The 72089-nt window shown below is 42.2% G+C and overlaps 1 protein-coding gene across 1 annotated transcript; it reads right to left on the reverse strand.

Annotated features, from left to right (window-relative positions):
* Window positions 1-27126: 27126 nt before the first annotated feature.
* On the reverse strand, window positions 27127-43006 carry PENK (proenkephalin). The gene is made up of 3 exons (XM_063925004.1): window positions 42574-43006; window positions 42089-42229; window positions 27127-28035 (listed from the first exon to the last, which is right to left on the reverse strand). The coding sequence occupies exons 1-3, from the start codon at window positions 42577-42579 to the stop codon at window positions 27391-27393; spliced, it is 792 nt and encodes a 263-aa protein (XP_063781074.1). The 5' UTR covers window positions 42580-43006; the 3' UTR covers window positions 27127-27390.
* Window positions 43007-72089: the final 29083 nt, after the last annotated feature.

Raw genomic sequence — 72089 nt, forward strand, 5'->3', positions numbered from 1 at the left:
AACGAATTATTCATTAATAAGAATGCCAGATTTGTCACATAAAATATAAGAAAATACAAATACAATTAAATAAAATCATCTCTTTTTGCTGATCAAACTTCAATATTCAAATTTGATATATTTTATGGCATAGCCCCCCCCCCCCCAAAAAAAAAAAAGCAAAACATCCTAAAAGAAAGTGGACAATTCAATTTAAACATAACAACTAATGACCCTCTGTTTCCTTCCTATATCCTGTCACACCTGAGGCCGGATTCTGACCAATAGAGATCTCAGGCGTAGGGGCTGACTGGTATGTGAACCTGGGAGCTTTGATTAAGTTCTTGTACATTAACCAGGATGTGGTGTACTCGAGCCTAGGCCTGAAGGTGTGACCAGTACAGAGGAGATTGTAATATAAAACAAGTCTTTTTATTCAGCACGCAAGATGGTACAGACAGTGGCAGATGGTAATAGACTCAGATAATCAGTATCACAGATCATGCAGTAACATACACATAGGAACTGAGGCAATGCTGTAGCAAATGTAACATCGATACCAAGATGTAATATTGGATGTAGTGTGAACCACTAATGCAGTCTCAATATAGGTGAGCACACAACAGTAGACTTTAGATGCAGTGTAAATCACTGATGAAGTCCCAATATAAATAAGCATACAGCAGCAGATTTAGATGCCATGTAAACCACTAATGAAGTCCTAATACAAATGAGCACGAGGTTACTGACCACTGGAGATAAGGAGGATACTGATGATACTGGATATTGGTGCGGAGCATCACCGTAGCTTGAGATCGATGGCAGAACACCAATGGAGCTAGAGATCGATGGCAGAACACCTATAAAGCTAGAGATTGATGGCGGACTACCGATGGAGCTAGAGATCGATGGCGGAATACTGATGGAGCTGAGTATCGATGACAGAACACTGATGGAGCAGAGTATCGATGGTGGAACACCGATGGAGTTGAGTATCGATGGCAGAACACCGACGGAGCTGAGTATCGGATGCAGAACACCAATGGGCTAAGCAGAGCGGCAATCTGGATGGAACTCAGGTCTCAGGACAGAGTGGAATCTCTTGGAGCAAGGTGACCTGGAAGCAGCTAAAAGTAAACAACTATACAGGGTATGACAATCATAGCACTGGCGATTAGGCAGTCCTTACCCAGCATTCTTATAGGAGCCAGTGTGCAAGGATTGGCTGGGATGATCAACTGGACAGCAGTATGCTCAGGATAGGCTCACTGGAATCAGATGACCAGATTAAACATGGCAGCACCCATGTTTGGTTTAGGAGGGAAACTATGTTTCTGTCACATGTGGCTACAGATCTGCCATCCTATGCAGTGGATGCATACCACGCTGATAGCAACCAGACCTGGAGCGTAGTGACAGCTTGGACAGGCACTTGAGAGGTAAGCATGTGTGATTAAAAACCTGGACTGTGACATATCCTAGTCCATCACCATATCTCAAATGCTTACAAACCACAAAAGATTGCTAATGAAACACAAATGAAATGACTCTAAATGTCTGACATCCCCAACCAGTATTGCTTAAAACCAAATTTTTAAACTTTTACAAACTAGAATCACTAGCCACAATAATAAAAAATACTCTTAGTTTTGAACAATTGGTTCCCATGCCTTTAAAATATTGTGGTTGATTCAGTTGTAGGCGATATCCACATGTAAGTGCATACCCTGAGATTGCATATATTTATACACAGCCTTATGGTCTGTAAACAAAAATACATGATTTCTGAGCATAATTGAGGTGATCTGGTATGCTATTGCTGTCATATCCACACTGTTGCAATAGGATATTGTGGGCATTGCCCACATTTTGATTGCCCCCTTTAAATACAGGTTGAGTATCCCTTATCCAAAACGCTTGGGACCAGAGGTATTTTGGATATCAGATTTTTCCGTATTTTGGAATAATTGCATACCATAATGAGATATCATGGCGATGGGACCCAAGTCTAAGCACATACATATGTGCTACATATACATATACACCTTATACACACAGCTTGAAGGTAATTTTAGCCAATATTTTTAATAACTTTGTGCACAAAAAAAGTGTGTGTACATTCACACAATTCATTTATGTTTCATATACACCTTATACACACAGCCTGAAGTTCATTTAATACAATATTTTTAATACCTTTGTGTATTAAACTAAGTTTGAGTACATTGAGCCACAGAAAACAAAGATTTCACTATCTCACTCAAAAAAGTCTGTATTTCGGAATATTCCGTATTTTGGAATATTTGGATATGGGATACTCAACCTGTACTATGTAATTTCTAATTTCATTATTTATCAACTTATCCAGCTCAATATTGACTTTGAATCTTTCAATTTTTTCTTCCCTTTCCATACCATCCTTTACTAACACACCCATCCACTCTCACAAATTTACATAGTATTTTCAGTTTAACATAATTCAATTCTTTATGTATTTTTCTCAACTCCATATATAAATTAATTCTCAAACCTTGTTATTTATACATTACACAAATAAATGCCTATCTTACCTATTTCACTTTTATTTTCTGTATCTCTCTTTATAAATTTCAATAAAAACATCTCAGTTATTTATAATAATAGATGGCCATGGTATCATAAAATATAGTATTGTGTTCAATCAACCAGAGAGAGCAATCTTACAATAGCCAATCTTAAGCAGCTAGTTAGTGCTTCTGTTCTGATTATCACCATCATCAACATCATTGTGTATTATTGCACTAGCAGTCCCGCAAGAGTTACAGTTCCTACTGGTGCATTGGCATCTACGTCTGCCTCATTTAAAATTACATGAACCCGCACACTGTGTGAACTCTTTTGACTGTCAGAATGGGGAAACCCTTCCTCACAGTAAAATAATTTCAACAAAACTAAAACTTTTTCCCCTGTTCCCAAAATGTACTTATGTGGAGTCTGACAGCTGTGAGGAGCATCAAATGAATTCCCCTGACAAGAAGCCAGTAGAGCAGCTCCTGACATGAAAGAACCTACCAAACATTGTGAAAACACCTGTACTGAGGTAATTAATCTTTTAGGATAGAATATAATTTTTTGATATTTTATCCCAAATAGAATGTTCAGTTTTGATGGGATTACTTTTGAATTTTACAATGAAAAGTTCAAATCTTCCTTTACGTATATATATGCCTATGCCTGCACATGTGCAGTAGACTTTCACAAAGCCAGAATGTACTGCACTGGCAGAAAATAAGAACATGCATACAGACCCTCTATTTTCTTATACCGCTCCTGTATAAGTCATTTTAGACCCGTGTACTGTACCCTTCAAAAATATGAAAAGCGAGATGTTTTCTGTGCGTGTTCCAAAATGTTTACCAACCTAATCAGCCCCTGATTATTAACATATCATATTGATGAATACAATGTAGTCCATTAAAGAAACTTATGTTTGACGTTTATTGATGTATTGAAAGTAATTTTTGAACATAAAACTAATTTATGACATTTAAAAACAACGTTTTAGAACTTTTTCTTATTTTTTTTTTTACTTATATCAATATAATTAAAGTACATAACATTTCATCTTTCTAATGGAATATTATATACAGCTGACTAAACTGAATTTGCAGACCATGCAAACGGAATTCATATGTGCATGAAAATAAACTTAGGTATAAAATTGAATCATACTTTATTTATAATTTTAGTTAGAATGTTGAAGTCAGCATTATATACTTACATGATATAAATACAATGCACTATGTACACAAAGTCATTTTCTTAAACTGGAGTTAATAATTAATCATTACTCACAATAGTTTTACCATAGTGCTCATTGCATGCTGTAATAATTTTGAGACAATCAGTCCACATGTAGGGATAGATTTATTAACGCTTCTAACCAGACAAGTGCAGTGGTTGCCCATATCAACCAATGAGATTTTGTCCATCATTATCTAGAAAGCATACCTTCCAACCAGTGTTGTGCGGTGAGGTAAATGGCTCAGGAGGCACTGGCTAGTACCAGAGCTAGATTTACACACTATACAGTATATGAGCCCAAGAGTTCATGTGGGCATTATGCAAATATGCAGCCGTATACAGGTTGAGTATCCCATATCCAAATATTCCGAAATACAGAATATTCCGAAATACGGACTTTTTTGAGTGAGAGTGAGATAGTGAAACCTTTGTTTTTTGATGGCTCAATGTACACAAACTTTGTTTAATACACAAAGTTATTAAAAATATTGTATTAAATGACCTTCAGGCGGTGTGTATAAGGTGTATGTGAAACATAAATGAATTGTGTGACTGTACACACACTTTGTTTAATGCACAAAGTTATAAAAAATATTGGCTAAAACTACCTTCAGGCTGTGTGTACAAGGTGTATATGTAACATAAATGCATTCTGTGCTTAGATTTAGGTCCCATCACCATGATATCTCATTATGGTATGCATTTATTCCAAAATACGGAAAAATCCAATATCCAAAATACCTCATGTCCCAAGCATTTTGGATAAGGGATACTCAACCTGTATACAGCTGGAAATTTGGTGAGCTTTGATCGGAGATGTGTGAAAAAGGTAGGCAGGTGAGGCAGTACCTCACCTGTCATAGACTTTTTACTCCATAGTTTCACACTTCTCCACTATTTCTCTGGCCTTCAGTTGTGTCATTGGGATACCTTTTCTTTCTTCTCCCAAATCGTACAGTTCTGTTTTCTCTTGTGGGATGAACTCTACTTTTCTTACTTGTACCAGGGCACCTGCGATTTCATTGCCTTCTAGTCCAATGTGGACCTTTACATGTCCCTCAGACACAGGCCATCGATATCACTGGTTCTATACTTCAGTCCACAGCTTGAAACCTCCCCAGACGAGTCTGTCATGTATTTTACAGTTGTTCTGCTGCCAGGTGGGCATCAATGATGTCGGGCCTTGGAAAACTGCCCAGCTGTCTGTGTAAATGATAACAGGACAGAGCTATTAAAGAAAGGCTATAAGAAGAAGAACTCTCTTACAGGGGAACTCATTTCTTCTCATAGTCTTTCTTGGATAGCTCTGTCTTACTACTACCCACTCTCAGGGAGCACCTCCACAGAGTTATCTCCATGGAAACATGATGAGAAATGTATGCTATGTGGATAGACCATAATAAAAAAGATTTTACTAGTTGGGATTCTCCATTGCTCAGACCTTCCCATCCCCCATTTCCCTCACATCACAATAAATGATAATAGGACCTGTTACTTCTTCCAGCACCTTACCCACAGCTCTTGATTTAGCTTACTGGCTTGAACCTTGTCCTCCCTACTCATGCAGCATTTCTTGTGTAGCTATCTGGTAGGCTGCCAGTTGAGTCTTCTCCTGTGGAGTGTACCCAGTCTGGGCCGGAGAAAATTGCTTTGCCCAGAATCTGATGGGTATCTTCTTTTCTCCACTATGTGCACTGTTCTACCATAGTTTCCAGGACATGTCATGTGGTGTGGCTGTCTCATCCAGGATGAATGGCTGATCCATCTGGATGGGGCCATGGGCATTATGTGCCTTGATAACTCGTTTTGCATCTTGGAATGTGTCTTCCTGTTCAGCTGTACACACAAATTCAGATTTCTTTCTGGTCACATTGTTGTAGGGGCTGTATGCGTATCTGAACACCCCTGCTTGGATGAGCTCTTTCATGGTCTGCATTACCACCATAGATGCAGTACTGCTTCATGTTTGCAGCTTCTGCTGACTAGGGTATGTAAACTGGTTCCCATTTGACATTCCCTCTACAAGTTTCACTGCAGATATTGGGAAGGTTTTTACAGAGCAAACATATACGTGCCGAACAGAGTGTCTATGGACTGCCTATTCAGTATGTCAATTCTAATGATATTGCTTTATTACTCAAAGACCAACACTTCAGCATGGAACTATGAGCAGCGCCAAATCTGTATTCTGCAATCAATTTGGGCTGCCACGACTGTGTATTATCTACTGCTACCCAGCTGGTTGTGTCATGATGTGATGGTAGTTGGAAGCACAATGATATCTCTGCAGTGTTCTGTAACAGGGTTGTTAATGGTGTGTTTGTGCTTTTGCTTCTACACATCCAGTGCAATTTACATATGGGCATTAGTCCATGGCTTTCATGGCACATATATTATACTTGATCACCTCCCTTGGAGGGTGTGCTGCCAGGGACCCGTCTCCCTGTAAGAGGATGTACTGAGCAAGGTTTTTACACTTAACATCAGAACCACTAAGCACTTTCCTAAAAAATGCCATATGTACTTTTTAACTCCTTGTCACTTCTGACACCATTAATGTTCCCACTGGAACTAGATTCTTCAGATACATGGAGTTACAGAGAGCTGACAAAATAGTATAGGCTTTCAAATATGCTTAATAATAATAATAATAATATTAATAATAATAATAATAATAATAATAATTGGTAACATTGAATGATAGTTAGAAAAAGATATGTTCAAGTGGTTGTGGTATCCAGGGCATCATTCTCACTTTCAGGCTGGATTCAATCAGGAAATCCTGGCCATACACAGGTCCAGGGCAGCTTGCTGTGCTTCAAATCACACCAACCTCATTAGTCAACTTGTTTGTAGCAGTCTTTCAGTTTTAAACCACAGAGAACAAAGCTAGGAAACACTTCCAAATTAGGTAAAGACATGATCACTGGTATTTCTTTGGCTAAGCAAAAACTACTAACATTTTGGGCAGTTTCAGTTGCTATCTTTAGTAGATGCGAAATGTCAGTGGAACAAAACTATGAAGTTCAGTTTAACCATAGACATTAAAGTCATAGAACCTTCCAATCCTATCTGCGTGTGTTAGTAAGCACATATAGGCTAAGTACGGTAAGTAGAAAAGAGTATTGGACAAGGGCTGGGGATTGCCATGGGAAAGGTAATTTGAAATCTATGGATTAAAAGAGGAAGGGGTACAATCAAGAATCTAACCTAGAGCTTCATGGGGTCTTAATCTAGCTCTGTTTGAGTGAGATAAACTTCAGGGGATTGTATGAGAGTGCTGGAAATGGTTTTAATGAGGTTTCAGCACTCTCATAGAAAACAATGAAATTCACCATCTAAAACTATAACCAGAAAGGTCCATCAGCGCCTCTTCTTTTTGTGGCGTTTCAGAGCTGCAGGTGTGAGTAAAGCAACTCTTGTAGATTTTTACAGAAACTAACTTAAGAGTTTTTTTTTAACCTATGGCATAATTGTCTAGTATTGAAACTGCACTACTAGTGAGCGGTATGTGTTATACCTCTTTTAGACTAAATATCGCGGGTCACAGCCGGGAGCCTGACATGGGTGCTACCCGGCTGTGGCCTGCGTCAACCCCCTTTTATACCGCATTACCAACCCGGCATATTGCCGAATTGGTGACGTTGCCGATGACACGGCGGGGGCGGCACTTGGAGATCACATGATCTGCCATTGGCGCCCATCTATACACTGTAAATGGGAGCCAGGTCGATGCAACCCAGCAACCGTTTACACAGCAGAGTTTGCTGGGTTGAACACGTGTTCAACCCTGCAAACTACCTGATTTGAAATACCGGGTCATTTGACCCAGATAATTCCAACTCGACCCTTTTACACTGCGCAGAAACACGGGTTATGCACGTTCATGTCCAATAACACGTGTTATATGCTGGCGGTGTAAAAGTGGTATTAGAATGCCTGGTCCAGAAGGCATGTAGAATCATTGGTGCACAGCTGTCAACCATTCACGTGCTCTATGAAATTGGAGTTTTAAAAAGAGCAAGGATCATTTTATTCAACTCGAGTCATCCTTTGTATAGGCTTTTTAATAAATTACAGTCTCAAATGAGGCTAAGGGCAATGATAGCACATACCAGGGCAATTGTATGACAGTTTTTTCCATCTGCTGTGCGTGTACTAAATAGTGAGACTGTACTAATTTAGTTTGTATTTTAAATGATGATTTTCTAAATATGTTTGTACTACTGTGATTGCTGTTTACTAGTGTGCTTTGTACCAGAAATGTAATCAGTCAAATTCTTTGTGTTTTGGTGATGACAATAAATAGTATTATTAAAACAAAGGTGGGCAGCATTTTCTCTTTGTGGATGAGATGTTCAAACAGCCAAACTAGATTCTGAAGTGCAACCATGATGTACAGAAGTAATAGAGTAAAGTGAGCATGCTCAGGTTAGGCTAATAAAATTGTACTGTTAATTAATAGTAAACAAGACTAATTGTGTTAGGATTCACTCATCAGACCAGGCTTCACTGTGTATCCAGGACAGGGGTTTGTGGGAGACTCCCCTCTTTCAAACAAAGGTTTTCCTCTGTGTGTGTGGGCCAGCATGGGTGAGATGGGGCATGACGTGGTCTCCTTCCAAACTATGGAAAACTTTTTCTGTAGGACTGTCTTATATTGTCTGGTGATAGTAGGTGATTGTCAGATTCATATGCGGGTGCCCCCACAAATATAGATATAAATATGGGCTTGACAGAGAACTTAGTGCCCTCCCATATATGGAAAATGTGTGATTTGCATAGCGCAGGGTAAGATTGTATGGCGATCACATGTGATCAGCATATAGTAGATAGAAGGGGAACTTCATTCTTTCAAATATCGGTGCCCCCATGGTTTCAGGTAACAATATTGGTGATATAGGCCAAACCCCCATATACTTAAAAAGTGTGGCGTAAGAATGTCTGGTAATCACTAGACAATATGTACTAAAGGGTTCCATTATTTGAAAGTTGGGACCTTCTCTTTCTAAAATGCGTGCCTCTTAATTATAGAAGCCAGACTGGGGGATATCTTGCCCGATTCCTCTAAATAATGGTTTGTCTGCAATGTGTTGCTTAATGTCTGGTGATTACACTGATCGCCAGACATTAACTTATATTGGGGCACCTAGTTTGAAAGATCGGACTTCCCTCTTTCAAACAAGAATGCCCCCATTTCTCTAGGTGCCAGGACTGGGGAGATAGAGGGACTTATAGTCCCTTGCCTATTCTCTGGCATTACTTGTTTGTTATTTTAAACTGCTGTTGGCTCACATGCGCACTGCTGTCACTAACTGCTCTACTGATTCCCCACCAGTGATTACGTATGTTGGTAGGGTGAAGGCAATTTTTTTTTTATTTGGGCACTTCACTGCAGTCGACAAGTTGATTTTAATGTATTTGAGAGAGGTTAATACCTCTTTTGGACTTTGAATTGAAAGCTTAGTACACAAAAGCAATTGGAGATTAATAGAAACCATATAATCATTTTCTGTAACAAAGCTGAATCAAAATTTTCACCAAAGTAACCACCATTTGTATTTCTAGCCACCAAACACACTTGTGGCATTGTTTCAGCAATGGAAATTACAAACAGTATTGTCCTTCCCATCTCTGCTGCAGAAGAACCCACAAAAGTGCTGCACTTGTAGGCTGCTTTGCGTTCACTCTTCTGTAAAGTTTTTAGCATAACTGATCAATGGGGTTTAAGTCTTCAGACTGTGCAGGCCATTTCATGATTCTTGTTCTTTTCCTCGATAGTAGTTCTGATATAGCCTGGAGATATGCTTTTGATCATGATTTTGCTGTAGGATGAACTATTGACCAGCTACTGTAAGTGTAGACTATAAGTTATTGCAGATCTCTGCAAAATGTTGTGGTAGCCCTTTTGGTTCAGGGCGGCAGTCACTCTGTACAAGTCACTCACTCAGGATCCAGTAAAAGATCCCCAGACCATCACGCTTCTTTCTCCATGTTTGACAGTTAGGGTGGTATTCAAATGATATTCTGTATCATGCCCAATCTCCTTTCTAAAGTGATTCCCATTATCGTGCATATTGCGCCCATAGTAATCAGGTTTAGCTGCGTAAAAGTTTGGGTGCCCTCACTACCTCAGGAGTAGCGAGCTGAAATAATTAGACCACTCCCATCAGCAGAAACAGAACAGGTGTGGAAGGGGGTAAAAAAATTGAATACCGGGCCTAGTGTCACTCACCAAGGAACAATCATTTTCTTTACTCGGTGGCATAAAAACACCCTGTGTGATGAACATACTGTATAACATGGTGACAGATGGGGCAGTAGTGGAAGCGGCAAATGGTGTATGATGAGGGCGGTAGTAGGAGTGGTATATGACAGTTGGGCATACCTATAGCTCCCTGGCAGCCAGACACAATGCTCTCTACCAGACTGTAGTACTGGTAGGTGAGCTCAACTGTGCAGATGAGTGAGCACTCAGTCCTGGCTCTGAGGAAGCATCTTCTCTCCCCCGGCCAAGCTCAGTAATTCCAGGTCTGGGTGCTCTGCACATCAGTCACTGACACTATACTGCTCATACACAGGGACCCCAGAAGCCACATCTCAGCATCTAATGCACAGACAGAAGGTGACCATGTCCAACCCTGAGAAATGTGTTTGATCCCAAACTCCTGGGAGGTGGAATATCATTCCTCTTTTGCTATTGCAATTAGAAATGGGGGCATGAGGCCATAACACCAGTTATAACCTATGTACACACTGGGGATACTGATGACAGGAAATAAGATTCTGGTAACCTATTTAATAATTACAATGGGTCACTAGCAGTCTCTCTAATGGTCATAATGGGGTGGTTGGAGTCCTCTCTGATGGTGGCATGAGAAGTGCTGGTGGCCCCTCTGATGGTGGTGGCAGGAGTGCTGAAAGCTTCTCCAATTCTCGCCATGATGGGGGTGTTTGGCTTGTGGCTGCTCTAATGGTGGTGGTGAATGGGGTGCTGGCAGTCTCTCTAATGATGGTGGAGGGTTGGCAGCATCTATGAGCTGCCAGCATACACGTTACGCCTGACCACACAGTAGTGTCCGTTATTCACATTACAGCACACAGTAGTCCTCTAAAACAAGTTACACCAGAAAGCAGAACACCTTATTCACATTGCACAACATGCCCTCAGAGTTTTCCACCACTATCATTAAAGAGGCCACCAGAATCCCCTTTACCACTATCACCAGACTCCGTAAGCACCCTCTCCACTCAAATTATCAGTGATGCTTCCAGCATCCCCTCTGCCACCGTCATTAGAGAGGCTTCCAGCACCCCTTTTCTCCAATATCATCAGCAATGCTGCCAGCCCTTCACCATCATGAGAAAGGTTACCAGCAAACCCTTCACCACCACCACCATTAGAGTGATCGCAAGACCTATCATCAGGGCTAGAAGCCTTTGACACTCTCACCACCATCAGAGAGGCCAGCAGCGAGTCCCACACCCTCCACTACCATCATCATCATCATCATCATCATCAGAAACAGCATCAGAGAGGCTTCCTGAACCCCCTCTATCACCATCATCAGAGAGGCCACCAGTGCCACACCAAAATGTTTAACTTAATTAATCATAAATTCCTCATAATTTGTGCCTGGGTTCTTGTGCTTTACTCTGGAAAAGTACTTCAAAAATAAAGAGACACTCATTACCAAAAATACCAGTGACAATTACTGTACTAGTGGTGTTTTTACTTACTAACAGTCATAATATGTGTAACACCCTTTTGCTGGTGTAATGTGTCTAAAAGACTGTGGTGGCTGTGATATGACAGAGCTCTTCTGTCATTGTTAGTCATTGGCTTGTAGTAATTGAATTGTAGGGACCAGACTGATTATCTCAGATCAACATGAGCATGGAGCCCTTAATAAGAGGAGTACTATCATACATCTCAGTAAATTATTTAAGTTACATGGACTGCATACCTTATTATACCCTACGGTTGCATGCTTTTAGCTATAGTGAATGCAGGGGATGCTTTGGGGCCCAGAGGCTGAGGGGTCCCCAGACCTACAGTAGGTCATATAGTTGTCTACCAAGTTTCTGGAATTATCTGCTAAAATACTGAGTACAGCATGTAGCCCAGCTTGAAAACATTGACTCGTCAAGACTCATATAGATGGAGGTCTCTCTCACTGCCTCCCATACCCCTTTTCCACTAGTTCTAAAAACACGGGTAAATGCACGGGGGCGCGCATTTACCCGTGTTTTTTCCTAGTGGAAACGCCCCCCCCCCCCTGTAAATTTCCGGATCAAGTGATCCGAGAATCCTACCTGGGTAGCTTTCCCGGTTGAACACGTGTTCAACCTGGTAAGCCGTGTAGTGTAAACGGAAGCCGTGTCGATGCGACACGGCTCCGGTTCACACTGTATGGAAGGGCAACGCTGGGAGATCATGTGATCTCCCAGCGCCGCCCCTGCCACGTCCGCAGCAGCGTCACCAACCTGGCAATATGTCGGGTTGAGTGAGCTAGTGTAGAAGAGGGCTCTAGCACGGGTCGTAGCCGTGTCAGGCTCCCGGCTGCGACCCGTGCTACAAGTGGAAAAGGGGTATCAGTAATGCTCCACACTAATATGATCCCTCTTCTGTGTGTGCAGTTTCAGCCCCTCAGGCATAGCTGTGCTAATCAGTGAGCCTGGCACTATCTGCTTCTCATTGATTCCAGCCTTTGTCAAGTAAGGTGGGGCAGGGGATTGAGCTCCAAGATTATGACAAAAATGAACATTGTCACCCCACCCTTCTCCCCTGTCTTTACACTCAGTGTAAACTGCAATTTTCTCAGCACTGAAGGCTCTACAGATGTGGGGCTGTCATGTAATATTCAAAAGCTGGTAATAGGGTAGAGCATTTGAAGCATTGCCAAAGCATTAAGAAAATGAAAGGCAATAAATTAACCGGAGCATAACATTAACTAGGCCACTACAATGGAGCATAACATTACCTAGTGCTCTACTATGGAGCATAACACTACCCAGGCCACTACTGTGGGGCATAACATTAACTAGGACACTACTATGGAGCGTAACATTACCTAGTGCTCTACTATGGGGCATAACATTAACTAGGACACTACTATGGGGCATAACATTACCCAGGACACTACTGTGGGGCATAACATTAACTAGGACACTACTATGGAGCGTAACATTACCTAGTGAACTACTATGGGGTATAACATTAGCTAGGACACTACTATGGGGCATAACATTACCTAGGGCTCTACTATGGGGCATTACATTAACAGAGACACTACAGTGGGACATAACATTATCTGGGGCTTTACTATGGGGCATAACATTACCCAGGACACTACTGTGGGGCATAACATTAACTAGGACACTACTATGGAGCGTAACATTACCTAGTGCTCTACTATGGGGCATAACATTAACTAGGACACTACTATGGAGCATAACACTACCCAGGCCACTACTGTGGGGCATAACATTAACTAGGACACTACTATGGGGCATAACATTACCCAGGACACTACTGTGGGGCATAACATTAACTAGGACACTACTATGGGGCATAACATTACCTAGTGAACTACTATGGGGTATAACATTAGCTAGGACACTACTATGGGGCATTACATTAACAGAGACACTACAGTGGGACATAACATTATCTGGGGCTTTACTATGGGGCATAACATTAACAAGAACACTACAATGTGGCATAACATTACCTAACACACTACTGTGGTGCATAACATTAACTAAGACACAACTATGGGGCATACCATTACTTAGGGCACTATTATAAGGCATAAAATGAACAACAGCCGCAAAGAGAAAGATCTCCTAGAATCATTGGGACTGGGACCCCTTGAAAATGTTGCTATGGGCCCATATTGCTCTGGCTACACATCTTCAACGGTAAGGAACCACAAAACATAACTTGCTGGGGGTTCTTGAGACCTGGAGTTGGGAACCACTGTTTTAAGCTGATAAAAACAAGGCTTGTAAAGTTCCAAATATATAAACAAAAAGAGTGACAACAAAAAGAGTGACATGTCCTAAACTCGCTTATTCTATAGGTGGAGAGCTGAGGGGGAATGAGTACTAATGGCAAGAAAAGAAATACTAGTTGACCACCTATTTAGACTGAGAGACAGCAGAGTCCTGAGTCTTTCTGCTTCATATTAGAGAGGATCCAAGATGTGAGGCATTGCCTTGCACAGAGGTTAGGCTTTTATTATTTTTACAAATATTTTTTTATTTTTAACTAAATACATTTTTATTTATTTAAAACATGGGTATACTGTAGGGCATACAAAGTAACAGTTGGAAGCAGGGGAGGTGGGAAAAAACTAAACAGAAGGTACAGTATGCAGGGATCACTTTTTAAAATATTGGCACTTTTTTAACATAGAGCAAAAAAATGTTATTTTATTTTCCACGTGGCACCGCCAATGACCAATAGGAATCTAAATCTTCTGGACTGAAACTACAAAATTTGGGTTGTTGCTGTGCAGCTTCTGCACAGTGAGCTACAGACTGCATCATTATCTCTTTGTACAGTAATGCACCAGTGAATGACCTAATGACCTGTTGTTAGCAACAGGGCTACCATCAAAAATGGCGGGGCCCAGGACTGACAGAATAGCCAGGGCCCCTCAGGTCTATAATTGGAAATGATGTATCTGTCTGTGTAGTTGACATACAGTATTCAATGAATAGTGACTAGCATATTGTAAGTATTATGAATGAAAAAAATTATAAAAAATATATATAGAAACTATATAGTCTTCGTAATTGAAGGCTTATATTCATTAGTAAGTCAGAGGATGAGTGGATACTGGAATGGATCTGAGGAGGCTGGGGGCCAGTTGCAATTAAATTGACATAATCTCTGTAGTGGAGAGAAAGTTTTGGGCCCTATCCCTGTCAGGGCCCAGGACTGGAGTTCCAGCAGTCCCCCTGATGGCAGCCCTGGTTAGCAATGAGTTGCCAACATCTGAGGCTTATTATTACAGTTTTAAGCCTCTGGTGGTCATTCCGAGTTGTTCGCTAGCTTCTTTTAGCAGCATTGCACACGCTAGGCCGCCGCCCTCTGGGAGTGTATTTTAGCTTAGCAGAAGTGCGAACGAAAGATTAGCAGAATTGCTACTGAATAATTCCTTGCAGTTTCTGAGTAGCTCCAGACCTACTCCTAGATTGCGATCAGCTCAGTCCGTTTAGTTCCTGGTTTGATGTCACAAACACGCCCTGCGTTTGGACAGCCACTCCTGCGTTTTTACCTGGCACGCCTGCGTTTTTTAGCACACTCCCTGAAAACGCCAAGTTGCTGCCCAGAAACACCCACTTCCTGTCAATCACACTACGATCACTCGAGCGTTGAAAAAACGTTGCTCGAGCTTGTGCAAATCTCAAAAGTTTTGTGTTAAATTACTAAGCACATGCGCATGCGCATTTTCCACCTAATCGCTGCGTTGCGAAAAACGGCAACGAGCGAACAATTCGGAATGACCACCTCTATGAGCAGCTTTTATGAAAAACACATTGTCAGTTTATTAGTCTTGTGTCTGTGAACTGGCAAATTATATCCTTTACCTTCCTGACTGCCATCCTGTCTTCTATACCTGGCTCTAGAATGACTACCCCTCTGACTCTTGTACACCTACCTCCAGGTATCTGGGTAACCGGATGATAGATCTATACTATCTATTTAGACATTCAATAGGCCGACACCATATGGTCAACATGCATTAGGTCGACAGGTACAAAAGGTCAACAGACCCTGTGGAAGGTTATCTGTCCATAGTCCTGAGGATTGATGTCTGGAGTGGTGTTGCACTGAAGCCAGACATCTACAGTATCAATTGTGTTTGGGGACACAATAATCTCAATAATATTATTAATAACAAATTTAATTAATGCAATAAAGTCAAGAAAATTAGTGGTTATAGCAGAGTGGAAATAGTGGGGAAATTGATAGGGAGGCAAGAGGAACACATGAGAAATAGAAGCCAAAGGGCAGAAATGTGGGTATAAAGGAGCAGTTTTAGTACAATGCTATAGCTCTAACTGGTGCAAAATCATCATCATCATCATCATCATCATCATACAAATTTGAATTGTAATGGGATGTACTAATATACTGTAAGTGTTGGTATAAGTACAGTATAAACTGATAGGGTCTGTATTATTGGACTTTAAGGGGTAGGCAAATTATATTATGTTTTACAGTAATGGGAATAAAAGTAACACTATAGATATATAATCTATACTAAATAACTGACAATAGTAAAAATTTGTGATCAAAGAAAGAAAATGTTAAATAAAAAAGGGATTTTTAAACTGTTTGCAGTTTTCCTTATTGGGGAATCTTCAGACGTGCCTTGCCACCGATATGTTGCTTCCACTTTTTTCAATTTCTTTACTTAATTCTATTGGTAACATTTATAGCACTAATTTATATTTATTTTCTCTTCTCTCTGATTACTCTCTAGCTATACCAATGTTTTCTGCATACCTTTTCCTATGACAAATATCATTATCATTTTGTTTTCAATGTGATCATCATTGTTTATCTAGTATTATCCTACCATGCTTTTGTCTTAACGTGTGTTCCTGATAGTTTAGAGACAGAGTACAGGCATTTTACTTTTTTATGGATTAAATGTGGTTTTAAACATAATTAACTTCTAATAAATAAATAAAAATCTTTTTATTTATTGCAATAAATGGGAGTGTAAGCACTCGTACTGACAGTAAATTCTGCAAAAAACACTGGATTGCACAACTGATTTAATAAAACCTTGCATGCATCATACTTTTATACTAGTAGAAAGATTATTCTTTAATGCATTGATTTGCTAGAAATATATGTACAAATGCAAATGATATGTTGCATATGTTTCGGACTCTGAATGATTTCCCCGTGCAGCATGTCATTCTGGCATATTAATAAATTGTTTTCAGTCAAGCTTCATTAATCTTTTTTGTAACCAGAATATTACCCTAACACTTTGCGTAAGCACCACAATGTTTCCTGGCTTTGACATATAATCATCATAATCTCTTGAAAGATTAAAGCAGTAGAAAAAAAACATTCATATTTTTCATAGCCCTTTGCAATGTTGCTGGAATAAATTTTAAACTGGAAAACACCTGAATGTCAAAACTACAGTAATGTAAGATGCAGTATATTTTCATATATATATAAAAACATAGATTTTGATGGCAGATAAGAACCACTTGGCTCATCTAGTCTGCCCTAAACACATGTAATGTACAGGTCTGGCAACAGAAATCTTGGTGCCCGGTACTTTGATCTCTCTGCACCCTCCCCCCCTTCCCGATATATAGAGTATATACATATATATATATATATATATATGTGTACACATAATATATACACACACATACTGTACATATATATATATATATATATGTACACATAATATATACACACACATACTGTACATATATATATATATATATATATATATATATATATATATAGTTGGAAAGATATAAGACCTTTATCGCGCTAGAGATGTGAAAGCTTCACCTTAGGGAAGATACCCCCTGTTAGATGGGGTATAGAATAACAGATAGTATAGATTTCCCCAGGGAGCTGATATCGTACTTTGGTATGTACAAGTTTTATATAATAAAACAATCTTAAAAAATAATTTGTTTATTTTTTTAAAATACAATGAATAAAACTGTTTACCATTTGCCCAGAAAACATTAAATGATGTTTGTACAGACGATAGTTGTGTTGGTAATTCAAACAACATCAAATGATCTTCCTTGAAGAAATGTCAGAGAACAATGCATAAACCCAATGCGTTTCGTCCTACAGACTTCATCAGGGGTGTATTATAATCAAAGAATCACAATATGGACATACATCTTATCGTGTCTTCAAAAAGGCAAATATACAATACTTAAAATAGTATCGGACCAAGTTTCGCCATATGGAGTATCTTTGAATTGAATTAGAAGTGACCCATTTTACTGATTTTCCACTGGGCAAGACCCTTTTTGAAATTTAGAGTAATTCTGAATCAATTAAATTCAATTAAGCCCATAAAGCAGCTGGTCACTGGATATCATCCAAGTGTCAATTTGGACAAAGCAGACCACTGTGATAGTGCCAATTGAATTAAATCAAGCTCATAAAGCAACTGATCGCTGGATATCATTCAAGTGTCAATTTGAACAAGGCAGATCACTGCAATAGTGCCGATTAACTTAAATAAAGCCAAATGGAGCAGCTAATCACTGGATATCGTCCAGGTGTCAATTTGAACAAAGCAAACCACTGCAATAGTGCCTCTCATCAGAAAGTAACACTCCTAGCTGCATGTACACATAATATATACACACATACTGTATATATATATATATATATATATATAATTTTCCAGAGATGCGGCACTCTGGATACAGGCACAACAGGACGAAATTTGCGCAAACCTTAAGTCAACGTTTCAGTTTTATTTAACTGTTTTCAAGAGCCAAACCACAATACAATGATCTTACCTAAATACCCACCACCATCACCATGTGCATGCAAACAGCTGTCGCTGTTCCCCAGTCTGTCCGTTATCAATGACGTCATGATGCCTCCGTCGCATCCCATGACGTCACCACGCTGCACATCGCGTGACCCATCACCCATCTGTTGCCAAGCAACCATAGTAAGCAAAAGGATTCATAGTTTCATCGATTGTATCTTCATCATATTAGCAGTTTTAAATCAGTTTTAAATCAACAGTTGTTATATCCAACTTGCCACGATATACAGAAACAATAAAATCACCATTCACCAGAGATAAATTAATATAGAATTACGTCTATCTTTCACATTGTTATACGGTGGCTAAAAATCAGTATATTTTATCACATAAAGTGCATAGTGCTTTGATTAAACATAAATTCATACTACCAGGAATCAATACTATGCTTTATAGTTTGTAACAAATAATGGCAACAACTTTGAGATAAAACAACATCACGAGGGGCCTCATGTCTGTATGCTCTCAGATAGTGCCACATATATTTATAAAAAACAAGCAAATTAAATTGATTCATTGAGCTCCTTAGGGGCTACAACGTCCAATTTCGAGATCCAAAATGATTCCCTTTGCAAAAGAATTTTGCTACTATTACCACCACGACTATTAGGAGAGACTTGGTCAATCATTCTATATCGCAGGGTAGTTAATGGATACTTTTTTTCTGCAAAGTGTCTCACTACAGGTTGTTCACTGGATCCATTAATCAAAGCTGATCTGATAGCATGGCGATGATTAGCCATTCTTTCCTTGAATTTAGTCTGTGTCTTGCCAATATATGACAATCCACAGGGGCATACCAATTGGTATACTACAAAACAACTAATGCATGTGAGATGGTATTTGATTTTAATCGGTTTGCCAGTCTGAGGGTGGTTAAATGTATCACCAAACATCATAAACCCACAAGTCACACTTCCACATCGAAAACACCCTGGTTTTTTAATAGTCAGAAATTGATTTTTACTAGAGCTAGTTGGTGCAATATAATTGGTTTTAACGAGAATATCTCGTAAGTTCCTCCCTCTTGAATAACATAGCATTAATACCGAATCAGTTAAACCAATTTCAGGGTCTGAACTAATTAATGGCCATAATTTCTCAGATACCCTACAAACAGTGGGTGATGCAGTCGTATATTGAGATACCCACGGTAGTTTCTTATTATTAGTTTTATCTCTGGTAGTGCATTTAAGCAAATCACATCTGTCAATATCAAGTATCCGTTTCTTGGTATCCAATAAAAGTTGCCTATGATACCCCCTCAATACAAATTTTTCAACCATATCGTCCAACAGATGCAGTGATGGGTCACACGGTGTGTGGCGTGGTGACGTCATGGGATGCGAAGGAGGCGTCATGACATCATTGATAACGGACAGACTGGGGAACAGCGACAGCTGTTTGCATGCACATGGTGATGGTGGTGGGTATTTAGGTAAGATCATTGTATTGTGGTTTGGCTTTTGAAAACAGTTAAATAAAACTGAAACGTTGACTTAAGGTTTGCTGCCAATTTCGTCCTGCTGTGCCTGTATCCTGAGTGCCGCATCTCTGGAAAATTGTCTACATCCTTATGCTTATGCTGGCACCGGATCAAGTTGTTCATGGTTAAGTGAGTGCCGGATCATCATTTTATATATATATATATATATATATATATATATATATATATATATATATATATATACTGTATACATACACTGCTCAAAAAAATAAAGGGAATACTAAAATAACACATCCTAGATCTGAATGAATGAAATATTCTTATTAAATACTTTGTTCTTTACATAGTTGAATGTGCTGACAACAAAATCACACAAAAATTATCAATGGAAATCAAATTTATTAACCCATGGAGGTCTGGATTTGGAGTCACCCTCAAAATTAAAGTGGAAAAACACACTACAGGCTGATCCAACTGGGATGTAATGTCCTTAAAACAAGTCAAAATGAGGCTCAGTAGTGTGTATGGCCTCCACGTGCCTGTATGACCTTCCTACAACGTCTGGGCATTCTCCTGATGAGGTGGCGGATGGTCTCCTGAGGGATCTCCTCCAAGACCTGGACTAAAGCATCCGCCAACTCCTGGACAGTCTGTGGTCCAACTGTGGTTGGTGGATGGAGCGAGACATGATGTCCCAGATGTGCTCAATTGGATTCAGGTCTGGGGAACGGGCGGGCCAGTCCATAGCATCATTTCCTTCATCTTGCAGGAACTGCTGACACACTCCAGCCACATGAGGTCTAGCATTGTCTTGCATTAGGAGGAACCCAGGGCCAACCGCACCAGCATATGGTCTCACAAGGCGTCTGAGGATCTCATCTCAGTACCTAATGGCAGTCAGGCTACCTCTGGCGAGCACATGGAGGGCTGTGCGGCCCCCCAAAGAAATGCCACCCCACACCATTACTGACCCACTGCCAAACCAGTCATGCTGGAGGATGTTGCAGACAGCAGAATGTTCTCCTTGGCGTCTCCAGACTCTGTCACGTCTGTCACATGTGCTCAGTGAGAACCTGCTTTCATCTGTGAAGAGCACAGGGTGCCAGTGGCGAATTTGCCAATCTTGGTGTTCTCTGGCAAATGCCAAACGTCCTGCACGGTGTTGGGCTGTAAGTAGAACCCCCACCTGTGGACGTCGGGCCCTCATACCACCCTCATGGAGTCTGTTTCTGATCGTTTGAGTAGACACATGCACATTTGTGGCTTGCTGGAGGTAATTTTGCAGGGCTCTGGCAGTGCTCCTCCTGTTCCTCCTTGCACAAAGGCAGAGATAGCGGTCCTGCTGCTGCGTTGTTGCCCTCCTACGGCCTCCTCCACATCTCCTGATGTACTGGCCTGTCTCCTGGTAGCGCCTCCATGCTCTGGACACTACGCTGACAGACACAGCAAACCTTGCCACAGCTCGCATTGGTGTGCCATCCTGGATGAGCTGCACTACCTGAGCCACTTGTGTGGGTTGTAGGGAGGTCATACAGGCACTTGGAGGCCACCCACACTACTGAGCCTCATTTTGACTTGTTTTAAGGACATTACATCAAAGTTGGATCAGCCTGTAGTGTGTTTTTCCACTTTCATTTTGAGGGTGACTCCAAATTCAGACCTCCATGGGTTAATAAATTTGATTTCCATTGATAATTTTTGTGTGATTTTGTTGTCAGCACATTCAACTATATAAAGAACAAAGTATTTAATAAGAATATTTCATTCATTTAGATCTAGGATGTGTTATTTTAGTGTTCCCTTTATTTTTTTGAGCAGTGTATATCCCTCCTTCCTCCCACACATGCCACAGTCTGCCTCTTCCTTTCTCCTTCCTCCCGCACACCCCACAGCCTGTCTCTCTCTCCCCAATGACTCAATACTGCATTCCCAGCTTCCCCACCCCAATCCCCAAACCCCCAGCTTGGTTTGCCTGTATCCCCTCTCCATGCTGCTCTGACGCCGGATAGAGACTCACCTGCACTCCAGTATCCAGAAGAGGCCAGCGAAGGGCATGGGAATCCCGACCAGCGGAGCTGCTGTCATGTCCCATAACTGCCTGCACAGAGCAGAACCCGGAAGAGTAGCCGCACACACACAGTTTCAGAATCTTCTGTCATCCTGAGGCCGCACCTACAGTTCGTTGCACCATCTTTTCACTCTCAGATCCCTGCTGGGCACTAATCGGCCATCTAGTGATAAATCTGCTACTGCGTATACTTGAGGCCCTCTGAACCTCAGGGCCCGGTACAGGTGTCCCTTTTGACCCCCCCTGTTGCCGGGCCTGCACATGTACACACACTTACACATAAGGGCTAAGTTTTATTTTTATTTTTTTTGTCAGTAGCCAATTAACCTACTAGTATATTTTTGGAGTGTGGGAGGAAACCGGAGCACCAGGAGGAAACCCACGGAAGCACATGGAGACTATACAAACTCCACACAGTTAGGGCCATGGTGCGAAATAAACCAATGATTTAGCTAATCACTACACCATCTATATTGCCCTTCCATACATGTGAAAGAGACAAATCTGTGTATCACACTGGGTTTCATCCAGTCTCACAGGGCTTAGAGTTGCTGACTTTAGAATTGAAGCTCTCTGTTCTCACTACTCCACTGTGTTCCCTCCAGCTGCAGTAGGCTAATTCTGCTTCTGACTGGCCCTGGTTTATGCATGTTTCCATGTCTGTGGCAGAGAAATTAGATTGTTGTAGGCACTGTGTCTGAACATAACTATAGTGCTATAGAAGATGTAAGCTTCCTACAGTACAGTATGTTGGATTGTGAATAAAATGACTATTAAATGCTATAATTACATTTAGGTCTTATAACCCTTGGAACCTACTATTTAATATATTTCTGATTTCATCACCATTTTTTTTAATGATTACTGTAAGTGGGATGATTTACTTTATCAATAGAAACTATCAGAAATAAGCTATTATCATTCCAGTTCAGTAATATTGAACGCAATCTGATTGCCATGGGTTACTGTACTTTTTCACCATGTTTTTGATTTAATATAATCATCCTCAATGACCTGGGATGTGGAATTTATCACCACAAGTGTTCAATGGTTTCCAGGGAGGGAGAACATCTTCCTTCTTCTTGATTTTCTGAATACACAAAGTGTGCAATATATAACTATAACTACAGTATACATATGATACATAAAGCAATCATCTTCCTGCTCTACAAATATTTCTGGGGGTTTAGTTTACATCACTCAAATTAGTTTTCAAAGCAACACAAGATGCTGTAAGTCTATTTTGAAAGTTAATGAAATTCCTAGGGTAATAACTAGAGATGTGCAAGTTCCGATTTACCTGGATTTACTCGGCTTTACCCGGATCTCAAAACGGCATCATATTGGCTCTATCTCTAGTAATAATAGATCCTTTTGTTTGTTTCAGTGGGTTGGCTGAGTTTTTATGGTTTATAGTTCTAGACAATCTTCACTTTTCCTGATCTGCACCCTCCCTATAAAAAGTTGCTCACCTCGCACCTTTTTCAATGTCTGAAGCAGTGAGCCACTGGGTGCCTATCATTTTGCAGCTCCTTGTCAGGGCCATATTATCCATAAGGCTGCCTAGGCTGAAGCCTAGGGCCCCACAGAGACTAGAGGCCTGTCAATTTGTTTTTTTGCTGAGGCAAAAGGGCTGCAATGGTTAAAGGCACTTTCAATCTGCTACAGAGCAAGGCACACTTGTAGTCAGCTGAGGTTTGTTTTGAGACAGTGAAGGGGACAGCTGGGTTTTGTTTTAAGAGAGTGAAGAGAGACAACAGACCAATAGTGCACTAGCTATATTCCAAAATGTCAAAAGAGGAAAGATAAAGAAAAATGATTGCGCTGCAAAAAAAAGAGGTCAGCAGACCTTGTTTCAACTGGGTATCAGTGTCCATGTGAAAGCTGAAAGTGTAAATAATGGCATAAGCTCTGTTGCCAATTGTCAGCTGTAGTGGGGTGAGAGAATGAAGTGCTGGAGGGGCCAGAAATACCTGAAAGCCTAGGGGCCAGGCCATGGGTTAATACGGCCCTGCTACCAGTGCAGGAAAACTAAGGCTAGCCCTCCCAATAGATTTTAAGAGAGGTGTACTACTCTTCACTAGTGAAAGGCAGCTGGGCAGATAGATTCTTTGTGCTAGAAGATAACAGTGCAATGTGGCCCATTGCTATTGGTAACAGGAAGATCCCTTATTTCAGACAAGAAGGAGACTTACATCCATTTTAAATCCATCATCATACTAAAATAATCAGAATTAATTATATATATATATATATATATATATATATATAAAAACACTGCTCAAAAAAATAAAGGGAACACTTAATCAACACAATGTATCTCCAAGTCAATCACACTTCTGTGAAATCAAACTGTCCACTTAGGAAGCAACACTGATTGACAATCAATTTCACATGCTGTTGTGCAAATGGAATAGACAACAGGTGGAAATTATAGGCAATTAGCAAGACACCCCCAATAAAGGAGTTGTTCTGCAGGTGGTGACCACAGACCACTTAACAGCTCCTATGCTTTCTGGCTGATGTTTTGGTCACTTTTGAAAGCTGGCGGTGCTTTCACTCTAGTGGTAGCATGAGACGGAGTCTACGACCCACACAAGTAGCTCAGGTAGTGCAGCTCATCCAGGATGGCACATCAATGCGAGCTGTGGCAAGGTTTGCTGTGTCTGTCAGCGTAGTGTCCAGAGCATGGAGGCGCTACCAGGAGACAGGGCAGTACATCAGGAGACGTGGAAGAGGCCGTAGGAGGGCAACAACCCAGCAGCAGGACCGCTACCTCCGCCTTTGTGCAAGGAGGAACAGGAGGAGCACTGCCAGAGCCCTGCAAAATGACCTCCAGCAAGCCACAAATGTGCATGTGTCTACTCAAACAATCAGAAACAGACTTCAGGAGGGTGGTATGAGGGCCCGACGTCCACAGGTGGGGGTTGTGCTTACAGCCCAACACCGTGCAGGACGTTTGGCATTTGCCAGAGAACACCAAGATTGGCAAATTCACCACTGGCGCTCTGTGCTCTTCACATATGAAAGTGGGTTCTCACTGAGCACATGTGACAGAGTCTGGAGACGCCAAGGAGAACGTTCTGCTGCCTGCAACATCCCCCAGCATGACCGGTTTGGCAGTTGGTCAGTAATGGTGTGGGGTGGCATTTCTTTGGGGGGCCGCACAGCCCTCCATGTGCTTGCCAGAGGTATAACAAAACACAAACAAACAGTAGCAGCGCTAATTGAATTACTAACACATGAAGGATTGAGTAATAAAACTTTCTATTTAATAAAATGGCAATCTGTAGCCACAATTAGACAACACATATACACAGCTCATAAACTAAATAATTAAAATGGGACTCAACTTATAATTGCCTCTGGTAAGCAGTCCGTTCCTATTTGGTGAACTGGATAAGCAGATGGAATGACTTAAGTGTGAAAAGAAGACTGACTGCGCAGTCTAAACATCCAACTTTACCAATGCCGCTAGAGGTGAAGTCCCTTGGAAATCTTTGATGTATATGAACGTCCAAACGGGTTCCTCAATATTTTGCGGTGTCCTTCTCCTTAAGGTGGTAAGTTGTTTGGTGTTGGAGATTATTTCCACAATCTGTCTGCAACAGTGAACGTCCAGTTCTGGTCCGGATATGAGCAATATAAAGTGGCAGATGATGACCCAAAAGATTTCTGACGCGTTTCGCTGTAAGCACTACAGCTTTTTCAAAGATCCTTTGAAAAAGCTGTAGTGCTTACAGCGAAACGCGTCAGGAATCTTTTGGGTCATCATCTGCCACTTTATATTGCTCATATCCGGACCAGAACTGGACGTTCACTGTTGCAGACAGATTGTGGAAATAATCTCCAACACCAAACAACTTACCACCTTAAGGAGAAGGACACCGCAAAATATTGAGGAACCCGTTTGGACGTTCATATACATCAAAGATTTCCAAGGGACTTCACCTCTAGCGGCATTGGTAAAGTTGGATGTTTAGACTGCGCAGTCAGTCTTCTTTTCACACTTAAGTCATTCCATCTGCTTATCCAGTTCACCAAATAGGAACGGACTGCTTACCAGAGGCAATTATAAGTTGAGACCCATTTTAATTATTTAGTTTATGAGTTGTGTATATGTGTTGTCTAATTGTGGCTACAGATTGCCATTTTATTAAATAGAAAGTTTTATTACTCAATGCTTCATGTGTTAGTAATTCAATTAGCGCTGCTACTGTTTGTTTGTGTTTTGTTATATTTTGGGTGTGACTATCCCATTAAAATTAGCAGCAGCATTAGAGGTGCGGCAACCTCCAGCACCCGATCTTTTACCTATTGGTATACATCTTCTTTGCTTGCCAGAGGTAGCCTGACTGCCATTAGGTACCGAGATGAGATCCTCAGACCCCTTGTGAGACCATATGCTGGTGCGGTTGGCCCTGGGTTCCTCCTAATGCAAGACAATGCTAGACCTCATGTGGCTGGAGTGTGTCAGCAGTTCCTGCAAGACGAAGGCATTGATGCTATGGACTGGCCCGCCCGTTCCCCAGACCTGAATCCAATTGAGCACATCTGGGACATCATGTCTCGCTCCACCCACCACCACGTTGCACCACAGACTGTCCAGGAGTTGGCAGATGCTTTAGTCCAGGTTTGGGAGGAGATCCCTCAGGAGACCATCCGCCACCTCATCAGGAGCATGCCCAGGCATTGTAGGGAGGTCATACAGGCACGTGGAGGCCACACACACTACTGAGCCTCATTTTGACTTGTTTTAAGGACATTACATCAAAGTTGAATCAGCCTGTAGTGTGTTTTTCCACTTTAATTTTGAGTGTGACTCCAAATCCAGACCTCCATGGGTTAATAAATTTGATTTCCATTGATAATTTTTGTGTGATTTTGTTGTCAGCACATTCAACTATATAAAGAACAAAGTATTTCATAAGAATATTTCATTCATTCAGATCTAGGATGTGTTGTTTAAGTGTTCCCTTTATTTTTTTGAGCAGTGTATATATATGTATATATAAAATATTTAATTTAAGAAGATAGTAAAGGAGAAAGTTCTGAGTCAGAATTCACATTGTTTTCCTTATTAATGTCCACTGTAGGCCAAGACCTGAACTCAAGTGAAAAGCCTCTAAATTAGCTTGAAAGTGAAAGTAGCATTGCTTTCATTATCTAACTGAATAACTATTGGCCTGACTATGAAACAATGTTGTATCATAACCTGTAGTGATAAAATGACAAACTATAAACTGTGCAGATAAGATGAATAATTTATTTATATACAGTAAGCATTGGTAGATGTATTCTGTCCAAAAGAAAAAAATACAGTAACAAAAATATTTTCAGCATAATACCTACAGTATAAACTTAAGTGTGACAAACAGATTTTGTTGTTGAGTTATAAAGAACACTGAGCCTGATATGACAGATTACAAGTTGCATTGTTAACTAGGACAGTAAAAAACTGTACAGTGCAGGCAACACATTACAATAAAATATGGTCAATGAGGCAGTCTTTTTCAATAATTGGGGCAAGAGGGTTAAAATCTCATAAATCCTCCATATCGTTTATCCATTTCTGGGGTTTCTTTGGAATAACTCTCACCATCTTCATCTGAAGGAAGAAGAGAATCTGCAAAGCGCCTCATGAACCCACCGTATCTTTTCTGGTAGTCCTGCCACCACTCTGGCCTGCCCACTCTTCTCATAAAGCCACCATATCGCTTCTGTAACTCTCTCCCATCATCTTCAATGTCTGGACTTCTTCTGTAAAATCTCATGAAGCCCCCATATCTTTTGTTCATCTCTCCTGGTGTCTCACTGTTGTTGTCATGGTAGCTACCACTTTCAGGATTCCCACCAGTTCCAAGAAGCTCTCTTAGGAGGTCTAATGTATCACTATCAAACTCTTTCTTCATGAAACCTCCATACTTCTTAGCAGGGATTTCTCCACCAGTAGATTCATCTTCTGGTTCAACATGATATAACTCATCCATTTTCTTTTTCATGAACCCACCATATCTTTTCATAAACCCCCCATACTTTTTGGTGACGAGATGACTGTCATTGTCCAGCTCTTTATCAGCTTCTTGAGCATTGTCCTCTTTGGCAGTTTGCAGAAGCTCTTTGCAGGTTCCCCAGGCTTTGGCGGTTGGCAATTTCCCATCACATTCCAAAGTGCAAACCTGAAACAAGAACATATTTAGTTTAATTTAAAATAAAGTGGAACCTACAGTTTGACATATACTGGCACATACACTTCATTTATTTGATTTTAATATGTAATACACAAAATGGGAGATGCCCAAATCAATTTATTGGACCATCACAGGTACATGTAAAGCAGGGGTTAATCTAGATTGTGAAAAAAAAAACCCAAGTGTTTAATACTATGACCTTTATGGCACAAGACAGAAAGAAGAATATCTAGTAAGCATGTAGGAAACCTATAAACCTACTGAGATATGTGTAAAAATGACGCCAAGTTGACGTGCAACATAAGTCACATACACTTGTTCCCATGTTTGTAACCAGATGTCTTATTTGCAAAATAAGCATTCACTATAAGGCTTCAATAGAGCTTAAAACATTTCTAATATATCAAGTATCTCATGGATAATACTAAAATCTGATAAAACACATAAAAAAACATAATATATGCACCAGCAATTAATCAAGCACCTACTAGCATCAGAGGTGCATTTGCAATAAGCCAATTACAAGCAGTTCACTAGTTTTAGTGCCTGTCATCATTGTTTATTTGCACCCATCCTTGACAATATGTCTTTTTTTCTCTATGCATCTGTTTGCAATCATTCACCTTACATTCGGGGCCGGTTCTAGACCTTGTGGCGCCCAGGGCAAAAGTTTCCTTTGGCGCGCCCCCCCCATTGCCAGACATATGGGTATATGCAATTCCGGGCGAATTGCAGCTTTCTTTCGCCCGTTTTTAAATTCGACACAATTCGACCGTCGAATTCCGGCTGGCGGGTGCCGGAATTCAACATATTCAATAAAAAACGGATTAGACAGTCCCGCTGTCGAAAAATGGACCAATTGACGGATAAGTGCGTCCTGGATTCGACTTTTTGGACGGCACAAAAATGGTTAAAAAAACCCTGAAAAAAATTGCGTGGGGTCCCCCCTCCTAAGCATAACCAGCCTCGGGCTCTTTGAGCCGGTCCTGGTTGTAAAAATACGGGGGAAAAATTGACTAGGGATCTCCCGTATTTTTAGAACCAGCACCGGGCTCTGCATCTGGTCCTGGTGCAAAAAATACGGGGGACAAAAAACGTAGGGGTCCCCCGTCGGCATGTATGTAATAAAGTTGTACTTTCACGGTGTGCGTGTCCTGTTTTTATTTGGGTATTTTTTGCAGAAGAACTACAGGTACCAGCGGGCCCATTTTACCCCCGCATGCTGGTACTTGTGGTTCTCCAAGTACCAGCTTGCGGGGGAGGCTTGCTGGGACTTATAGTTCTTCTGCAAAAAACAATATTCTTTTATTTTACACAAGGCTATCAGCCCCCCATCCGCAGCCCATGGATGGGGGACAGCCTCGGGCTTCACCCCTGGCCCTTGGGTGGCTGGGGGGGACCCCTTGATTTAAGGGGTCCCCACTCCTCCAGGGTACCCCGGCCAGGGGTGACTTGTTGGAGATTTAATGCCACGGCCGCAGGGACCGGTATAAAATGTCCCCCGGCTGTGGCATTATCTCTCCAGCTAGTGGAGCCCGGTGCTGGTGTTGAAAATACGGGGGACCCCTACGCTTTTTGTCCCACATATTTTTTGCACCAGGACCGGATGCAGAGCCCGGTGCTGGTTCTAAAAATATGGGGGATCCCCAATCAATTTTTCCCCCATATTTTTACAACCAGGACCGGCTCAAAGAGCCCGAGGCTGGTTATGCTTAGGAGGGGGGACCCCACGCATTTTTTTTCTGAATTTAAACCCATTCCCACCCCTTCCCACTGAAAACCATGCTCTCTCAATTTTAGTCAGTTAAAAAAAAAATATTATTTTAAAAAATATATAAATAATAGTTGTAAATCCAAATAGACAAACCAAGTTCCTAATCCCTTCTAATATAAATAGATATGCTATTAGCAATAAAAAAACACACAAAAAACATGTTTTTAAATTTTTTTATTAGATTCCGCCAGCAAAGTGAGGCGGAATGAAATTGACGAAATTACTGTTGAAAAGCACTGTTGTCGAATCGACATTCATCAATTGAATATACTTTTGCCGAAAAGCCGCATTTTTACCATTGCAAAAATGTCGAATTTGTCAACTGTCGAATTTCAAAAAGTCGAATCTGAAAAGTCCGTTTTTTTGTCGAAAAGTACTGTATTGCATTGTCGAATATTTTTTTGTGTCGAAAATGCCCCGTTTTTTGACATTTGCGGCAATTCGACCGCAATTGCAATATACCCCATAATAGGGCTAGGAGCACAGCAAAAAATAGGAGCGTGGCTTCATAGAGAAGGGGCGTGACCACAGAATAGTACCAATTCACATTACACCGCACAGTAGTGTCCGTCAGTCACATTGTTCCACACAGTAGTATTCCTTATACTATGTTAGAGGCCCTTACCCACATTACTCCACAGTAGAGCAGAGCCCCTTATACACGTTATGCCAGGTAGCCCCTTACACACATTGCACCAGGTAGACCATTATACGCATTGCACTAGGTAGACCCTTATACACACTGCGAAAGGTAGCCCCTTCTACAGAGTGACAGGTAGCCCCTTATACACATTGCACTTATTAAGTGCCTCCTAGGCAATGCCCTCATTAGTAGTGTCCCAGTAGTAATACCCCCAGTAGATATGCCCCCTGTAGTTATGTCCCCAGTAGATATGCCCCCTGTAGTTATGTCCCCAGTAGATATGCCCCTGTAGTTATGCCCCCAGTAGTTATGCCCCCAGTAGATATGCCCCCTGTAGTTATGCCCCCAATAGAGATGCCCCCAGTAGAGATGCCCCCTATAGAGATGCCTCCTGTAGAGATGCCCCAAGTAGAGATGCTACCTGTAGTTATGCCCACTGTAGAGATGCCCCAGTAGAGATGCCCTCTGTAGAGCTGCCCCCAGTACAGATGCCCCCGGTAGAGATGCCCCTAGTATTGCCGCTTACACACACACACACACACACACACACACACACACACACAAAAACAACAACACAATATTCACCAGCCCAGCTCCTGCTTCCATACCGCTGACCTCCATCTGGCCACCTGCTCCTCGGATCTATGGGAGAGATGTCACAATGTCTCTCCCTTAGTGCCGCAAAGCCACACACTGCCTGAGCTGGAATCTAGAGCTCAGGAGTGAGCTCCGGCCACCGCAGAGGTGAAGGTACCGGCTTCAGCAAGCACCCACACAGCCCACGGCACCTGCTGCAGCCGGGATGCGGGTGCAGGTGGGTGGCGAGCACCTGCATGGTGACTGCGGCTGTGCCCTCAGGCTTCAGTGCCCTGGGCACCCACCCAGCTTGCCCACACCTAGAATCACTCCTGCGTACATTAGTTCATCCCATACAACTTCTTCAGGTGTTTCAGATAAATGCATGGACACATATGTATGGTCAGCAGACCACGTATGTGTGAGAGGCCATTTCCAGTGACGGATCCATATATGTTGTATAGCCTATAGCTACTGGAGCTAAGTTCTGGAATTCTCTGCCTTCTGGAACTTATCAAATCTCACAATATATCAGCCCCCACATAATCCTATTAGGGCTGTGATCGGAAACTGGGGAACCACCACAGCAGTGTTACATCCAGGGAAGGCTTAAATTTTGTGGGGTGGTTGGATTATTTCTTGTTTAAAAAATATGCCTTTAAATATTCCTAATATAGTAATCATAATATGTTATTGCTTCTATCTTAAGAATTATTGATATCTTCATAAAGTCATATCTACTTTCACAAAGTTAAACTTTCTTTTGATCAAAGATTTAAGTCCTACAGTTTTAACTCCAAGTATGCATCCAATATCAAAACTTTTTTTTATTTAGTCTAAAATTGATTTTTTTGTCTTTATGAAATTACTTTTTTTTCCACTTGTTTTGTAGAAATGGATAAGCCTGAAGCTAATTTGTTCTCTAATTATCCAGTTTTCTAAAAGAGTAAATTCATCATTTAAAAAGGAAGAATATTAGAGATAAACTCTAACAAACTTTGAGGCAAATTCATCCATCCAGTTATTAGTCTAACTTCTATATACCTACTTCAGGCACAATTTAGGGCAGTACTAGCATAGAGCCAATTTTCAGTGTGCCTATGGTGAATTCTTACAATTTTTACGCAGGAGAGTTTGTATTTCTTATGTCTAGGTTCTTCCTTCATTTCTTTCATTTGAGGTATGGCAGTGGCAGTGATAAGTTTCTGGCTAGGAAAATCTAAAAAGTTCTCAGAGTATGTTTAGGGGCAAGGGTACAGGGAAAAGGGAGCTGTTGTTTTGAAAGCTGGTAATCTATTTAAACAGGGAAAGGGTTGTGCCCTTGATTTAGTTGAGAGAAAATGGGAGATCCATCCAAACAGCGGTTTTCTCAGTCCAATTGCTACTGAAGCTTCCAGCAAGTGAAACCATTGTGTGGTGCCATTGAATTCACTCACTTGTTCTTAAGAGTAGGCAACAGTGATGTGATGTGTCTGGTTGCTGGCCAGAATTAGAGGGGTATTTATCAAAGCTTGGAGAGATATAAAATTGTGAAAGATAAAGTACTAGCCAATCTGTATATACCTAACATTTTACAGGCTGTGTTTTAAAAATGACAGGAGCTGATTTGCAAGTACTTTATCTCTCACAATTTTATCTCTCACCAAGCTTTGATAAATACCCCCATTAGTGTGTTGATATGAAAATTCCATTATACATGAAAGATAGGAAAATTGCCATAAAAATAGTCAATCCAAGGCAAGTGTGAGAGATGTGGTCTTTAATGCCTCCACGGGGAAGGGCATAAATGTGTCTGTTTAATAAAATGACATATATCTGAGTAGCTTTTTCACTGTTTGATTAGTGGGTAGTACTGTAATGCCCCCAAATTCGGGACTCTCCTGGACAATATGCAAGCATTTGTAGTAATACATTAGACCTCCTAAAAGAGCTTCTTGGAACTGGTGAAGATACTGAAAGTGGCAGTTACCATGACAACAACAATGCAGTCCATAATATCCAGCTCCGCTATAAATTAATATACAAGACAGTAGTGTCTACAGCTTTTGTAAAGCTCTATCCAGTATACTGATATACTATCAATTATTATGAAAGTCTGAACCTGATTGGTTACAGAGATCCACACAAATAAGGGCATGCACAATATGCTACTGTCGCTGTACCAATAACATGAACTGGTTACAACACAAGCTAAAGAGACCATTATGTCAGCTCTATTTAGACAGCTAGATCTTGTGAATAACAATGCTGTGGCAGAAGTACACCCAAGGCAAAAAGCATTATAGTGTTATTTAAATAAGAGTGGACGGCCCTTTATAGTGGAAGTAAAGCTGAAAAACAAGATATTGATATATTGCTGTAGGAGATAATCAGTACTTCATCACCTTCCCTTGAATACCAATACAACTGTGCTTTAATACAAATATGTTCACAAGTTGCTCTCTGACAGCCCAAAATACATCTTAAATGGTGGACTAATACATACTGTAAACTAACTATTATCAACAATGCATTGCTGTATCAACATTTTATTACCTCCTATATTAGGTTACATAGTGAAACTAAAAACTAATTATTATTAAAAGTTATTATTATATTTGTACTGTTTTTTTCTGTGTTCTCTTCTGCATATACAGTATATCACAGAACCTCGCTCTTTGAGAGATTACCTAAAGAGCTACCTGTCATGTAATATAGTCGCCAGTGGGAACCTCTTACGATAACGCTATGAGCCTCATTCATATAATCCTGAGCAATAATCTGAAGAAACGAAGGGTAAAGTTTTAGCTATAACTGAATAAAAAATTGCTGGTTAAGTGTGATACTGATTTACAATAATCAAAAGAATAGCTGCAGGATATGTGTTATAATAGGTACAGTACGTTAAATATGCTATATACCACTTAATGGGAAGTGTTTACAAGATCTTTGAAAGGTTTGTGCATCTCTCTTACCACGCTCCTTACATTGACAGATGGGAATAAGAGGGGATGTCCCTTCTGCTAATGTTAGACTGGGATTGTGACATTGGGCTACGCATGGCTGTTGAAAATTTGGTGGGTATTCTAGTTGGCCTCACTTTAGATACTGCCAGCACGTTGGATGTTACCCCCTCTTTGGACACTTTGCTTCCTTTGACTAAGCCATCCATCTGCTGCCACCTACCTTAGCTGGTAGGTGTACTGTGGCATTTTCTGATTTGTAGACTGGGAAGATGGCTCTGGGCTGTGACACCACAGCCTTGCACCACTCTCCCTGTGTAATCACAGACATACAGGTAAGAAGCTGCCAACTGCTGTTCCTCCACGCCAGTGATCAGCAATCAGTGTGGGTGAGTTATGGGGACACTCAAAACACAGAAGAGGCAGATGTACTGAGCCTTGGAGAGTGATAAAGTGAAGAGAGATAAGCTCCTGTCATTTTCCAAATACAGCCTGTAACATGGCAGTTAGGAGCTGATTGGCTGGTAATTTATCTATCTTCACTTTATCTCTCTTTAAGGCTCAATACATCTCCCCCAATGGGGTTGATTTTCTAAATCCTCTGAAAATGAAGTGGTGTGATTGCCCAGAACAACCAATCAGATTCTAGCTATCATTTCTCTATCAAATTCTAGAAACTCATTGGTTGCTATGGGCAACATTACTACTTTCATTTTTAGAAGCCCAAGGGGGAGATGCATCAAACCTAAGGGGAGAAGCATCAATCCTTCAAGAGCGATAAAGTGGAAAAGTTGTTGATAGCAACCAGTCAATTTATAGACTGTGCAAGATAGATGATAGCTAGAAGCTGATTGTTTGCAATTGGAAACCTCTCCATTTTCTCTCTCTCTCAAAGTTATGATACATATCATGTTAAGTGTGCTAGGCCGCTCAAATTCCCGGGCACTCAATCACTGTTTAGGTTTGCACTAATGATGGCACTAGCCCTGGCTGCTGATATCTTGTATCTAAACTAATAAAAAGTAGAAAGCAATCCATATATTTCAGATGGGTTGGGTATGCTGTAACGGTACTGGGAATCCTGGCGGTCAGTATACAGTACCAACCGCGGGATCCCGGCAGCAGAATGCCAGAGGGTGTGTGTGTGCGTGTGCGTGTGTGTGCGTGAGCACAGTAAAGCCCTTGCGGTCTCGCTGTGGGCTCGGTACCCACGAGTGGGAATAGTCGGGATTTTGTGCGGGCGGGATACAGGGGTTGATATTGTGACTGGCAGTCTCCTGACTGCCTGTCACATGACTACATCCCTCCCTGTCACATGACTACATCCCTTTCAGACATTGCTTAAGTATAGGAAACAGACATGAGTAAATGCATTTCCAATACCTCTGCAGCATTTTGTACGTGTACACTGTACACAAAAGCAAATGTGTAACAATGAAGGAAGGAAACAGGTACTGTAGTTGGTAATAACACACACCACTAGTTTCTGCTCCGGTATCCACTTGCTGGAAGGGAATTTTTACACTTAAAAAAAAAAACCTCATGTCTCCAGGCAGTTGGATAATGTAGGTACGGTGCTAATCTTGGCTCTAGGCAGTTGGTGATTGCAAACACTGTGCTAGTTTCTGTCTCTGGGCACTTGACCCCAGGTACAGTACCAGTTCCTGGCAACTGGTAACTGCCGGTACTATATTGGCTTCAGGCTAAGTCACCTGTTGATCAAAAGCAATGTGCCCTCTCTTGGCTCAAAGCATTCAATGATCACAGGTACTGTCCAACTTTTTATCACAAGGAAGTTGGTCATTGCTTGTACAGTGCTAGTTCCTGACCATGGGTAGTTGTTGATTTTATGCACTGTACTAGTTTATAGCTTCAAGCAGTTGGTAATTGTAGTAATGTACTTCATGAACGCTCCCATAAAACTGTATAGTATTTTACAGTGCATGAACTCTTCTGGATGTTGCCAACAACAATAAAACAGTAAACATTGAAATTGATGCAAAAAAACACATACCTGACAGAAGTATGTGTGCACAGGGCCTTCACAGTATATTTTGGAAACCATCAGATTTTAATTAAGAGATTTTAAGAGTATGTTACATGCTTAACATTAACAACCATGTGTAACTGGGGAGCATTATTTAAAAAAATCAATAATACATTCTTTCATCTATTTCAGAGCTGTACTCTAGACTGTTCTCTAGTTTTATCATTACTATCAGAAAACATTACCCTTTATCTGACCTGGATGCCCTGGTAACCAGGGACATTTTAGGAGAGGAGGGGACCTGTGTGCAGCCTCCTTTGTGGGCCCCCTCCTTTCTGGTAGCATGTAAACTCTAGCATAATGGCGCACACACTACACCCATTAGAGAAATGCCTATGCTTGCAACTATAAACAGGTCCAACCCACAGATCCAGAGCATCTGTTTAAATCACCACATACACAAACAACAACCTGTTTATAATGCTTACCAAGCTGGAGAGTTCTTTGCATGCACTTCATAGGGTCAGTACACTTATGTATAACATTGTGAAATAAATGAAACAAAAGCTCCCAGCTTTAACATAGACACAGAGTCCTTGATATGACTAAAACATCAATGTAACTAAGCCCGGCAAGAAACCTCCCTAAGATATTTGGATATTTATTTTATTTCAACATTTTCTTCCTTGTACAAGGGCAACTATCCTCCACCCTTAGATACATTTAAATATACCCAACTGCCAAAAAGCTGGTTGAGTAGATTTCTTGTCAATTTGGTTGGGGAAAGGGGTGCATACATTGAGATATTTAGAATTCCTCCTTCCCAATTCTATTCCCTAACCCAGTGGTTCCCAACATTTTGTGAATCATGGCGCCATAGAGCAGTGGTTCTCAACCTCGGTCCTCAAGTACCCTCAACAGTTCATGTTTTCCAGGTCACCTAGCTGGTGCACATGTGTATTCATTACTCACCGACACATTTTAAAAGACCCACAGGTAGAGCAAATTATTTCACTTGCAATCCTGTGAGTAGACCTGGAAAACATGAACTGTTGGGGGTACTTGAGGACCGCGGTTGAGAACCACTGCCCTAGAGTATCACAATTTTTTTTTTCACAGCACCCCTAGACCAAATGTTTCTTATTGAGAAATTTAGAAAGAAATATTAAATTAAGTAAATTGTGTTTATATGTCATCCTTAGGTTGAATTGTGTGGTGATGGACAAGATTTGTTTCTGTGTGTCCACATATTTTATGACTGACCGCCACCAGCACTGGTTTTGCCTAATACATTGACCATAAATAATTTTAATTTGTCCTGGACCATTAATCCAAGGCACCCCTGCAAGTATCCCGAGGCACCCCAAGGAGCCACAGCACACAGTTTGAGAACCACTGCCCTAACCTATGATTTAATTTTCTCAACCAGGAGGTTTATAAGTGCTGATTATCTACATGCCCTATAATAAACCAAAGGCCAATTTTCCTTTATTCTTAGGAATCTCACTAAGGTTTCTCAGAGGGTTTCTATCTCTATTTGACATACTTTTTCATTTTACTCCATTAATTTTAATAAAACTATTTTAAAAAAATGGTAGCAAGATTTGTAATGAAGTTTTACGCTGGATGTCTGTTCAAACCTGTTTACTCTCATGATCCTTCTCATATTGGGTCACCAACCTCAAATTCCTTCATAGGATGCTGACCACAGGATCATCTAGAAAAAATCTGCCCAAATATTGTACATGATGTGGATCGAAGATGGTTCTGCTCCAACATTTCTAGTCTTGTCCTTCACATACCATATTGATTGTCCATGCACTTTCCAAGTTGTTGTATTGAACTGTATCCCTGGAGCTGACAATAGCATTGCTCCACGTTTATCCCACTATCTAGGATAAGCCGATACAGAATGTTGCAGGCCATTTATTACTTTCAATAAAAACGTTTTCTGCACAACTTGGAAGACCAATGAGCTCCCTTCCCTCAGGAAAATTATTGGTGGGAAACAGTATTAGTATGAAATTAAAATATATTATTTTTTTGGTTTGTCCACTAATGCCCACAAATAGGCAGTTTCAAGTCTACAGTGTAAAACGTGTAGCACCCTCAGAGATCCTGTATTCTTTGTTATGGCCAAAATAAAATGTATTTGTTATACACTTTGATGCATGTGCCTTTATGTACTGCAAACATTTTATTGACATAATTTATTTTATGTAGCTAATGGTACCTTGTTTTAAAGGTAGATAAGTGAATGCAGCAAAATCATACAGAGTTTATTTAATGGCTAGCAAGGCAGCTGTAACATTTATCAAATAACAAATCTATTGAATAACTATTTTATAGTTTAGCTATTATGCTGCTGTGAAAGGGGTTATCCTGATTAAGTTGTGTGTGTTTTTAGATATGTTAGATGATGTGCCATTATGATTAAGTGGCCAGTGTCTGTTATCTTCTGATAGACCCCTGATTAGTTTAGATGGAAATAGCATTGGGATATTCATGTTAATCACAAATAACATTCTATCCCATGGGGCTGTTTAAAGTGATAAACTCAGTTTACAGAAATATATTTGCGTCATTTTATGGCACAGCTTACATTGTGTATTAGAGGGATGTTGTTTATTACTAAAGAGATAAAAAATACAGAAGTGAGCGAAATGTGAAACAAATCTGTTTTACTGGATGCTAAAAAGAATATTTTGAATTTTAAAACTTAGGTACTTTTGTATTAGATCTTTAGACCTTCCCTTAGTAAACAATATAGGAATAAATTAGCAAGGGCTCTAAAAGGTAACTTGGAAGCATATGACACATGAGGTACGGCATTCTGGTATACATTATTCAAACCAGTCATGCAATCTCATAGGGATAATAGACCATTATGGTAGTTTCATGTGCTGACTCATCAGCCAATGGGCAATTGTAGACAATGATGAATGATCCCCATATGTCATACAATTATACTGTCCAATGTGAGATATTATCACTAACTTGATGAATATATGTTATAATATTGCACAGATTCGACCGTGGTCCATTAATTTAACATCAATGAACACACTACACAATGACTAGGAATAATCAAAATGTTGGACAATAAATGCCAAATACTTCGTGTTTGTAGTCACAGGGAGTTGCCTCCTTGTGTTTTACAGGTTTATTTTTTTGGCTTGCTATGTCTATGCCTACTGTTTACTGTATATCTACAAGCGCCAAGAACAAGGAATGGCTTTGTCTGTATGCACATATACGTTATATACATAATGTAGCACTCAAGTATTCAGGATTGACAAGTGCTCACATAATAAACAGAGTTTAATAAAGTAAGTAAGAAGAATTCATGCATAATCAGAAAATAGGTAAATGCTCTGAATAACTTCCAATCTGTGTAGTAATAAAATCTTTTTTTTAAAAACCTTTTTCTGATCTGTGATTCAAATCATAATGCAACTTTCAAAATATAGTTTATTTTATTATTTACCATGATTTAATAATTCATGTTACAGCTTTATACGTCAATTGAGAAGAATCTCTACAATTAAATCAAACTGTCAGTGTCAACCAAACAGAGCATAATGCAGGAAGCTAGGCTCTTATCAGTGATTGCACATTTCTATTGCTATAGGGCAAATCTGGTTTTTATAGTAATGAAGCACAGAAGGCATAAACCTCATAGTAGTGTATCACATTGTGAACCAGGCACCTAATAATGTTACTTATTAATAAATCTCCTCAACTTTATGGATCATATATGCCATAGTTGCCACGATCCTATAACAAAATAACTGTTTTATAGCAATTCAATGAAGGGAGCATTTTTTTTTCTAATATCATTTTGTTATACTGTATATGCAGAAATAACTAATCAGCATTCCCTTACACACTGAGATTAGTATGACCAAATCAATTTAAAAAGTACAGATACAACTTTATATAAATTCTATTGAAAACTGACAAGTTGTATGTAAATGAAGTACTGTATCAATCTCCTGACTACGGTGATAAGGAATCTATGGCAGTATACATATAATATGTGCTGTCTTGCACTGGGCTGTACATTCAATAGAAAATTTCCCCTTTAAAAACGTACTTCAACAATAATAAAAGAAAATGTATGGCTGTTTTTCTTATGAGCTAATACAATGTCCTTTCCTCTAACAGAATAAATAAATGCGCATGCTTTTCGTGAAAGCTCACATTGAATGTGATTACAGCAATTGGCAAATGCATTGCAATAGCTTCTTTGGTTCTATTTCAACTTGTTATTTGGCGATTATGTTTTCTTTACCCACTCTGGCTTAGGGTGCCATGACTGTTCCGAAACAAGTGAATGCTATACTTAAAACCACACACACACACACACACACACACACACACACACACACACACACACACACTTACATATTGGTATATATACACTGTGTAAATACTTTATCATAAACTACTGTATATACAAGTTGTAATTTTGTATATGAGAATGGTTAACCTATACTTCTTCTATATTCTTAGTTATGGAATCATAATTGTGAATTGAGCTGCATACATTTGAATGCTTGATTTTTTATTATTCAAATACTCCCTTTTACTCAAGTAATCAAGCACATATATCATTAAATCAATTATATTTCAGATCAAAACATAATATATAAAAAAATATTTCAATATACAGAATTACGGTTACAGAGCATTTTTGCGAGGAAATATCTATCTGTATGTTGTACTATTTTATCTGTAACTTGCAACTCAGCAGCTCATTTTTATGTTCAGCTTTCACTAAGCTGTTGGAAAATAACAGTAATGAAATTTGCCAAGCACAATGCTGTCATATTGTAAAGTACTAACATGTGTGTCTCTTGAATCTGTGCCTTCCTTAAGTTATAATTATCCTATACTATCTCCCATTAACATAAATACTTGCAAAGCAGCATAAGGATAGGCATATTTAGTACATTCACTACTTATCAATTAGGAGCCACTATCACACTATCACAGTTAGTGCACAGAGTTTTGTTACCAGGTTAACACGGACTGTAGCAATAATGAACCAGAAACTCAGCGCAAAATTCATTGTTTGTGGTCTTAACTACTTCTGCATAAACTCATAATTTCTTTGATTATTAAAAAAAAAATATACCCAGCATTTTATAAGTAGCAAGTTGTGGATTTGAGGATTTGAAAACCGCTGTGCTACAAATATTTGTTAGCCTCCACTAGCATATAGCATACAGGACATTGCATAGAGATCACTTGCAAACACTAAATGACAGAAATCTGTATTGTAGCATGCAGGACATTACTATACATAGAGATCACAAGCATGCAGTATATTAAATAGGGACCACTAGCATACTGTACATGGTATCATATAAAAAGCAATATCATACAAGACATTACACAGAGATCACTAGCATACAGTACAGTACACAGCTTACTAGCATATCATACACTGCATCATATACAGATCACTAGCATACAGTTAATTACATAGAGATCACTAGCATACAGTACAGTACAGAGAGATCACTACTGTAGCATACAGGACATTACATAAAGATCACTGGCATACAGTACAGTACATAGAGATCACTAGCATATCATACACTACATCATATAGAGATCACTAGCATACAGTTAATTACATAGAGATCACTAGCATACAGTACACTACATAGAGATCACTACTGTAGCATACAGGACATTACATAGAGATCAATTGCATACAGCATATTACGTAGACATCACTAGCATACTGTATATCTCATTACATAGCGATCACCAACATACTGTACTCTACATCATTTACAGAGATCACTGCTGAGATCACTGCTATAGCATACGGGGCTTTAAATAGAGATCACTAGCATGCAGTACATTACATACAGTTCACTAGCATACAGTACTGTACTTTACAAAGATATCACTATCATACACTATGGCTATAGTATATACTAGCGTACAGTATGGGCGTGCGCATTGACGCTCTCCAAGGTGCTGAATTTCTCTGCACGATAAAGTTTGGAAACAAGTTGTAATGATATTTCTGTATACATCCTAACGTCACATAACCAGATCCCCCTAATGCTCTGCCTTACAGTGTTTTGTTGTTAACTTACCAAAGAGTTTATTTCGGTTCCTTGTCCCATATGATAAGCACACGAAGCGCAGTCTTTGCTACAGTCTGCTCGGATTGCCACAAGAAGATATGTGGTTATGGCAAGGAGTAAACAGCAATGTCTAGTAACAAGTGCCATTGACTGTAATATAAAGGGGAAAGATAACAAATGTAATTACAATAGTTTTCTACTAACTTAAAAGTACAGACACAATTGCTATGTATTCATAAAAACCTTGTAAAAGTTATTCATACTACATTAGAATATAATATAATATGAATGTATTATTATTATTATTATTATTATTATTACTATTGTAATCACTCGATTTTTTTTTACTTAAACACTCTGTGGACAGTGTTGCTTTAGTACAAACTATCCCACGAGGAAGACTTCTGTTTGTCTACTGACACCTGACTTGTATCTACAACTTTTACATTACGGTAAAAACCAACAGGTAAACCCAAAAGTATGAAGTTACTCACGTGCATGACTCCGTGTTAGCGTTACAGATGATGGTCCACAGCTGTCGCAGTATCTATCACTATACAATATATGTATATTGAGCAACAAAATATAGTGAAGGAAATTGTAGGTCTAAACTCTGGGGTAATTCTGAATTCGGAAAAAGCAGAGTAGTAGCCTACAAGTGTTCTCTTTCAGCAGATGCCCGAGGAAGTATAAGCTGGTGCCTCGTCTACTTTTGAATGTGTGCAAGAGACAGAGAGAGTGTGAGAGGAAGAGAGTGAGAGGGGGAGGAAGAAGAGAGCAATACCAGTCTCCACAGCTCTCAGCTTCCTTAAATGGACGTGTGTGGCTGGAGACTCGTTAGCAAAATCAGAGTGTTGGGCTACTTTATAATTAGTTAAAAAAACAGAGCGCAGACAGCTTCCCCCAATAGCCTGTGGGCTCTGTCTGACGCAACTCCTACGAAACCTCTTTGCAGATTTCACGTTGACTGTTTCATACCTTATTGTAATTAGGCATAGTCATGATTACCATCATCAGCACTCCTGTGGGAGACTGGGCACTAAGTACGTGATACTGAAACTCGTGAGAGTTAAAGTATTGATACATATTGAAAGTTGAATGTCAGTAGTTATTAAACATCCACCTGTCACAACAATCACCATCTGATTTGCAATTTCTCAATACACCAAAGCAAGCCAAGCTTACATTATGAATCTTTTCAGTAGAAAAGTTTAAAAGTTTTAGATACTGCACAGCGTTATTACTTTGCATTTATCTTGTATGTATTTAAGAACACGATACTTCTGCGAGAAGCTACAGTACTAGTGTATACAGTACTTTAACTCATTTGTCCTCTAGAGGGCACCCTACACCTTCTTTATGCAATAGCTCAGTAGGCTAAAGAACAACACGCAGAGCTCCCAGGTATGGAAGAGACAATGGAATACTACCTAACAGTGATACGGTTTACAGTGGCTAAGTTTACATTTGTAAGTTTTCAGCATTCTGTTAAATAAACTAAAACTAATAATGGCAAATCCTATTTTTCCACCAATACTAAATCTATTCCGAGAAAAAAAAGCTATTTTTTTTCAAATCATGCAAGATCTTCCCAGAGAAAATGCTTGCTTGAAATTGGGAAAATGTTTGTTTCTTTGTTTTTTTTTATTTTGCATTTTACTGATGTTACTGTATTATGCACATATTTATTATTCATTATTTATTACTAGTTATCTATATAGCACACACATATTCCGCAGCACTTTACGGAGAATTTTTGCCAATTCACATCAGTGCCTGCCCCAGTGGAGCTTACAATCTATATTCCCTATCACATGTACACACAGACATTCACGCTAGGGTTAATTTTGTTGGGAGCCAATTAATCTGCCAGTATATTTTTTGGATTGTGGGAGGAAACCGGAGTACCCGGAAGAAACCCACGCAAGTACGGGGAGAATATACAAATCCGCACAGTTAGTGACATGGTGGGAATCAAACCCATGACCTCAGTGCTGTGAGGCAGTAATGCTAACCATTACACCATCTGTGCTGCCCTGCATGGGTCAAATATTGTTAGTTTTCACATATGCTGTTTTAGGACAGTGTGCCCATGTTGTTCTTCATTACATTTTCATAATATTGCAAATTCCAGGAGTCTGTGTGTGTAGTGATCAAAGGTATCTACTGGGCTTCTAGCATATTGAGGAAATATGTAGTACAGAATATGATGTAGCTCCAATCCAATAAGACAGGTGAAATTGCCATAAATAAAATATACTGTACAGTCTACTGTACATTTACTTTCTGACACTGAGAGAGTGCAGGCAAGCATTGGGGGTGAGGATAAAGCAGCTGAGATCAAAGACACAGGATGAGGGGGATCGTAGGAAGAAGTGAGTGTGAATACCTCATCTTCCATAACAGGAGAGAAAGAACCCAGGTTGGCAAGGTGACTGGAAAAGATCACTGTAATTTAGGTGATGGATCTGAGGAGAGGGGATTTCTTGAAGGATGTTGTCGATTTTGCCTATGAGTGGGTGGCATAGTTATAAGCAATGAAGGAAGAAGGACTGGGTGGTGGGAGTAAAGAGAAGTGACTTTGGCAGTGGCAAAATGGTGACAGTGGTTGGTTAACTGGGTGGCTATTAAAAAGCTAATGTAGATTTAATTGTGTGAGGGAGAAGATGGCATAATACTATGGCAGGATGCATTTGGACATGGCAGGTTCCAGGGTTGAAGGAAATGAAGTCAGAAGCCAAAAGGTGCGTGAGAAAGATGACCAGTAAGGGAAATAGATGTCTGAGAGTTTAGTGCTACTTATTACAGATTAGACAGTGATGAGGGTGAAAAGAGCAGAACATTTTAATCTGCAGGCAGTAGAAATAATGGAGAAGAACTGGGAAAATGAGATGCTAGAAATTAGGGGAGAGAGAAGGAAGGTGGAAGTAAGAAGGAGGTGGAAAAGGTGTTTCCATGGAGGGATATTGAGATACAGTAGGTGAAGACGTGATATTAGAGGGGTGACGGCAAATTAAATGGGTAAGAATAGTGAATCAACATCAATTTGGTGCTCTAGGCAAGATTTTATCTGTAGCCCCTTAAATTACAATCAGTCCACAACTGTGCCTGCAGGGCAACACTCTGGAGAAATGGTACCCTAGGCATTTGTCTATATGGCCTATATCCAGGACCAGAACTGGGTGCACACATTGCACAGTGTAAAACTCAGTTCATGAACTTCTGTACATTAAAATCCACAAATATTCTGTATTTTTTTTTCTCCTTGCATCAGTCTTTTCTTCAGACTTTGAAATATACCATATTCAGGAACTGAAGTATAATTCTTAAACATAGGAGTCTGGAAAATACATTTATAAGTACTTTTAGTAAAGTATCCCTATAGGGAATGTATCAAATTGTTAGTCTTTTTTTAATATTTAAAAAGTGTCAGAATTATACTTGAGTTTCTGAATTTAGTAACTTTTATCAACTGTGTCTTTCCTTTTATTTCCAGCATGAATATTGTAATTCAGTGGAACATCCTACAGGACTATAAGGATACTGTATGTAATAAGAACTGGAACACACATACACTCACCAGTGTGATAGGTCTACAATTATGCAAATCTATATACTGTACCATATTACCCATTCTTTTTCAGATAGCACCCAATTGCATAGAATTAATTGTCAAGAAATATAATTTTTGGAGTTAAGGTAAATATTCTCTATATATGTTGAGATAATGAGGCTTTACTACCTAGAGACTGGTGATTGATTTATAGATGTCATTACAACAGAACAATAATATTGGTTGTTGCTTCAGCTCTAAAGGTTGCAGGTTGTAGTGACCTTTTCTTTCTCATAAACACATCTGAAACTTAGGTGACCTATGCTCTAGGTTCAGGAATGTACTGTATGATTATGACCCGCTGATTGAGTGCTGGTCAGGTGTTCATACCCTCAGAGGAAAGTAACAGGCATTCAAAAACGTGGGTTTTGTGTGTGTGTGTGTGTGTGGGTGGGTGGGTGGGTGGGTGGGGGGGGGGATTTAGGATGTGGAGGAATTGAGCAAATATGAGGGCTAATTTCCAATTTTGCGCTGCGGGCACACATATAGGGATTTTAGAAACTGGGTCATGATGATTTGCCACCTAAGTTGGGTTTCTGATAACCTTTGCAAGTTGTTTTTTGTGTCACCAGTCCTTAGCACTGGTTCAATTCATGGGTGCTAGGTATTTCAGTAAAACTTGTTATAGCATGGTCATTAGGGCAATTTTGTAATGCATTGTGAAGCTCTATATTGAAAATGAACCTGGGTTCAGTTACACCCCTAACCTGTCAAACTGGCATTAATAGTCTACCTTATTCATATAAAAATGCAATATACTGATTAATGGTAATTGGAAAATAAAGCCTATAGTAAGATGGAGTGTTTGACAATACAACTTTTATTTCTAAATCATACAATTGCAAATAACTTGAAAATGTAAAATATTATGTGTATCATCCATTTCGAACTTCTCACACTCGCTTACAAAGCCCTCACCCACTCCTCTCCCATCTACATCTCTGACCTTATCTCCCTTTACACTCCCACCCGTCCTCTTCACTCTGCTAATGCACGCCGACTCTCCTGCCTACGGATTACTTCCTCCCACTCCTACCTCCAAGATTTTTCACGTGCTTCAACACTTCTCTGGAATTCCCTACCTCTCCCCCTCAGACTCTCCACCTCTCTACAAAACTTCAAACGGGCTCTCAAGACCCACTTCTTCACCAAACCCAGCCAAATCTCATCCTAACCCTCTGTTCTACGCTCTCTATGTACCCCATCTGTGTCACCCCTGTCTGTCTACCCCTCCCCTTTAGAATGTAAGCTCTCACGAGCAGGGCCCTCTTCCCTCATGTGCTTATCCTTTCTTACTTTAATAATCTTCAACTGCACCAAATCCATCAGTCTTCTGCCACCTGATACTTATTCCAGTGTCATCTGCTGATGTAACAATGTTTATTTACCCTGTACTTGTCCTATACTGTCATCAACTGTAAGTTGCTGTTTTCCTGTTTGATTATTTGTTTATGTACTCTGTAATTGGGCGCTGCGGAACCCTTGTGGCGCCATATAAATAAAGGATAATAATAATAATAATAATAATAATAATAATAATAATAATAATCATGCCAGCTAATACTTGATATGATGAATAGAACAAAATTCCTTTTAGCAGATACTTCATTGTGATTTCAGCATCATTGTATCAGAATTCTAATTCATTAGAATTAATCTCCAGGAATTCTGAGACTGGGTCAATTGGTGTGCCCTGATGGGACCCATTCTTTCACAGCTCTGTAGGAGGAGCTGGACCTTCCCCATTACAAGTATTGGACATATATTCAACTTGGGTCATATGTATGAAAGGTTAATACACAAGATGCCCTGCTAAGAAGCCTGACCCCTTTTGGGGGGCTTTGCATACAAAAGGAATCCCTTTGTCATTCTTTTTCAATTATCTATAATGTCCTGTTAGATAGTGTGTTTGTTTCCTTGTCTAGGTTTACTATTGCTTTGAATGGGATGGTATCGGGAACCAGGCGCTTGGGTTGCCATCAGTCAATATGCCAACAGCGGCATCCTAATTCTCAGAATCCTGACATCAAGGTGGTAAGTAGACGAGCCTTATTCTCCAACTCCACAAACCCTCCTTGCCCGAAGCCTGACCTTAACCCCCCTCCCCCACAGCCTAACCCCAACCTTTCCCAGTGGTGCCTAATCTTAACCCTCCCTCCCCGCAGCCTAACTCTAACGCCCTTCCCCCCCACGGCTTACCAGAGCAGTGTAGCGGAAGTCCTCAATCTGGATTCCGACTGTTGGGATCCTGACCGGATCCCTTTGAACAGGGATATCGGAATGCAATTTACTGATAAAGTATAGTTGCATATCTTTGAATATTTACATATTTTAACTCAGAGTGTTTTTGTTGTTGAGCCACAATATAAAGTGTTCACAAGATGGTACAGGTGTCCCACTATCCTGAGCAGAATGTTCCCAGGTTTTCCTGATGTATGCTGGTGTTATGATGGGAGGAGGGGATCCATTTTACATATTTGGTGGCTTTGTCTGACTAGCTTTTTGCACCAGCTTATACAACTGGCAAAAGTTATTGTGGGGACTGTGTTCCTGATGGGCCTGAGTTTTGGATATGAATGTAATCACATGGCCTATTTCTAAATATAAGAAGTCACTTTTGTGACATATGAATAATGCTTCAAAGGCAGTTATACCAGATCCAATGCTTAAAGACTGTCTAGTTAGAATGGACATGTACAGTATATGGTCATGAAAGAGATCACTTTGTCAGTATTGTACTTGGGTATCTGTAAATAAAAGATATTATTAAAAACAAAATCTAATTAAGTAAGTCCCCTTGGATCAATCAACAAATGGTCTCATACTTCCGTACCTTATATTTATATTGTATCAGGCTGAAATATAATTATATTAATGAGACTGCACCTGTGGTACCAAGGAAACTGGTGTGTGTGCTCCTTTAAGATGACTGTCAGGTTCACAGCAGCAGCAGAGGAAGACACTGGCTCTGCAAGAGTTAAGGAAATACCATGGTCAGATCATGTGGTCAGAATGTGAAAAGCTGATTGGGCAGGGCAGCCTGAGAAGACAGGAGCCTTGTGGAAAGAAGAAGAAAAAGAAGGAGTAGAGTGGAGACAGGAGTGCTGGACACATGCTGAGCGAGAAGTTGAGAATGAGTGTCAGCCACAGGATGCTGGGCTGTGAGAGCAGCGCTGCAGAGTGTAAGCAGCGGGTGCTGTCAGAGAGCTAAGTGCCGGGTGAGCGAGTGTTGAGACGTTGCAGCCAAAATTGGACACTGCCTGGCCTAGTGAAAGGCAGGGATACCGTGGCCATCTTAAAACAGCGAGGAAAACTGGTCCAGCAAGTGACAACCTCCGCTCTTATGGTCTGAGTGAGTACATTGGAAACTGAGTGAGCAGAGCTCCAGGCAAGTTTGATATCCAGCTTAAGTAACCATTATCCCCAGCCATGCACTGTTACAAGGGCACGGACGGCATAGCTCCATATTCCACAAGCTAAACCCCGTCAAGAGGTTATTAGAGGCAACCTTTTCCCCCACATTAATACTGTGAGATATCAGAGACTTTATTAGTAGTGCAAGACATTTATTATGCAAGACATTTATTCTGGAAAGACTGAGTTTTATTACAAGTGCAAGGCAGACATTTACAAGTGCAGGGCAGACATTAATTCTGGAAAGACTGAGTTATTTCTGCAAGTATAAGTAAAGCCCTGTAACTTAGACTAAGTTTGTTCAACCAAAAGACACTCAATGTTAAGTGAGTTAAATTTGTCAATGGACATTACCATCCCTTCACTGGCTTCACTCTCTTTGGATAGATCTGTGAACATTTGTCACTATCACAACCCAGAATTGCCTATACATCTGTGTGCCAATTTCCCACCTTGACACAGTGTGGCACTACAGAGCTCCAACATTTATTACCAGTGAAGATCATTGTGTCTTGGCTAGGGAAAGCTTGAAAGTTAGTGTTTGTTATTGCTGAATGTGTTTTTACTCACTCCCCGCATGGGCATATTATAGAATGTGATTCCAATTACCTTTTGCTAATTTCTGTGATTCCAATTAACATGTTCATCTGTGATTTACATGATAATCTGTCATTATTCTGTGATTGAAATCGATTGTCTTTTGCACAATGAATGATCCTTTGTGGTTTGAACTGTAGTCAGTACTCTTTTTCTTATTCTTCATTGTTGCACAATTCTTTTGTGATTCTTCAAATTTAAAGCCAATTAACCAATCATCATCTTTGATCCAGAGTTCATTGCAGCTCAATCAAAAGACATCCTGTTGGAATTGCTGACTTACTCCTATTTAGTATTAATCTACCCTACCTCTCTGAGCACAGCACTACAAGACAAGGTATGGGGATTAAATTTCAATGGAAAGGTCCGTCACATAACCACCCAACTCTTATGATACCTTTCTCAACCACTTAGACATACCTGCTAACACCGGGGTGTTACATACCATGTTTAATCTCTCTGTTGGTACAGTGTCAAGGAAATTTCATAGTAATACCAGTAATATTTATCATCCACATGGGAATAACCGCAGTTTATCCAAAAAACAATCACCACTTTCAATCCACACAAGTAGTCACAACTTTTCAGTATGTATGGCCTTATATTAAGTGTGACATATGGCTAATTTCATACAAGTAGCACACATATGCATGTATACAGACTTGTTTGCATTTAAGAATTGCACTTTTTTGCAACTGGAGAATTAGAACAGGAGAGGGATGGGTCAGTCTAGCCAGGGATGTAACTAAGGGTGATGGCAAGTGGTGGCTTCTATCAGCATGCATAGCCTTGGGGATGACACCGTTGCTGCTCTGTGGCCTCTGCATTTGTCTTGTAGGATGACTAGGGCATGGAGAACTACCTGGAGCTTCCCTCTGGATGCTTTTCAGCTTCTTCCTGGTTCCATTAGCATTATGTCACATGTTTGGCTTCAGAGGCAGCATGTAGTGGATTAGTGTCTTATTACTACACTGGACCTAACATAGACAAAGTGCTATAAGTGCATGTTCACTTAATTGCGAAAAAATTCAGACCCACATAGAGATGCATGCAGTGTCAGACTGGGGCATGAAGGACCTACAGGGGAAATGCAGTAGTACTGGCTTATGTTTAGGGATATGGCCAGCCACCATAGAGATCTGGCTAACCATCATATATAATGGCAAACTGTTCAAATCGAACTGGTACCATTTCTCAGGTGCTGTGAAAGGGTGTTGTTCTTGACAAGAAAAAACAAAAGGGTTTTTCCCACGCACCCTAAGGGCTATTAGTAACAAGACCTGTGCACTCTATGGTAATAGAAAATGTAGAGGTCTTAGTTGCATATATTTTGCAAAAATATGATAAGCCTCCAGGTCACTTCAAGGTGTCTCTAATACTGGAGGTCCCTAATACTAAGTATAAATCCAAGGTGCGGACCCCACAAAGCTGGCTCATGCCCAACCACCCCAGGGCAGCACACCATAGAAACATTAAGGTGTTAATATGTGTTAATAGGAAAGAAGCAGGAGCTATGTGTTAAAAAGTGATACAAAAATAAGGGTGTTAGTAAAAATAGGATTTTCATTGCCTACCGGTAAATCCTTTTTCTCGTAGTCCGTAGAGGATACTGTAGTCCACGTTAGTACCATGGGGTATAGATGGGTCCACTAGGAGCCTTGGGCACTTTAAGAAATCAATAGTGTGCACTGGCTCCTCCCTCTATGCCCCTCCTACCAGACTCAGTCTAGAAACTGTGCCTGAGGAGACGGACATATCCTGAGGAAGGATGTAACAGAACAGTGGTGAGATTCGAACCAGCACACACAAACAAGAGTATAGCCATGCTAACCAAACAGAACAGGCACAGCAACAGCTGAACCAACAACATTACTTAACTAAGTAACAGTGCAGAAAACCTGAAGCAGTGCCCAGTATCCTCTACGGACTACAAGACAAGGATTTACTGGTAGGTAATTAAAATCCTATTTTCTCTTACATACTAGAGGATACTAGGGTCCACATTAGTACCATGGGGATGTACAAAAGCTCCCAAACCAGGTGGGAGAGTGCTGAGCTTCCTGCAGAACTGATTGACCAAACTGAAGGTCCTCAGAGGCCAAAGTATCGAACTTGTAGAACTTAGCAAACGTGTTCGAACCAGACCAAGTAACTGCTCAGCAGAGTTGCAAAGCCGAGACACCCCAGGCAGCCGCCCAGGAAGAGACCACGAACCTAGTAGAGTGGGCCTGTACTTTAGGAACCGGCAATCCTGCCGATGAATAAGCATACTGGATAGTAAGTCTGATCCAGCGAGCAATAGACTCCTTTAAAGCAGGACACCCAATTTTCTTGGGATCATAGAGAACAGTGAGTCAGATTTCCTGTAACGATTTGTCAGCTTCACGAAGATCTTTAAAGCCCTCACTACATCCAATGAATTTGAGTTAGCAGAGGTGTCAGAAAACACCGATACCACAATAGGTTGGTTGATGTGAAACGCAGACACCACCTTAGGAAGAAATTGCTGATGAGTTCTGAGTTCATATCTATCTTCATAAAAAATCAAATAGTGGCTTTTGTGAGACAACGCCCCTAGTTTGGACACACGCCTTGCAGAAGCTAAAGCCAATAGTGTAATGGTCTTCCACGTAAGAAACTTTACGTCAACCTCCTGTAAAGGCTCGAACCATTCCGATTGTAGGAACTGCAACACCACGTTCAGATCCCAAGGTGTCGTGGGAGGCACAAAGGGCGGTTGGATGTGCAGAACCTTCTTCAAGAACGTCTGAACCTCAGGGAGGGAAGCCAATTGTTTCTGGAAGAAAATGGATAAGGCCGAAATCTGGACCTTTATGGAGCCCAAACGTAGGCCCACATCCACACCAGACTGCAGAAAAAGGAGAAAACGTCCCAGTTGAAATTCCATCGGAGGAAATTTCCTGTTTTCACACCATGAGGCATATTTTTTCCAAATACGGTGGTAATGTTTAGACGTTACCCCTTTCCTGGCTTGGATCAGGGTTGGAATGACCTTGTTCGGAATGCCTTTCTGGGCTAAAATCTGACGTTCAACTTCCATGCCGTCAAACGTAGCCATGGTAAGACTTGATAGATGAACGGCCCCTGTTGTAGAAGATCCTATTGAAGAGGTAGAGGCCATGGGTCCTCTAGGAGCATCTCCAGTAGATCTGCGTAACAGGCCCTTCTTGGCCAATCCGGAGCAATGAGAATTTCTTGAACCTTTTCCCTTTTTATTCTTTTGAGAATTCTTGGGATCAGCGGAAGAGGTAAATCATTTGGTAGACCCATGGAGTCACCAGAGCGTCCACCGCCACTACTTGTGGGTCCCTTGACCCACAAGTCGTGTTAATGACTCGAACACCTGTGGGTGAAGGCCACATTCTCCCGGGTGGAGGTCATGTCTGCTGAGGAAGTCCACTTCCCAGTTGTCTACTCCCGGAATGAAGATTGCCGACAGTACCACCGCGTGTCTCTCTGCCCAGAGGAGAATTCTTGTTACCTCTGACATTGCTGCTCTGCTCTTCGTTCCGCCCTGTCAGTTTATGTACGTTACTGCCGTTACATTGTCCGACTGAATCTGAATGGAGTGATCTTGAAGAAGGTGCAATGCCCATAAAAGGGCGTTGTATATGGCCCTTAGCTCCAGAACGTTGATTGGAAGAATGGTTTCCTGACTTGACCATTTTCCTTGGAACTGTTCTCCCTGGGTGACTTCTCCCCAACCTCTGAGGCTTGCATCTGTGGCTAGCAGAACCCAATTTTGAATCCCGAACCTTCGACCCTCGCTCAGGTGAGAAGTCTGAAGCTACCACAGAAGAGAAATCCTGGCTTTTGGTGACAGGCGTATCCTCTGGTGCATGTGAAGATGCGATCTGGACCATTTGTCCAGCAGATCCAGCTGAAAAGGACTCGCATGAAACCTTCCATACTGCAGAGCCTTGTAAGAGGCGACCATCTTCCCCAGAAGGCAAATATCCAGACTGGTTTCAGGACATCCTGCATTATTGACTGGATTACCAATGCCTTTTCCAATAGAAGGAATAACTTCTGTTCCTCCGTATCCAGTATCATCCCCAGAAACGGAAGCCTCCATGTTGGTTCCAGGTGGGATTTTGGTAGGTTCAAAATCCATCCATGATCCTGAAGTAGTTTGGTTGAGAGGGCAATGCTGTCCAACAACCTCTCCCTGGAAGGCGCTTTTATCAGCAGGTCATCCAGGTATGGTATTATGTTCACTCCCTGCTTGAGGAGGAGAAACATCATCTCTGCCATTACCTTGGTGAATACCATTGGTGACATGGAGAGGCCAAATGCCAGGGCCTGAAACTGGTAGTGACAGTCCTGTAGTGCAAACCTTAGATTAGCCTGATGAGGCGGCCAAATCAGAATATTAAGGTACACATCCTTGATGTCCAGAGACACCAGGAATTCCCCCTCCTCCAGACCTGAGATCACCGCTCTCAGAGACTCCATCTTGAATTTGAACACCCTTAAATACGGGTTCAGTGATATGAGGTTTAGAATGGACCTTACCGAACCGTCTGGTTTCGGTACCACAAAGAGGTTGGAGTAATAACCCTTGTTTTGTAGTTGACATGGAACTGGTACAATGACCTGAGTCAGTACCAGTTTTTGAATTGCTACCTGTACCTGTAAAGTCAATCTTGCTTCTGGAGAAGCTGGTAAGCCTGATTTGAACAATCTGTGAGGTGAGAGTTCCTGAAACTCCGGTCTGTATCCCTGGGTGATAAGGCCTGTGATCCAGGGATCCTGGCAAGATGTCGCCCAAACGTGACTGAAATAACGTAACAGAGCTCACACCTTCCTGTCTTCCAGGCAGTGCGGACCACCGTCATGCTGAAAGCTTTGAGGAAGCAGAACCGGAGGTATGTTCCTGAGAACCTGCAGCTGCTGGTTTCCTTGTTTTACCTCTATTACCTTTGAAGGCTGTAGAAGAACCCTCAGATTTGCCTTTGAATTTTACTGTCCGAAAGGACTGCAGAGTTGGAGCAGAGTATGTTTTCCTAGCTGGGGGTGTTGTGGGAGGAAGGTACGTAGACTTACCCACCGTAGCCTTGGATATCAACTTATCCAGTTCATCCCCAAACAGGACCTCACCTGTGAAAGGTAGATTTTCCACTCCTTTCCTGGAGTCCGCATCCGCAGTCCACTGGCGTAGTCACAATCCCCTGCGTGCTGACACTGCCATGGCAGTGGTGCGTGTGTTGAGCAAATCAATTTCCTTTAAAGCCTCTACCATAAAGTTTGCATAATATTGGATATGCTGCAGGAGTAAAACTACCTCCCCCTGGGTAAGGTATCCAAACCGTCAATTAGGTAACCTGACCATTTTGCAATAGCTCTAGTGATCCATGCGCAAGCACTAGTTGGTCTCTGGGCCACCCCCGCAGACATATATAGTGATTTGAGAGTGTTCTCAATTTTGCGGTCAGCTGTATCCTTTAGGGATGCAGCTCCAGGCACAGGTAAGACAATCTTACATGACAACCTAGATACCGATGCGTCGACAATCGGCGGGTTTTCCCATTTCTTTCTATCATCTATAGGAAAGGGAAAGTATGTAATCAATCTTTTAGGGATCTGAAATTTCTTGTCAGGGTTAGCCCAAGTTTCTTCAAGCAGGGCATTCAATTCCTTTGATGCCGGAAAAGTAGCCGAGGATTTCTTTTTTACATTAAAAAAAGATTTCTCCTCTACCTCTGCCATCTTGTCAGGAATGTGCAGGACATTTCTGATAGCCTCTATCAGGGCCTTTATGCCCAGTGATAGGACAGCATCCCCCCCACTGGCATCCACCTCACCCTCCTCTGGATCTGATATATCATCTTCAGTGTCATCCTGCATGAGCTGTGCCACAGAACGCTTTTGTGGGAAAAATGGCGGGGGTTTGAGACACTAGTATGGGAACTGAATCTCTATTCATCAGGTCATCCATAGACTGTCTTAAAATTTGCGTCTCTTTCTCATTATGGGATAATTTAGCTGAAATATTAGATATGATCCCTTTAATGGAAGCTAACAATGGGGGTTCTGCCCCACTATCCGGAGAATGAGCACTATCTTGGGTACAGGGTAGTGAGTCTCTGGGGGAAGAAAGGCACTCTGCTGTGCAGGAAACACAGTCCCTGGACATGGTAATATAAAGGGTCACACATGGACATGGTAATATAAAGGGACACACAGACACCCACACAAGAAGGTGAAAACACAGTTAAACCTACACAGAGCCCTCAGAAAGACACAGAGATTGGATCCAGCAACACACACACAGCGCCCTTATAGCTAAATTAATATAGCTGGGTCGCCACATTAAGACCCCTAATAGGGCTTAGTATAAACACACACTCCCCCCTTCTAAGACCCCCTGGTACCGCTGAGAAGACGTGGAGTCTTTGTGGAGGAGCTGCGCTTCCCTGCAATTCCTGTCAGTGTAATCTGCAGAGGGGAAAATGGCGCTGGTGAGCCGCTGGGTCCGCTCATAGTGAATCCCCGCCCCCTTAATGGTGCTCGGCTTCCTGCTTTTATACTGGCCTGAGGTAATTTTTTTATATCCCACAGAGGGTTAAAACCCTTGGTAGACATGTCAGCCAGCGGGGGTGTACATTGGTGGCTCAGCGCGCCCTTCACAGCAGGACATACACAGCTGTGTATGTCTCTGAGACCCCTGGAGTGCAGCCTGCAGTCAGAGCTGCACTCCCACCCTTGTGCCACCATTCAGCCAGCAATCCACTAACCGGGACGCCGGCGCTGTACTCACCACTCTTCTATCTTCTGTCTCTGTTAGGGGTGGCGGCATGCTGTGGGAGGGCATGCTCGCCATGGTGGGGCTTGCAAATGACTCCCTCTGGAGTTCAGTGTCCTGTCAGCGGAGAAACGGGACCATTAACTCTACAGGAAGTTGGGCCATTCTGCCCCCTAAGTCCAATGAAGCAGGCAGTCTGGTGCCAATCAGACCTGCCTGAAAACAACAAACAGAAAATAAATGCAGAAAACTCCAGGAGCTTCCCTAAGCGTTACCGGCTCATCCGGGCACATTTTCTAAACTGAGACTGGTAGGAGGGGCATAGAGGGAGGAGCCAGTGCACACTATTGATTTCTTAAAGTGCCCAAGGCTCCTAGTGAACCTGTCTATACCCCATGGTACTAATGTGGACCCCAGTATCCTTTTGGACGTAAGAGAAATACTCCAAAGAGTAGTGTTAGTGGAAACATAAATAGGTGTGTTACAAAAGTGCTAAATAAATATTATGGTATGCTACCCCAAGGCAGCCCGGCCACACCAAATCCAGGGGACACCACACCCCAAACTGACACACAGCAATAATAATCGTATCCACTATAGGTCATATAATTGCTTACCATTAAAGAGTGCATGGTCTGGGGTACTTGATTAATGTATATAGGATAACTACTAGTCCCTGCATGATTAGTCCCTGCATGATCAGGTAGTAGATTAATGACAACAATGCACTGTACAAAATACACTTTAGTTCTGTGCAGTATAATATAACATAACATAACATAACATAACATAACATAACATATGTATAATGTATAATTCAAGTGCATTCTGGATCTAGATTCCTAGAGGAGAGGATTGGCCTTTCAGTGGGGTTTCCTCTATAACCCTGTGGGCCAGTCCGACCCTGGATGCATATATGCCTTTCAGTAGTCATATCAATTGATGGTGTTTAGGTCAAGTGCAAATACACATTGATGATAATAACTAGCAACTTTTGACTGGACAATTGCTGTTTCCCCTCTGAAGCTTATAGGTTAGGGTTGGTATACTATACATTTAATAAGGGACAAATTAATTGCACAGGTTCTGATATGCTGGCTGACTTGAAGATAGCCACAGAACTTGTATTATTAAGATGTGTCCCTAATTAAAGGGATATTATTGTAACCTTATGATTGATGTTTTCATAATTGATCACTGTTTTATATAATTTAACAAACATATATGCTACTGATGCAGAACTGCATGCACCTTGCGATTCGTCTTCCACAAATCTCTTGGAAAATGGTTGCCGTGCCATTTTCCCAGTGACTTCTGTCTGCAGTGCCAGCTCATGCAGGTGTCATGAGCCACTGCTGTGGCTCGTTCTTGTTTCCATTCTGTTTATGTATGTATGTTGTATTTCTGTTTGCATTCCAGGTTTTCTCATGTACTTGTTTAGAGTACTGCTGCGGGCTGCCTTTGGTGAGTGCGTGTAACTGCAGCCTGTCTCCTGTATGTGTGGCCTGTGCAGCCTCACCTGTCAGATAATTAGGCCATTATGTGGTGAGTCTGTGTAACTGCAGCCTGTCTCCTATTTGTGTGGCCTGTGCAGTCTCACCTGTCAGATAATTAGGCCATTACCTTGTAACTGGCTTCCAGCCATCCTGATTGGAGCATGCTTCCTTTATTACCCAGCCTGCCCTTCACCTGACGCCGGTGATAGATACATGTTCCTGTTTGTACTAGTGTCCAGGCCTTGTCCTATGGTGGAATCTTTAACTTGTGCAATCAATGCTATAAAACTACTTATTATATCCTGTCCAGTTGGAATCCTGTGTACTCTGTCTGACAAAATCCTGAGTTCATTACCCATCACCTGAGTTCCTGCTTCAATGATAACCTGTCAGCTCATATGAGATCCTGTGTGCCTGTGTTGTACTCGTGACCCGGAGACCTTGTCAGATTGGTACCTGACCTGAACCAACTGGCCTTTTAACAGGTTTTTGTGGAGTTTCCACACAGACACTGCTTGCCGGCATTTCTGTATTATAACATCTTTGAGCATTGTTGCTTTCACAGTTTATTTAGTAGCTTATAACACCTTTGAGCATTGTTGCTTTCCCAGTTTATAAAGTTGCTTATAACATCTTTCAGCATTGTTGCTTTCACAGTCTTAGTCAGGTTTCCTCTTGTTCACTCTCAGTCCTGGTTGGTGCCTTGTTATCTCGTAAGACCTGGGGGCATCGGAGTCTGGGTAGACCTAATTCACCCATTCAAACGCGGCTGCTATAGGAGAATACTAGCTTCGCAGGCGCCAACCGACCACTGGGGGGCATAACAGAGTCAGAGGCTAGAGTAAATACTCAGATTGTAACAGCAGGATCACAGATAGGTAAGTACAATTATATGGAAGATGTATGTGGGCTCCCTGTGTGCACTACACACTCTGCACCCATTATAGATACTCCAATAGGTCTCTGGGTCCAGGAAGGACCACAATAATAATACGTACTTGCATCAGATGCCACTGCAGAGTAGAGATGAGCGGGTTCGGTTTCTCTGAATCCGAACCTGCACGAACTTCATGTTTTTTTTCACGGGTCCGAGCGACTCGGATCTTCCCTCCTTGCTCGGTTAACCCGAGCGCGCCCGAACGTCATCATGACGCTGTCAGATTCTCGCGAGACTCGGATTCTATATAAGGAGCCGCGCATCGCCGCCATTTTCACACGTGCATTGAGATTGATAGGGAGAGGACGTGGCTGGCGTCCTCTCCGTTATAGTAGAAAAGAGTAAAGACTGAGTGACTTAGTTATAATTGTGGGGAGGATTGGGGACGGGGAGCAGCTGTTAGGGAGTACAGTGATTTAGATTAGGAGAGAGAGAGAGAGAGAGATTGACCTGATTTACTGGAGCTTAGGAGTACTGTAGAAGAGAGTGCAGAGTTTACTAGTGACTGACCACAGTGACCACCAGACAGTGCAGTTTTATTTAATATATCCGTTCTCTGCCTGAAAAAAACGATACACACAGTGACTCAGTCACATACCATATCTGTGTGCACTGCTCAGCCCAGTGTGCTGCATCATCTATGTATATATTATATATCTGACTGTGCTCAGCTCACACAGCTTATAATTGTGGGGGAGACTGGGGAGCACTGCAGTGCCAGTTATAGGTTATAGCAGGAGCCAGGAGTACAAGACAGTCACATACCATATCTGTGTGCACTGCTCAGCCCAGTGTGCTGCATCATCTATGTATATATTATATATCTGACTGTGCTCAGCTCACACAGCTTATAATTGTGGGGGAGACTGGGGAGCACTGCAGTGCCAGTTATAGGTTATAGCAGGAGCCAGGAGTACATATTATATTAAAATTAATTAAACAGTGCACACTTTTGCTGCAGGAGTGCCACTGCCAGTGTGACTGACCAGTGACCTGACCACACTGACCACCAGTATAGTTAGTAGTATACTATATTGTGATTGCCTGAAAAAGTTAAACACTCGTCGTGTGACTTCACTTGTGTGGTGTTTTTTTTTTTATTCTATAAAAAACTCATTCTGCTGACAGACAGTGTCCAGCAGGTCCGTCATTATATAATATATATACCTGTCCGGCTGCAGTAGTGATATATATATTTTTTATATCATTATTTATCATCCAGTCGCAGCAGACACAGTACGGTAGTTCACGGCTGTAGCTACCTCTGTGTCGGCACTCGGCAGTCCGTCCATAATTGTATACCACCTAACCGTGGTTTTTTTTTCTTTCTTCTTTATACATACATACTACGACATCTCTTTATCAACCAGTCTATATTAGCAGCAGACACAGTACAGTACGGTAGTTCACGGCTGTGGCTACCTCTGTGTCGGCACTCGGCAGTCCGTCCATAATTGTATACCACCTAACCGTGTTTTTTTTTTCTTTCTTCTTTATACATACATACTACGACATCTCTTTATCAACCAGTCTATATTAGCAGCAGACACAGTACAGTACGGTAGTTCACGGCTGTGGCTACCTCTGTGTCGGCACTCGGCAGTCCGTCCATAATTGTATACCACCTAACCGTGGTTTTTTTTTCTTTCTTCTTTATACGTACATACTACGACATCTCTTTATCAACCAGTCTATATTAGCAGCAGACACAGTACAGTACGGTAGTTCACGGCTGTGGCTACCTCTGTGTCGGCACTCGGCAGTCCGTCCATAATTGTATACCACCTAACCGTGGTTTTTTTTTCTTTCTTCTTTATACATACATACTACGACATCTCTTTATCAACCAGTCTATATTAGCAGCAGACACAGTACAGTACGGTAGTTCACGGCTGTGGCTACCTCTGTGTCGGCACTCGGCAGTCCGTCCATAATTGTATACCACCTAACCGTGGTTTTTTTTCTTTCTTCTTTATACGTACATACTACGACATCTCTTTATCAACCAGTCTATATTAGCAGCAGACACAGTACAGTACGGTAGTTCACGGCTGTGGCTACCTCTGTGTCGGCACTCGGCAGTCCATCCATAATTGTATACCACCTACCCGTGGTTTTTTTTCCTTTCTTCTTTATACATACATACTACGACATCTCTTTATCAACCAGTCTATATTAGCAGCAGACACAGTACAGTACGGTAGTTCACGGCTGTGGCTACCTCTGTGTCGGCACTCGGCAGTCTGTCCATAATTGTATACCACCTAACCGTGGTTTTTTTTTCTTTCTTCTTTATACATACATACTACGACATCTCTTTATCAACCAGTCTATATTAGCTATATGTCTATATGTGCTGATTGGGGAGGGTTTTTTGGAAGGGACATCCTGCGTGACACTGCAGTGCCACTCCTAAATGGGCCCGGTGTTTGTGTCGGCCACTAGGGTCGCTAATCTTACTCACACAGCTACCTCATTGCGCCTCTTTTTTTCTTTGCGTCATGTGCTGATTGGGGAGGGTTTTTTGGAAGGGACATCCTGCGTGACACTGCAGTGCCACTCCTAAATGGGCCCGGTGTTTGTGTCGGCCACTAGGGTCGCTAATCTTACTCACACAGCTACCTCATTGCGCCTCTTTTTTTCTTTGCGTCATGTGCTGATTGGGGAGGGTTTTTTGGAAGGGACATCCTGCGTGACACTGCAGTGCCACTCCTAAATGGGCCCGGTGTTTGTGTCGGCCACTAGGGTCGCTAATCTTACTCACACAGCTACCTCATTGCGCCTCTTTTTTTCTTTGCGTCATGTGCTGATTGGGCAGGGTTTTTTGGAAGGGACATCCTGCGTGACACTGCAGTGCCACTCCTAAATGGGCCCGGTGTTTGTGTCGGCCACTAGGGTCGCTAATCTTACTCACACAGCTACCTCATTGCGCCTCTTTTTTTCTTTGCGTCATGTGCTGATTGGGGAGGGTTTTTTGGAAGGGACATCCTGCGTGACACTGCAGTGCCACTCCTAAATGGGCCCGGTGTTTGTGTCGGCCACTAGGGTCGCTAATCTTACTCACACAGCTACCTCATTGCGCCTCTTTTTTTCTTTGCGTCATGTGCTGATTGGGGAGGGTTTTTTGGAAGGGACATCCTGCGTGACACTGCAGTGCCACTCCTAAATGGGCCCGGTGTTTGTGTCGGCCACTAGGGTCGCTTATCTTACTCACACAGTCAGCTACCTCATTGCGCCTCTTTTTTTCTTTGCGTCATGTGCTGTTTGGGGAGGGTTTTTTGGAAGGGACATCCTGCGTGACACTGCAGTGCCACTCCTAAATGGGCCCGGTGTTTGTGTCGGCCACTAGGGTCGCTTATCTTACTCACACAGCTACCTCATTGTGCCTCTTTTTTTCTTTGCGTCATGTGCTGATTGGGGAGGGTTTTTTGGAAGGGACATCCTGCGTGACACTGCAGTGCCACTCCTAAATGGGCCCGGTGTTTGTGTCGGCCACTAGGGTCGCTTATCTTACTCACACAGTCAGCTACCTCATTGCGCCTCTTTTTTTCTTTGCGTCATGTGCTGTTTGGGGAGGGTTTTTTGGAAGGGACATCCTGCGTGACACTGCAGTGCCACTCCTAAATGGGCCCGGTGTTTGTGTCGGCCACTAGGGTCGCTTATCTTACTCACACAGCTACCTCATTGCGCCTCTTTTTTTCTTTGCGTCATGTGCTGATTGGGGAGGGTTTTTTGGAAGGGACATCCTGCGTGACACTGCAGTGCCACTCCTAGATGGGCCAGGTGTTTGTGTCGGCCACTAGGGTCGCTTAGCTTAGTCATCCAGCGACCTCGGTGCAAATTTTAGGACTAAAAATAATATTGTGAGGTGTGAGGTATTCAGAATAGACTGAAAATGAGTGGAAATTATGGTTTTTGAGGTTAATAATAATATGGGATCAAAATGACCCCCAAATTCTATGATTTAAGCTGTTTTTTAGGGTTTTTTGAAAAAAACACCCGAATCCAAAACACACCCGAATCCGACAAAAAAAATTCGGTGAGGTTTTGCCAAAACGCGGTCGAACCCAAAACACGGCCGCGGAACCGAACCCAAAACCAAAACACAAAACCCGAAAAATTTCAGGCGCTCATCTCTACTGCAGAGCAGCATAAATCACTGGGAATATGGTGCGATGGACAATTTCCTGGTGATTTGCACAATAGAGAAGTCATCGGGAACTTGGCATAGGCACTATGTTCACCGGAGACCTGCGCATGCACAGTAGAACCTGGCACAAAGCCAGACTCTGCTGCGCTGCCAGAGACAAGGGGACCTGTATGGAGTATTCACACTGCCCTTTCCTCTCTTTCTCTAATGTCCTAGAGGATGCTGGGGACTCCGTAAGGACCATGGGGAATAGACGGGCTCCGCAGGAGATAGGGTACTTCAAGAAAGACTTTGGATTCTGGGTGTGCACTGGCTCCTCCCTCTATGCCCCTCCTCCAGATCTCAGTTTTCGTTTTAGTTTTAGACTGTGCCCAGAGGAGAATGGGTGCACTGCAGGGAGCTCTCCTGAGTTTCCTGCTTAGAAAGCATTTTTGTTTGGATTTTTTTCTCTTTTTCAGGGAGCACTGCTGGCAATAGACTCCCTGCATCGAGGGACTGAGGAGAGAGGAGCAGACCTACTTAAATGATAGGCTCTGCTTCCTCGGCTACTGGACACCATTAGCTCCAGAGGGAGTGAACACAGGTTCGTCCTGGGCGTTCACCCCCAGAGCCGCGCCACCGTTCTCCTCACAGAGCCAGAAGAAACGAAGCCAGAAGACGTCTAAGGCGGCAGAAGCCTTCGGTGCTTCACAGAGGTAACGCACAGCACTGCAGCTGTGCGTCATTGCTCCCATACACCTCACACACTCCGGTCTCTGTACGGGTGCAGGGCGCAGGGGGGGCGCCCTGGGCAGCAATAAAACACCTCTCCTATGGCAAAAGTCTATATACATGTACAGGTGGGCACTGTACATGTATATAAAAGAGCCCCCGCCATTTTTTAGTAAGTTTGAGCGGGACAGAAGCCCGCCGCCGAGGGGGCGGGGCTTCTCCCTCAGCACTCACCAGCGCCATTTTCTCTCCACAGCACCGCTGAGAGGAAGCTCCCCGGACTCTCCCCTGCTTGGCACGCGGTGTAAGGGGGTTTTAAAGTAGTAGAGGGGGGGGGGGCACATTATTGGCGTTTACACATTAAGCAGCGCTACTGGGTAAACATTTTGTGTGTTTCTCCTGGGTCATATAGCGCTGGGGTGTGTGCTGGCATACTCTCTCTCTCTCTGTCTCTCCAGGGGGCCTCAGGGGGAACCTGTCTTCAGAAAAGAGATTCCCTGTGTGTGTGAAGTGTGTCGGTACGTGTGTGTCGACATGTTTGACGAGAAAGGCTCGCCTAAGGAGGAGGGGGAGTGCATGATTGTCAGGTCGCCGTCGGCAATGCCGACACCGGACTGGGTGGATATGTGGAATGTCTTGAATGCAAATGTAAATTTACTGCATAAACGGTTAGACAAGGCTGAAGCTAGGGATCAGTCAGGTGGTCAGACCATGCCTGTCCCTGTGGCACCAGGACCGTCGGGGTCTCAAAAACGCCACAGATCACTGACACAGATACCGACACAGATACTGACTCTAGTGTCAACTATGAGGATGCAAAATTGCAACCAAAGGTGGCAAAAGGCATTCGTTACATGATTATGGCCATTAAAGAGGTTTTGCATATCACTGAGGAACCCCCTGTCCCTGACACGAGGGTACACATGTATAAAGGGAAAAAGCCTGAGGTCACTTTTCTGTCCTCATTTGAGCTAAGCGACTTGTGCGAAAAGGCTTGGGAATCTCCAGATAGGAGACTACAAGTTCCCAAAAGGATTCTTATGGCGTATCCCTTTCCACAAAAGGACAGGATACGATGGGAATCTTCGCCTAAGGTAGACAAGGCGCTGACATGCTTATCCAAGAAGGTGGCACTGCCTTCTCAGGATACAGCTTCCCTCAAGGATCCTGCTGATCGTAAGCAGGAGGTTACCATGAAGCACATTTACACACATTCCGGTACTATCGTTAGACCGGCTATGGCATCGGCATGGGTTTGTAGTGCTGTCGCAGCATGGACAGATTCCTTATCTACGGAACTTGACACCCTAGATAAGGATACCATTCTAATGACCCTAGAGCATATCAAAGATGCTGCTTTATATATGAGGGATGCTCAAAGAGACATTTGTATACTAAGCTCCAGAATAAATGCTATGTCTATTTCTGCTAGGCGACTCTTGTGGACCCGACAGTTGACGGGGGATGCCGACTCAAAGCGGCATATGGAGTCGTTGCCTTACAAGGGGGAGTAGTTGTTTGGAGAAGGCCTCTCGGACCTTGCCTCTACTGCTACGGCCGGTAAATCGAATTTCTTACCTTATGTCCCCACGCAGCATACTAAAAAGGCACCTCATTATCAAATGCAGTCCTTTCGTTCCAATAAAAGCAAGAAAGTACGGGGATCATCCTTCCTTGCCAGAGGAAAAGGCAAGGGAAAAAAGCTGCATGCAGCTAGTTCCCAGGAGCAGAAGTACTCCCCTACATCTGCAAAGTCCACCGCATGATGCTGGGGCTTCCCGGGGGGAGTCAGCTCAAGTGGGGGCGTGTCTTCGCTTTTTCAGCCAGGTCTGGGTTCACTCGCAGGTGGATCCCTGGGCTATAGAGATTGTTTATCAGGGATACAGGCTGGAATTCGAAGACGTGCCTCCTCGCCGGTTTTTCAAATTGGCTCTGCCAGCTTCCCCGTCAGAGAGGGAGTTAGTGTTGTCTGCAATTCAAAAATTGTATCTTCAACAGGTGATAGTCAAAGTTCCTCTTCTCCAGCAAGGAAAGGGGTATTACTCAACCCTGTTTGTGGTCCCGAAACCGGACGGTTCGGTCAGGCCCATTTTGAATCTAAAATCCCTGAACTTGTACTTGAAAAAGTTCAAGTTCAAGATGGAATCGCTCAGAGCGGTCATCGCCAGCCTGGAGGGGGGGGGATTGGATGGTGTCCCTGGACATAAGGATGCATACATTCATGTTCCGATTTTCCCTCCTCACCAGGCGTTCCTGAGATTTGCAGTACTGGACTGTCATTACCAATTTCAGACGTTGCCGTTTGGGCTTTCCACAGCCCCGAGAATTTTCACCAAGGTAATGGCGGAAATGATGGTGCTCCTGCGCAAGCAGGGGGTCACAATTATCCCATACTTGGACGATCTCCTCATAAAGGCGAGATCTTGGGAGAAGTTGCTGGACAGCGTGTCGCTGTCGGTGAGAATGTTGCAAAGGCACGGCTGGATTCTCAATATACCGAAGTCCCAGCTAGTCCCTACAACGCGTGTGACCTTTCTGGGCCTGATTCTAGACACAGACCAGAAAAAGGTTTTTCTTCCGATGGAAAAGGCTCAGGAGCTCATAGCCCTGGTCAGGAACCTATTAAAGCTAAAGAAGGTTTCAGTGCATCACTGCACGCGTGTCCTGGGGAAGATGGTGGCATCGTACGAGGCCATCCCCTTCGGAAGGTTCCATGTGAGGACCTTTCAATGGGATCTACTGGACAAATGGTCCGGGTCCCATTTACAAATGCATCAAAGGATCACCCTGTCTTCCAGAGCCAGAGTATCTCTCCTGTGTTGGCTGCACAGTGCTCACCTCCTAGAAGGCCACAGGTTCGGAATTCAGGACTAGATCCTGGTGACCACGGACGCAAGCCTCCGAGGTTGGGGAGCAGTCACACTGGGAAGAAATTTCCAAGGTCTCTGGTCAAATCTAGAGACTTGTCTCCACATCAACGTCCTTGAGTTGAGGGCCATATACAATGCCCTATGCCAAGCGGAGGCATTGCTTCGGAACAAACCGGTTCTGATTCAGTCGGACAATGTCACAGCAGTGGCTCATGTAAACTGCCAAGGCGGCACAAGGAGCAGAGTGGCCATGGCAGAAACGACCAGGATTCTTCGCTGGGCGGAAGGCCATGTAAGCACCCTAGCAGCAGTATTCATCCAGGGGGTGGACAACTGGGAAGCGGACTTCCTCAGCAGACACGACCTGCATCCGGGAGAGTGGGGACTTCATCCAGAAGTCTTCGCACAGATCGTGGGTCGGTGGGGACTGCCTCAGATAGACATGATGGCGTCCCGTCTCAACAAAAAGCTAAAGCGGTATTGCGCCAGGTCAAGAGACCCTCAGGCGGTAGCGGTGGATGCTCTAGTGACACCTTGGGTGTTCAGGTCGGTCTATGTGTTCCCTCCTCTACCTCTCATACACAAGGTGTTGAGAATAATGAGACTAAGCAGAGTCAGAACAATCCTCATTGTTCCAGATTGGCCACGAAGAACTTGGTATCCGGATCTGCAAGAGTTGCTCACAGAAGATCCATGGCCTCTTCCTCTAAGACAGGACCTGCTGCAGCAGGGGCCCTGTCTGTTCCAAGACTTACCGCGGCTGCGTTTGACGGCATGGCGGTTGAACGCCTGATCCTAGCGGAAAAAGGTATTTCGGAGGTCATTCCTACGCTACTAAAGGCTAGGAAGGACGTGACATTGAAACATTATCACCGTATATGGCGAAAATATGTTTCTTGGTGTGAGGCCAGAGCTGCTCCTATGGAGGAGTTCCATTTGGGTCGTCTGCTTCACTTTCTGCAAACAGGAGTGGATTTGGGCCTAAAATTAGGGTCCATAAAGGTCCAAATATCGGCCTTGTCCATTTTCTTTCAAAAATAATTGGCTTATCTTCCTGAAGTACAGACATTCGTGGGATCTTAATGTGGTATTAAGTTTCCTCAGGTCACCTTGGTTTGAGCCACTCAAAACAGTGGAGTTGAAATATCTCACTTGGAAAGTGGTCATGTTGTTGGCCTTGGCTTCGGCAAGGCGTGTTTCGGAATTGGCAGCTTTATCACATAAAAGCCCCTACCTGGTTTTTCACGTGGATAGGGCAGAGTTGAGGACGCGTCCTCAGTTTCTGCCAAAAGTCTCATCTTTTCATATGAACCAACCTATTGTCGTGCCTGTGGCTACACGGGACTTGGAGGATTCTGAGTCCCTGGATGTGGTCAGGGCTTTGAAGATTTATGTGACCAGAACAGCTAGGATCAGGAAGACTGAAGCTCTGTTTGTTCTGTATGCAGCCAACAAAGTTGGCGCTCCTGCTTCAAAGCAGACTATTGCTCGCTGGATCTGTAACACGATTCAGCAGGCGCATTCTACGGCAGGATTGCCATTGCCTAAATCGGTTAGGGCCCATTCCACTAGGAAGGTGGGCTCTTCTTGGGCGGCTGCCCGAGGGGTCTCGGCACTACAACTATGCCGAGCTGCTACTTGGTCGGGGTCAAACACCTTTGCAAAATTCTATAAGTTTGATACCCTGGCTGAGGAGGACCTCCTGTTTGCTCAATCGGTGCTGCAGAGTCATCCGCACTCTCCCGCCCGTTTGGGAGCTTTGGTATAATCCCCATGGTCCTTACGGAGTCCCCAGCATCCTCTAGGATGTTAGAGAAAATAATATTTTACTTACCGGTAAATCTTTTTCTCGTAGTCCGTAGAGGATGCTGGGCGCCCGTCCCAAGTGCGGACTTCTTCTGCAAGACTTGTATATAGTTATTGCTTACATAAGGGTTATGTTATAGTTTCATCGGTTTGAACCGAGACTATATTGTTGTTCATGCTGTTAACTGGGTAGTTTATCCGGTATGATTGGTGTGGCTGGTATGAATCTTGCCCTTGGATTAACTAAAATCCTTTCCTCATACTGTCCGTCTCCTCTGGGCACAGTTTCCCTAACTGAGGTCTGGAGGAGGGGCATAGAGGGAGGAGCCAGTCCACACCCAGAATCCAAAGTCTTTCTTGAAGTGCCCTATCTCCTGCAGAGCCCGTCTATTCCCCATGGTCCTTACGGAGTCCCCAGCATCCTCTACGGACTACAAGAAATAGATTTACCGGTAAGTAAAATCTTATTTTAACTGCCTCTGATTATTGATACATATCTTTTTGGATATATAGTGACATTGCACTCAATACATTTTCACTGCTTCAACTTCTCTGTACATAGGGACTGTTTAATTGCAGTTGATCAGCATATGTCTACGAATGGGCTTATTTAAAATATAGCCATTTTGAGAGAAAATATTATAAATTTAATTAACACCGAACCTGTGAAACAGTGCTGTTTTCATTTTCAAAATTTTACACAATTCACCACAGTTGAGCCATAATTTGGCCAAATCAAGGTGAAAAGATAACCATTAATGGGAATACCCCATCTACTGTTTGCTGGTATGTTTCATTGCAACCACCTGCTTACTTATGGAGGCACTACTGGATTATACAGCAGTTCTTTTCATTTAATTGTGTTTGATTGTGTTATAGTTTATTTCCTACTTCTATTACTGTTTCTCATTGGATATCCATCAAAAACAATTGCTCTGCTGGCCTTTCAGACTTTGGAATGTGGGGATGTCAGGGAGACACTGGAGGCATTTCATACACACAAGGGAGCATGTGGGTGAAACTCTGCTGTTGATTGCACAGTTACTGATAACAACTTGTTACTAACTGCCTCATATTCCACTAGCTGCATCAGGATGGGGGGTTAGTGGACCGTATTTTTGCACCTGGTTCCACCACTTGCTAGTTCTGCCACTATATAGTTAGTATGTGTAACTGTATACTCCAACTAGCCCCTGCAGAAACTAAGTTGATTTCATGATGCACAGTAGCAGCCAGCAACAAATCATGAGTGCAGAGCTGTAACTAGACATTTTGGTGCTCTGTGCCATAAGAAAATTGGCACCCCACCCCATATCTGAAATAGGGATAACGTGACTTCATGGGGAAGCAGCATGACCACGGTATAGTAGCAATTCACATTACACTGCACACTAGTGCCTTTTATTCACATTACACCGCACAGTAGTGCCTGTTATTCACATTACACTGCACAGTAGTAACTGCTATTAACATTACACCGCACAGTAGTGTCCGCTATTCACATTACACTGCACAGTAGTGTCTACTATTCACATTACACTGCAGAGTAGTGCCTGTTATTCACATTACACTGCACAGTAGTGCCTGGTATTCACATTACACTGCACAGTAGTGACCGCTATTCACATTACATCGCCCAGTAGTAACTGCTATCCACATTACATTGCACAGTAGTGTCTACTATTCACATTACACTGCAGAGTAGTGTCTGTTATTCACATTACACTGCACAGTAGTGCCTGTTATTCACATTACACCGCACAGTAGTATCTGCTATTCACATTACACTGCACAGTAGTGACCGCTATTCACATTACACCGCACAGTAGTATCTGCTGTTCACATTACTCCACACAGTAGTGTCTGCTTATCACATTACACTGCACAGTAGTGTCTGTTATTCACATTACACCACACAGTAATGACCGCTATTCACATTACACTGCACAGTAGTGTCTGTTATTCACATTACACCACACAGTAGTAACCGCTATTAACATTACACTGCACATTAGTATCTGCTATTCACATTACACTGCACAGTAGTGCCTGTTATTCACATTACACCTCACAGTAGTGACTGCTATTCACATTACACCACACAGTAGTACCTGTCATTCACATTACACCGCACAGTAGTGATCGTAATGTATTATCATTAGGATGAGGCCATGCCCATGATTGGCCATGTGCACGTTCTAGCACCAGGAGATGGCTCAGCAGTTCTGGTAATAATTAGTGATGTGCACCGGAAATTTTTCGTGTTTTGTGTTTTGGTTTTGGATTCGGTTCCGCGGCCGTGTTTTGGATTCGGACGCGTTTTGGCAAAACCTCCCTGAAAATTTTTTGTCGGATTCGGGTGTGTTTTGGATTCGGGTGTTTGTTTTTACAAAAAACCCTCAAAAACAGCTTAAATCATAGAATTTGGGGGTCATTTTGATCCCATAGTATTATTAACCTCAATAACCATAATTTCCACTCATTTTCAGTCTATTCTGAACACCTCACACCTCACAATGTTATTTTTAGTCCTAAAATTTGCACCGAGGTCGCTGGATGACTAAGCTAAGTGACCCAAGTGGCCGACACAAACACCTGGCCCATCTAGGAGTGGCACTGCAGTGTCAGACAGGATGGAACTTCAAAAAAATAGTCCCCAAACAGCACATGATGCAAAGAAAAAAGAGGCGCAATGAGGTAGCTGTGTGACTAAGCTAAGCGACCCAAGTGGCCGACACAAACACCTGACCCATCTAGGAGTGGCACTGCAGTGTCAGACAGGATGGCACTTCAAAAAAATAGTCCCCAAACAGCACATGATGCAAAAAAGAGGCGCAATGAGGTAGCTGTGTGACTAAGCTAAGCGACCCAAGTGGCCGACACAAACACCTGGCCCATCTAGGAGTGGCACTGCAGTGTCAGACAGGATGGCACTTCAAAAAAATAGTCCCCAAACAGCACATGATGCAAAGAAAAAAAGAGGCGCAATGAGGTAGATGTGTGACTAAGCTAAGCGACCCAAGTGGCCGACACAAACACCTGGCCCATCTAGGAGTGGCACTGCAGTGTCAGGCAGGATGGCACTTCAAAAAAATAGTCCCCAAACAGCACATGATGCAAAGAAAAAAAGAGGCGCAATGAGGCAGAGGCGTAACTAGGGTTTTCGGAGCCCAGGGCAAGATGGAAAATGGCGCCCCCCCCAAAAGAAAAACACAAAAAGAAGCATGTGAGCGCGCCAAAGGCACGCACGACGGAGAAATGGGCATGGCCACGCTCCAGAAGGGGTGTGGCCACGCTCCAGAAGGGGTGTGGCCACTGAAAATGTCCCACAGTGCCAGTTACATTGCCCCACAGTGCCGGATACATGCCCCACAGTGCCAGTTACATTGCCCCACAGTGCCGGATACATGCCCCACAGTGCCGGATACATTGCCCCACAGTGCTGGATACATTGCTCCACAGTGCCAGATACATGCCCCACTCAGTGCCAGTTACATTGCCCCACAGCGCCAGTTACATTGCCCCACAGTGCCGGATACATGCCCCACAGTGCCAGATACATTGCCCCAGAGTGCCAGATACATGCCCCACTCAGTGCCAGATACATGCCCCACAGTGCCAGTTACTTTGCCCCACAGTGCCGGATACAA

The sequence above is a fragment of the Pseudophryne corroboree genome, chromosome 5 (genome assembly GCF_028390025.1).
Source record: "Pseudophryne corroboree isolate aPseCor3 chromosome 5, aPseCor3.hap2, whole genome shotgun sequence".
Classification (NCBI taxonomy): domain Eukaryota; kingdom Metazoa; phylum Chordata; class Amphibia; order Anura; family Myobatrachidae; genus Pseudophryne; species Pseudophryne corroboree.

What these genes read in the sequence shown, in the direction of transcription:
- PENK (XM_063925004.1), bottom strand. An exon ending in GAACCGAAATAAACTCTTTG is followed by an intron (nt 28,036 to 42,088) that starts GTAAGTTAACAA and finishes TTCTTGTTTCAG; the next exon opens with GTTTGCACTTTGGAATGTGA.